We start from the raw sequence: 72,089 nt of genomic DNA, 5'->3' as shown, positions 1-72,089 counted from the left end.
GCCCAGTCATGGTTTGAGCACCAAGGATGTCCCAGAAGCATTGGACAGGGGTTTGCTGATATCCAGGCAGGCATCTACCCTCAGGGAGACCAGTCCATGTGCAGCAAACATCTGACACAGTTTAGGATCAGAGCCTTAAGCAAGGCCAAGCCTCATCCTTGGAAACACACTTCAAAGGAGGCTCAAAGCTGAGTCCATTTGTACATTGCAGTGGGGACCGGGGATGTTAACTAAAGTGAAGACCTGGAGTCTGGGTCAGCTCTGGGTCGCCGAGTCAAACTGGAAGAGTGACCTAAATGATCACTGCTCCCTCCTCCCCTGAACTGCCCCTTCCCTTCTGTGAAGAGGAACTCAGACTTCTTCAATGCTTCTTACTTTCAGCTCAGACTGGCCTGGGATGGGGGTTGCACCTTTAGGTGAGGAGATCAGCATGTTCCACTATAGGGAGGGAAAAGAGGGCAGAGGCAGAAAGGTAGAGTGGGGTTGAGGGGAAGTGACAACACCCCAAATCATTCTTTCCTGTGAGGGTCCAAGACCCACAACATTTCTTCATGGGTTTGTTGTCTCCCACACAGGTGAAAATAGAACCATTAATTTTGTGTAGCTCTTTCCTTTAGAAATGTTGTTACACACTTGGTAATATATAATATTGACTACTATTACAAATAAGAAACTTTTAAATAAATTTCTGGGTTTTTCTCTGAGCAGACCAATTTGGTTCACATGCCCATCCCTGAACAAATGGCTGTGGCCAGAAAAATGTGATAAACACATGTGGATGGGGTCTTATTATTAGTTTGAGCCAATCAGGTCCCACTCATGGAGCTGGGAGTGGGTTATATCCACCCCAAAATAGATAAATGGGAGATTATGGATCCTTCTAAGAAGGAAGAAAGAAACAGATACTAGAGAGGCAGCCATCAATGGTCACTAAAGCAACCAGATATTGAGCATCTACTATGTGTCAAGGATTGGGTGCTTTATGCAAATTCTCTCATTTAATTGTTAGCTTTTAAATGGACCTTGGAGATAATTTGGCCCAGTGATCCTAACCAAGTCAGCACATCACTTCAGGAGGACATATCAGAATCGCTGGAGGACAGCATGAGCATTCCACATTGAACAAAAAGAGGAAGTCAGTTTGTAAAGCCTGAGAAGCACTGCCCAATCACATCATAAGAAATCTTCCAAAATGTTGGCACAACAGTCTATAGTGTTAAAGGGGTTGAGCTGAAGTCAGACAGACATGGTTTGGGAATTCCACTTGTGTTACTTATCAGTTTTCTGACTGTGGGCTGTTTATCTTATCAAAGTCTCAGTTTTCTTATCTGTTAAATGGAAATAGTAGCAGAATGTCTCTTAGAGGTTGCTATGATTATTAAATGAGATAAGGTACAAAGTGTACTCGTATATGCCTTGAGCAAAGGAAATGCTCAATAATCAGGAGCACTATTACTATTATGTAAATGTTGAGAACCTGTGTCTCACAGGCCACTGGGAAGAAGGGTGGAAAACACTCAACCCAATCTCCTCGTTATAAATGAGACCCCAAGATGAATGAGTGGTTGATATGCATGTTCCAGCTCAAGATAGGCCTCCTGGTTTTTCGTCCAGATATTACACTTCCCAACAGGCTTCATCTTATACTTCTGTTATACTCCACCTGTATTCTCTCCCACACAGCACCTACCGTTATATCTGACCTCTATAATAATAGAGGTCCACTGCCCTTCTTGAGGATCTGGGGTTGGAGGCTGGGGAATGGATCTCATGATTCACAAACGACCCTTCCAGAAAATGCATTTCAAAGAATTTAGCAGTAACCTCCAGCTAACTTCTGTCCTGCTCCCAATGATCATTAATTGCTTTAGACGGGATGAAAACTGCTTAAGTATCACTCAGCTTCTTAAAACAAGTGCTGCAGTAGCAATAGGACTTTGTAGTAGCAAAGGACTGTTCCTCACTGTGCTGGTTTAATGTCTTCAATTGAGTGATCTTATTACTAGGAGATGAGTTTCCCTTAATGAACATCCCTAAGTAGGTATCTCACTGTTCGGAATTTCAGACACATGGCATGGCAAGAGTATCTTCAAAGGCCTCTGCATCTGCATTCACCTCTCCCTCATACCCCACATACATATGCAAACCCTATATATACATGTACATATGCACATAACACAACACACACACACACATCACAGCCTCCCTGCATGTTTTCTACAAAGTAATTCTCACAGTCAGGTAGAAAATCATTCCTTGACACACAACACCAATTCTAAGTGAAGCTCTTGCACCACTTTGGATACCCCTGGCCTCACCTGCCTCTTATTCCAGCCCTTGCTCCTGCAACCAGGTAGTTTCAAGCTTTGGCCAGCTTTATGCAGGCACCACTTCACAGGGCCTTGTCTCATGCCACAATGAACACCTTTCATCTGCCTCCTTGTGGCTTCTCTGTGACACTTTAGTGTGTGGGATACTGTGGAAATTTGTTCAACTTCACACACATGCACAACCTGGAAGTGCAGGGGAATTAATACCCTATGAAGCAAACCTTTGACTAATAGGTGATATAAATCAATAGCTAAATGCCCCCCTTTCTATTCCTGGGTACTCAGTATTGAAACACATCCTAGGGCTTTTCAGATGGTCTTGTGGGATTGAGCAACCAGTTGCTCATGGCTGTAGTCAGGATAATGTATCCTTATATTGGCACTTCTACCCTACCTCACTCCCTTGTCCTTTAGTTCTTGTCCCTGGGATCATATTCCCAGCAAAATACCTGTACATATTGTGTACAGACGTTTTCCTATAAGCAAAAGCTGAGGGATTTCATTACCACTAGACTTGCCTTGCAAGAAATGTTAAAGGGAGTCCTGCATGTTGAAAAGAAAGGGTACTAGACATTAACTCAAAGCTGTATGAATCAGACTTCCAGTACAGGAAGAATATGGTAAACACAAATGCCAATTTTATTGTATTTTTCATTTGTAATGCTGAATTTTACTTCTTGTATGGCTTAAAATTCAAAATGTATAAAAACAAGTGGCATAAATCCCTGTCACTGGGCACACAATGCATAAAGATGTAATTTGTGACAGAAGCAACATGAAAGGGAGGGACAAAGGAACACAGAAACAGAGTATGTGTAGGCTTTCGAAGTTATGTTGGTGTCAGCATAAACGAAACAGTAATAGATTTAAGTATTAAATGCATACATCTTCTTTTCAAGTACACACAGGTTATTATCCAGGATACACCATATGTTAGGATGCAACAGAAGTCTCAATAAATTTACAAATATTGATATCATACAAAGTAACTTCTCCAACTACAATGGAGTGAGGCTAGAAATCAATAACAGTAGGAAAACTAGAAATATTTTATATATGTGGATATTAAACAGCAACACTCTCACACAACAATGGGTTAAAGAAGTGATTACAAAGAAAATTAGAAAGTAATTATAAACACATAAAAATGAAGACACAACATGCCAAAATTTATGGGATTCAGTAGAGCCAGTGCTCAGAGGGAAATTTATAACTATGAATGCCTATTTTAAAAAAGAAGAAAGATCGTAAGTTAATAAGCTAATATCACATATTGAGGGATTAAAATGAAAAGCAAAATGTAAACCCAAAGCTAACAGGAAGGAAGAAATAATGAAAATTAGAGCAGAGATAAATGAAATAGAAAAACAATTGAGGGAATCAACAAAGCAAAACCAAAAGTTTGGTTTCTGAAAAAAATCAGTAAAATTGAAAACCTTTTAGCCATACTGACAAAGTAAAAAAGAGAAATGATGCAAATATCTGAAAGCAGACATTAAAATGGTGATATTACTACTAACCTTACAGAAATTAAAAAGATTATAAGAGAATACTTTGAATAACAGTATACCAACAACTTAGGTAATCTAAGTAAAATGGAAAATTTTCCTGAATACCCAAATTATCTAAATTGACTCAAGAAAAAAATAGTAAAATCTCAGCAAACCTATTAACAAGTACAGATATTTAATCAATAATCACAGATCTTCCACCAAATAAAAGTCCAAGACCAGATGCCTTCAGTGGTGAATTCAACCAAACATTTAAAAATAACACCAATCTCTCACCAAATTCTCCCAAAGAATTTAAGAGAAGGTAATACTTCCTAATTAGTTCTATGAGGCCAGCATTACCCTGATAATAAAGGCTAATAAAAAATCACAAGAAAAGAAAATTACTAATGTCCCTTATCAATATATACACACAAATTTTTTACAATATGCTAGCAAACCAAACTTAATGTCACCTTAAAAAGATTATTCATTGAGACCAAGTAAAATTTATCCTGAGAATACAAAGGTGGTTCAACTTATGAAAATTAATCAATGTAATATACCACAAAATATTTTGAAGAAAAAAACAATGATTATCTCAATAGACACAGAAAAAGACATTGACAAAATACAGCACGCTTTCTTGATTAAAAACTCAGAAAACTTGGAATAGAAGGGACCTTTTTCAACATAATGACCATTTTTTAAAAACCCACAGCTAACATGATACTCAATTGTGAAAGACTTAAAACATTACCCTTAAGATAAGTAACAAGATAAGGATGCCAGTGCTCAGACGGAAATTTATAACTATGAATGCCTATATTAAAAAAGAAGAAAGGTCATAAGTTAATAAACTAATATCACATATTGAGGAACTAAAATGAAAAAGCACTTTTACCACTGCTATTCAATATTGTAATAGAAGTTCTAGCAAGAGCATTTAGGTAAGTACAATAAATAAAAGACATTCAAAATGGAAAGGAGGAAGTAAAACTATTTTTATTTATGGATGACATGATCTACATAGAAAATCCAAACAAATCCACTGGAAAGCTACTAGAGTTAATAAATAATTTCAACAAGGTGATAGCATACAAAATCAAGACACAAAAATCAATTGTATTTCTATACACTGGCAATGAACAACGCAAAAGTGGAAATTTAAAAAGCAGTTCCATTTACAGTAACATCTAAAAGAATAAAATATCTAGGAGTAAATTTAACAAAGGACATAAAAGACTTGCCATGTGGTATCATTACTGAGCAGATCAAAATGTTATCTAGCATTTTTATTTGATTATTAATTTGTCAAATGAGGTATTCTAGATATTTATCAGTAAATTTGATTAAAAGCAGTTTGCCTTTACATACTAAGGACAGTAGCACACAGTCACAGGTCCCAGGACTATGTTGACTCTTCTACTCTCTCACCAAGAGTAGTACGTACATACAGTACCTGTTTATCTTGATCTCTCACAGAATTCCAGCCAGCCTTGCACAGGGCAGTTTAGGAATGACTTATCTCAGGCTCACACAGTGCACCTTTCAAACCACACCCCATGGTTCTTTATTGATTCCACAGTGGGATACTGTTGAAAATTGCTCAATATTCATGCAGAAGCAACCTAGAAGTGTGGCAATCAATGCCCTTTGGAGCCATCCTTTGGCCACTGGGTGACAAGAAGATGATGTATAAATACTTCCTTTTTCTATCCCTGGACAGATGGTCCTAAAATGTATTTCATAAAGCTTATTGATGTTCTTGGAGGCTCAACCAACTAGTTAACCATGGTGATGGACAACGTATAATTCATCTTTATAGTAACTCTCTTTCCTTCTTTGCTTTCCTCTCCTTTTTCCTCACTTTTGCTCCCTGTAATCATATTCCTCAGTAAAATACTTACATATACAAACCTTTGTCTCAAGCTCTTCTTTCTGGAAAACCCAGGCCAGGATACTGACTTTCTAGGAATAGAGAATGAGGAGACCGTATTCTGTTCCTTGACCATGGTTCTCTTATTTTAGGATGGAAGCAAGCAAATTCTGGAATTAGGAGATCTAGTGTCACTAGAGGATTCAAAGAGTGGCCAGCTTTCTCCACAGCAAGAAAGAATTTAGATAAAAATACTCTGTTTATAAGGGGGGAGACATTTTTCACTTCCTTTTTTCACTTCATTTCCCATGAAAGGCAGGGCTAGTTACAAATAAAAAGGAGTAAACATATTTGAGAGACTGCTCAACAGGGTACCCAGTCCACAAATAACATCTCTGTTGTGTAATTCTTAAGGACCAGAAGATTTCTCCTTCCATAAATTTTTTTCTCTACTGGTGTCTAGAATGCCACCTTTAGTACTAGTTTTCTTTCTTAGATTAAACATTATCAGTTTTTTAAACTGTAAAGAAGACACCACAAACTGAAATGTCTGATGGGGCCTGATGAGAGCAAGTAAATCAAGTAAATGAATAAAGTGATCTGGCTGTTGCACTAGAATGTTGTGCTGGTTTGAAAGTGTAGTGTACCCCCCAAAAGCCATGTCCTTTAATCCTGACTCAATATTGTAGGGCGGAATCTTTGACTGGATTTTTTCCATGAAGATTCATTCACTCAGTTGTGAGTGTGACCTTTTGATTAGGTCCACCCATTCAAGGGGTTCTTGATTAGTTTACTAGAGTCCTTTAAAAGAAGCAACATTTTGGAGAAAGCTCAGAGCTGACACAGACTAAGAGTTTGGAGATGCAGAAAGAAAGCACCCCTGGGGAAGTTGTTTAAGACCAGAAGCCAAAGAGCAGCAGAGTCAGCCATGTGCCTTCCCAGCTGAAAGAAGTGTTCCAGACCTATCGGCCTTTCTTGAGTTAAAATATCTTTCCATGGAAGTCTTAGTTTGGACATTTTTATGGCCTTAGAGCTGTAAACTTGTAATTTAATAAATTCCCTTTTAAAAAGCCATTCTATTTCCGGGATATTGCATTCTGGCAGCTTTAGCAAACCAATACAAGCACGCACATCCCAGCTTGCCATCTTGGGCTGAAACTGCCATACAATAATACAGATCAGTGTTTTCTTAGACTTTTCTAAGCCAGGGGTGGCTTAGAGTTATGTAGCTTAGAAAAACTTGTTAATCTACTCTTGTGGATGTGAACCCATTGTAAATGAGACCTTTTTCTGAGGTTATTTCAGTTAAGGCATAGCCCAACTGAAGCAGAATAGGTCTTAATTCTACTGCTAAAGGACTTAGAGAGAAGATCACAGAGGGAAAAGCTACTGGGAATCGCCAGAAGCTGGAAGTTAACAGAATGTGGAAGAGAAAGGAAACAATGCTGCCAAGTACATTGCCCACGACAGAAAAGTTAAGGATCTATTCTCACCTGCAGCCAGCCCCAGAATGCCACAGTCTTTGGGAAAAACATCACTTTGTTGACACCTCAATTTTGGACTTCTCCTAGACTCAAAACCACGGGCTAATAAATTCCTGAAGTTTAAACCAATCTATTGCATGGTATTTGTTTTAGCAGCTGGGATACTAACACATTTGCTTTCTGATTTTTCAAAAGAAGTTGGAAAAATATATTTTAGTATGAAATATCCAAAATTTTAAAGGTTTGCAACTACTTTACAGTTTTTTTAAAACCTCATGAAGACAAAGAAAATGTATACAGATCTGACATAACACCTCTGTTCTAAGGGATTCTATCTTAGAAATTCTGAGCCTCTCTTTACTTCCTCACAATTCGTCCTACAATATTCACTCAGAAGTATTGACAGAGTACCTATCATGGGTCAGAAATAAAAGTCAAGCACAGAGTGGACAACAGTGGCTCAGTAGCAGAGTTTTCGCCTGCCATGTCGAAGACCTGGGTTTGATTCCCGCTGCCTGCCCATGTAAAAAAAAAACAACAACAAAAGTCAAGCACAAACTCTGCCTTCTAGTAGCTATCAACAGAGGATAGAATAGCACACAGACAAGTAAACAGACAATTGAAAAACAGTGTTATAAGAGCTATACCATGACAGGTGCTATGCAGAGAGGAAAAGCCAGCCGGGGGAAATCATAGAAGGCTTCCTGGATTAGTTGAAAAAGACTGAGATTTGACAAGATAAGTAGAATGTGCTTGGCTTAGGCAGACAGAGCAGATAAGGAAGGGCCATTCTAAATCTGGTCCTTCTCAACCCTAGTTCAGATCTTCATCATCTCACACTTGAGCTATCACAACAGCTTTCTGGTCTCTTTGATTCCGATCATTCTCTACACTGTCAGACTCACCTCTCTAAAGCACAAACATGTCCATTTCACTTCTGCAGGTTAATTTCCCTTAGGATATCCCCATCACCTTTAGATGTCTCCAAATTTCACAATCAATACCCCATCAGTAAAAAATTTTCAGGAACGCAGTTTTACCATGAATATATATATGTATTTTTTATTTATGAATTACGTATTATAATGTGCTAATGCATTATGGACATTTTGCATAGTAAGTATAAGATTTTAAAGAATAATATGCAGAGTTGAAAGTTGTAAAATATATTGCATATGCAAAAAAATTGCATAAAATTAATTAAAATGAGAGCAGTGTAATTGTAAATGCATTATTACTTTTTAAAATCTTATCTTAGCACTTTTTGATATACTCACTTGAAGGTCAAGACGAAAGTAAGGTTTATTTTGTACATGGTTTTGGCGACTTGATAGACTGAGAAACAGTTACCCCAAAGACATGGAAATCAAAATAGAAGAAATGGCTGCACTTTCTAAATATCAAACTCATTTTTCAGTCCCATCTACCAATTATGCAGAGGATTTTGTCATATTTGGCTAGTAAATTTCCATATTTCACAGGTCAATCAGTTGTTTTTGCAAACAAATCAGGAGATGTGGCATTTTTATATTTTTGAACAAATGTGTTCAAAAACTTTTAGAATCCTTCATTTGGAAGATGTTTAACACTTTAGAAAATTCTTTTTCCAAGTTTTCATAGTATGCAGATATTACAGGTTTTATAAGTGGCACACTGACAATTTTTAGACAATAAAATCACATAATGGTGGAAACACTTCCAAATATTCTTTTTAAAATGCTTTCTTTAGTGTAAACTTCTTTCAAAAAAACAGTTCCTTTTTCACTCATTTTTAAAAATGTCACCTTTACCTTGAAAGGGCAGATTATAGATACTTACTTTTTTGAAAATATCCAATAGCAACAGCTACTTGTCATCACTGGAAAGGTCAGAAAAATTGGAAAACTTATCTTTCTGTAAAGAAAATTCTATCTCTCATTGTTAAGTTCAACAAGATAGCCAAACACCCCCTGTGTGGCACATGATCAGTCAGTCTCCTTCTCATTACAAAGTATTGAAAGATTCCACCATTTAAAATATCATAATCTGCCAGCCCATGTAAACTACAATATGGCTCATTGAGCTGAAAGTGAGGGAGGGAGGTTACCTTTGCAGCCTTCTGTTTGGGGAAACTCCCACTCTGACCTAGGAAGACTTCCTGCACCCTAGGATACAGGTCTACGTGATGAATGGATGAGGGAGTTACCAATGTCACTCCATTTATTAAATACCAATAACACTTAATTTTCATCATTTTTAAATGAGAACAAAAGACAAATAAATGTGCTATTATTTTCTTCTTGCACCTCCCTGAACATCTGGTGCTTTGGAGATGACTGGTCTAATAAGAATCAAGTCTAACTTGTAGCTGACCTTTCTGACTGCCCCCTTCCCTCTCTTTCACTCAGTGTTCCACTCACAGTAATGAGAACAACATTTACTAAACATTTACTATGTACCAGGCAATGATCTGTGTGCTTTACCCAAATTAGTTCATTCAATCATCACAATTCTATGGGGATAAATTATTATCCCTTTTCATAGTTGAGAAAACTGAGATGCAAAAGGATTGAGCAACTAACAACAGTCACAAAGTTAGTAAGTGACTGAGCTAAGATTCAAACCCAGGCAATTTGACTTCAAAGTCCACACTCTTAAGCACTGTGCTATGGTAGCTCCTTTTTTTTTTTTTTTTCTTGCATGGGCAGGCACCGGGTATCGAACCTGGGTCTCCGGCATGGCAGGCAAGAACTCTGCTGCTGAACCACCGTGGCCCGCCCTGGCAGCTCCTCTTGCATAGAGCTACACAAAGTTCTGCATATTTATCATGCTCTTGAATTCCTTCAGGACTTGGCACCTACTATTCCTTCTGCCTGGACCAGTCCTTCAAAATTTAATGCAAATGGCAGAACCTCCCACAGCCTTCTCTGATGCCACAAGAAGCATTAATGCTACGTTCTCTCTTCTTGTAGGTATCATTTTATGGTGGCTGCCTTGTTCACAGAAATAATCCTTTCTCTGGGAACTGCTCCAATACATAGGGTCATCTCTCTACTGCTTGCCTTGCCCCCTGGCTAAAGCTGACTGATCAAAAGAAAGATATCTGAGTCAAGATGGGCCAATCAGATTTCCTTTCTGGGATTTGGAATTTTAACTGAGAGGCACAATTTCATAGAGGGGGTGAGGATGAGGAGGTCACAGGAAGAATTAATAAACTGCTGTTCTCTCAAGAGGAAGTCTTGAACTCCTTTTGCTGAGTTCCCTAGAGCCATTTCTATAGTCCTAAAGCTTGGTAATCAAGACTTTCCTTAACTTCCAAAAATAACCCAGTGTCTTTTATGTTTTTTACTTTATTTTAAACATTTTTATTAGAGAAGTTGTAAGTTTACAGAAAAATTATCCATAAAATGTAGACTTCCCATATACCAAACAATTATTAACACCTTGCATTAATGTGGTATATTTGTTACAATTCATGCAAGAATTTTTTATAATTGTACTATTAACTACAGTCCATCATTTACAACGAGTTCACTGTGTGTTATACAGTCCTAGGCTGTTCGTTTGTTTTGTTTTAAGTTTATTCTAGTAACATATACACAACCTAAAATGTCCCTTTTTAACCACATTTAAGTTCATAATTCAGCGTCATCAATTACACTCACAATCTTGTGCTACCATCACCACCATCCATTACCAAAACTACACGGTCAACCCATATAAAAACTTGGCACAATTTAAGCATTAACTCCAAACCAGGGTCTTTTGTTGAAGCTATCGAGAACCCATTTTCATTTGCTTAAATACACTAAACAAGCCTAATCAATCTACTGAGCTCCAGCAGCACTTTTTCACCCACCTCCCTCAGTGCATTCATTACCTTGCACTGCAGTCCTTTGTTGTTTGCAGGTCTGACTCCCCAGCAAGCTGTGGGTACCTCAAGTGCACAGTCTGCTTCCGCATATGGACTTCTAAGGTCTGCGTGTGACACAGAGTAGGAGTCAGCAAATTCTTGCTGAGTGAGTACAGGGGTAAGTGTGCTTCCCCAGGACGAGGCAGGCACATTTGGGTTTTGGTTGTGAGCCATTGTTAGTATGCTCAGTACTTCCAGCCAGAGTCTTGAAAACACTATCTCTGAAAAAAAAAATCCAGGATGAAATTATTAAAGGCATTAAAAAATGACCTTTACCTGCTGAAAGTATAATCCATTAATAATGTTTCTTGTACCAGAGAGATAATGGAGCTTCCCACAGGGGGATTAAAGAATGGGAGAAACTTAGGGTTCATACACCTTCTCCAAAATTGCTTTATCCCCTGGAGGTACAAATAGCAGGGAACAGACCAGCCCTCCCCGGGATGGGAAGAGAAGCTCCAGGTGGAGGGAAGGACTTGAGTCAGGGGAGACTTCTTTATGACTGCCTTCCAGGAAGTTTCAACCTGTCTGTCCCACTTTGCTCTGACCAGGAATCAGGAATTTTCTGGTATGTGTCGCCAGTCTCCTGCAAGGTTTTTGATGAGAGCAGAGGTTGCAAATGGGAGTGAAGCCAGCTCTAGAATTTGGGTTTCACCTGCATGGGACATGAGTAATACACAAACCTCAAGCACTGCTTAAATTCTCAACTCTCTCCCAGCCATTGAAGGAGATTCATGGAGTCACTGGGTCCCCAGGTTGGAAGGAACTTAAAGGTCATCTTATGCTTGAGCACTTCCTATGGCAGGAGATTTACAACCTCCTGAAGGAGGCCACTTTATCTTAAGGGCTCTGACAGTTGTTAGAAGGCTCTTCCTGACCCTGTGGCAAATCTGAGCTTTTCTTTTCATTGGGGGCCCCATTCTCATCAGAGATATCAAGGGTGGAGTGCTGGGAGCAATGTACCCCACGTACAGGCAATAAGAGGGAGCACCGTCTATAGTGAATGTAGAAACCAACTAAAACTCCATCTGCTTTTATCATCACTATGCACTGGCAAGTCTAAACAATGTTAGTGAGAAAATACTCCTTAAATCTTATGTTGGTCAAGTTCTAAACAACTGTTAAGTTTACTCTTGAGTTTTAATAAAAATGATAAATGCTAGCTCCCATTTAGCACATTTTTATTACTTATTCTTTAATCAATACTGTGTTCTATATGGAAGTTAATTTGGAGAAGTTCCAGTTAAACAATGGCTCCCAAGACACACAGTGTCAGCTACACGTGTTCATTTCAAGAGCACTGAAAGGTTTGTAATCATTACAAATTGCTTCAAGCACAGTTCATGTCTTCAAGCCTTGTGGCACTACATATACCTGTGTACAAACGGTAAATTCAAAATAAGCTCTGTGATGGCAAAGACGAAGAAACAGAATCTCAGTTACTTCAATTCTGACATTCTATGTGACCACTTGTAGTTTTTATTTGTATTTAAAATTTAAAACAGTGAAACAGAGTGAGTACAGCAAGGTACAATATTTTTGTTCGGTAAGTGCAATATTTAGTTCATTCACACTGCATTTGAATAATATGCTTAAAATTCATCCTTTTTTCACTGCTTTTAAACTAAAGAATTAATCAGGAAAATAAAACTATTAATGTTATTATTTAGTGCTGCAAGGTATAACTGTGTTTTTTTTTTCCTTTTTCTCAAAAGCTACACTAGCATAATAAAAAATATTAATCCTTTTCCTTCATCCTTTTTTATTCTGTAATATTTGTGGTTATTTTTAGGGTAGGATTACTTCTACGAAGTTTAATAAAAGAAAATTTTCACTGTCTACATTTCTTTTGTGATCATTATTATTTATTTTATTGTATACATATTCTTGAAATGTTTTATAGAGGAGAATATTAAAAAAAAAAAGTGATCTTTTCCAGATGTCAAATACAAAAGGCATGCCACTGAGTCTAATGCTTTCTCTAAGCACGGTCTCAGTATTTGAAATCCCTGGACTTTTCCCTGTTGAACATCTCAGGCCTCCCAAACATTTCCAAAAAATGGGTTTAAGTCTTTTTTGCCATCCTCACACAGTGGTTATCAGTTATCAAACACTTACTTGGTCCAGATAATGTCCATGATATCATTTGATATTCACTACAGCCCTGTGAAGCAGATTTTGTTCTACCAATTTTATGGCTGAGGAAACTAAGGCTCAGAGGGGTGAAGTGATTTGCCCATAATCTACCACTGATATACAGAAAAACTGAGACAGGACATGACAACAATGTCCAAGTTCTTAACACTGAGCAATCCTACCCTCCACCCTCCACCCCTACGTGTGGTCCAGCTTGTCTACGCTGCTTTCTTTTGGGAGCCTCCAAAAGAAGGATGATGAGGGATACACATACCCTCAACGTGTGAAATATGAAGGTTCAGCTTGGAGAGAGAAGCCTCCTTCGTTCCAGAAGTTGCACTTCTACTAATGCAGTCTCTGAACTTCATGGTTTCAGAGGCAGCCACGGAAGACAAGAACGGGTCCTAGGAAGGTGCTGAGTTGAGTCATAGGGGTCCAACCTGTGATATCTAGGATACATCAGTTCTGAAAGTGGGGAGTGGAGGGAAGGACAAACCCTGAGATGGGAAAAGAGTTCTTCTGTGCTATACCAATAAGGGAGCAAAAATTCCCAAGCCCCATGGAGAAAGTTATGGCCAACCTGTGGACTGTGGATAAGTTCAGTGTCTAAAGAGTTCTGTAAGAAGCAAAGACTGGAAGTAAAGCAGAGGTGATCAGCAAACCAGGATCAGGGCCCCATCTCAAGATGCCTGAATCAAAGGAGGCCTGGGGAAAGGCTGGATAACGTTGGGAGAACAGCCAGACCTCTTCCACACTGGCAATGGGTGGCAGTCTCCCACCATGGAGTCAGAAAACTTGGTTATAGGATTCCAAATGCCCACACATCCCTCTACCCAGCCCCTTGAGGAGGCTCAGGGAGGTGCACCAGGATGCCGCCAATAGCCCTTCAGGTCCTATCACTTCCATAAGACTCACCCCTATATAAAAGCAGCTGAGAACATCTTCCCAAGTCCTCTTGCTAGAGGGCAGAGAATTTTGTACAACCTGCTAGGTGGACTATACTCCCATCATCCCTTGTGGGCAGTGTCTGTGGCTTTTGGATCCATTCTAAGCAGCTAGATTGACTTGTGTCTGTACCATCTTGTTCTTTCATCCTGGCCTTGGGTTGATCTCAACCCTACCTTTGTTTTTGACGCTGAGCTATCCTATCTTAATCATGATCATTTTGCCCCAGCACAGTTGTATTATTGTTGAAGCTCACAATATTTCATTCTGCCCATCAACTGATCCAGGTTGTTGAGACACTTAGGATCCCACATGAGTGATTCATTGGTCAATGGAATACTGAAAATCAATTGGATTCAAGTAATACCAAAATGTGGGCAGGTGCTGTTTCTTCAGTAGACCCTCAGTCCATGTCTAGGAGAGAAGCACTGGACCCGTGTCCCAGGAATAGACTAGCAGAACCATTTAGGAGACAGAGTCCTTGATGACAAGAATGAGAATCAGTAATGTAGGGACTCCAGCCCTTAAGGAGAGTTAGAGACCTGGACGAGTCACCACACAGAAGCCAATCTTATAATCTACTTTGGTAAGGAATGAGGGGAAATACTCATGGGCAGGCTGTAACTCAGTAATATGTGGACAACGAAGCCAGGCCCTGTATCCCCAGATCCACGGGGCTCCAGGTCTGTGATCATGAAACTAGAGAAGACTCATGCTAGTGGAGATTGGGCTTCTCATACATATGGTGCACAATCTGGGTGGGCTGAGCCTGTGGGTGAAAGCCCTGAGGATTCTGAGTGAGCAAGGAGAGGAAGGGGTTAAGAGGCATGAGAACACTCCTGAATACCACCCAGCTCAGGAAATCAGCATTCTTCTATGGAGTCTGGCATACTGGGTAAGCCAAGCTTGGATTTTTGAGGCCTGACATTACATCTTGCTGCCAATGTCCCTGCCATCTCTTTCAGATTAAATGGTGGAAATGAAAGCATGTGATAAACACTGATTAACTGCAGCCATGGCAGAAGAAAGAAGATTCTCTTTCCTATCTCACTCTTCCTTTCTCCTTTCCATTCTCTTCCCTCCTCCCTCTCTCTGAAGAAGCACTGCTCTTTGTCCCAACCTATGCAACCGGTGGGTTAATTGGCTTATAGAGCTGCTGAATATGGAACAGAGCTTAATGGAGATTTAATCAAAGGAGACAGTTGTGTCGAGTGAGGTGTAAAAGCCATTGAAGACAAATGGAAAAGGATACAATTTTCTCCCCAGAGTTATTCAGAACAATTTTAATAAAGAGCAAGTTTAACTATGGAAAGGATGTGTGGCCAAGTATCATTTTGCTGTAGGGCACAGCAAGGCAGACAAGATAAAGAAGACTTAGAAAGTCACTTAGAGAAGATAGGGCCTCTCTCTGGCTTCAGACATTGGATGTAGGGCTAAAGTTTAATACTGTCAGCCAAGTCTACCTTTTTCACAATGGCCCATCTATGTGACTCATTGCAATGATGTCTTCTGCATTTTCTGTGGCTTGTGTCCAATGAGCTCAGTACTTAGAGCAGAAGGCTTGCTAGGCTTAAGTTATGGCTATGATTGGAGGCCCGTGGACCCAACTATTTACCAGCCTCCTCCACTTGGATGTCTGTATCTTCCCCTGCCAGCTCTTATTGAACCTTTAGTTCCCAGTTGAGCTGCCACTCTGTTTGGTAAGGCTGTCCTGTTCTGTTCCCTGGACCCATTAAATTTCTCTAATGACCTATAACACTTGCCATGCGATTCCATAGTTGTCTTTTTTGTGTGTGTCTGTTATCCCCACTAGATTGTGAGCTCCTTAAAGTATTTATGTTTGTATCTGTGCATGTGTGTGTGTATGAAATCTACTTACTGGGATTATTTTAGACAAGTTATTGTGTAAAATTGCTTCTTTACTTAGCAATATGCAATATAATGTGGATATTTCTTTCTTTATCAAAGCATGTTACACTAATACAAGCTCTTTAATAGCTGTACTGTATTCCTTTGTATGAATGTAACATATAGCATTTAACAAATATCATGTATTTTTCTATCAGAAATATCATTGGAAGGAGTATTCTCTTACATATGCTTTTGAAAATTTGTTCAATTAACTCCTTGATAAATTTTTGTAAGGAAAATTGCTGAGGTCAAAATTTTAATACATATTTTCCAGTTAACTGCCAACAACAAAAAAAAGTTTTGCCAATTTACACCCCCACAAATGCTGTATGAGAGTGTCTGTTTCACTACACCCTTTGTAAGTGTTGTCAATCATATTCATTTTTGCCACTCTAATGGATAAAACTTGATATCTCATCCTTGCTAAATTTGACAATTTAATGGTCTAAGAAAGGCCCTATCTAAAGAGATGAAATGACTACATGTTTTGCAGGGTTCTGAGGAGTTCCAAAAACGTGCATAAGGGAGAAGAGATGTTGCAGAGCCTGTTCTTGGAGAAATCAGGCAGGACAAGAGAGACAACTCCCTGGTGGAGAGACTAGCAGCCCAAACCATTAAACCCAGTAGCAGTACTTGGATACAATGATTCACGTAATACCATACCCAAGGAATTTGGGTGTGACTTTCAGTGCTTTTTGACATCCAATGAACATCTGAGTCACGTGAGTGGTTGCAGAAACAAGGTATGGGACATGGAGGTGGTGTGTCTTACATACAGGATATATTAGATTGAAATATGAGGGACCTGAGTAGCTAGGCTGGCATATGGGGCTGGATAACAAGCCCCAGCAGAAAGTCAGAAACTGGGAAGCTGGGCAGAAGCCAGTTAGACTCAAAGTGCAGGCTAATCAGGCTTCAGCTGATGCTCCCCTGGGCACTGAAGGAAGCTAAATGGCCCTGGGCCCTGAACACACCAAGTGTAAGAGAAGCTGTTGATTTCAAGAACTTATTGACCAATGGGCAAGGGACTCCTGATGGTCTTCAGGCTAGTCCCTCATTGGCTCAAGAGCTGAGCAGGTAGCAGAGCAAGAACAGGTATGTACTGACATATGGCAGAGCACTCAACAACTCCAAGCAAGAAAATACCTTCACCAGAAAACAGATAGATGATTCTTTCCAACCAAATCCTGTTCAAGTTTAGGGGTGAGAGTGAGGGTGGGCACATTCAATGCTTTTTTCACAAATCAAAGATTGGGAATCCTGATGCTGAAAGGAATGAATCTTAGATAATGTTATTCCCATATTGGTTGACAGGAAGTCCAGGCCCAGTTTCCCAAGTTATCACATGACATAAGTGAACCTCAGTGATGATACCTGGCTGGGGGTGGGAAAGTATTTGACCCACAAGGAGCCAATGCCTGCCCAGAGTGGTGGTTGATGGGCTGTGGTCAATAAGACTAATCCATGGGGATTGATTCAGAAGGTAATTCCAAAACTATATCCACAAATCAAATCAAATAAGACCTAAGAAATCCATATATTTAAGGGGTAAAGGTAGGGTTAGAGAGTTGAAGCCAAAAGGCCAGGAACTGAGAATACAAAGATGCAGAAAAAGAGACAAGAAATAATTATTGGGTTGGTGCCAGTGGATTAAGAACTTTCCTGCCAACAAGACTGGGATGCCCAGGTCACCCTTTGACAGGGTGCAGGAACTTTGGAGTATGGAAATATGGGCTGGCCTAAGTTAAAGGCTGAAACTCAGGGAGATATTTACTGCCTTATTATCAGTTAATGGGTTGCAAGTTGATAATCAGCTCTTGGTACAATGGAGAAAATGGTGAGTAACTTTGTTGGCTGCAGTGTCACCTGCCTTATTTTCAGCCTCTCACCTTTGCTGCAGATGTTAAACCACTACGCATTTGCTGGCATGAGAATGCTCTCACCAGTCTTGGGAAAGGCAGTAAGGATGCTTCCCAGAGAAGTTTCCATTCTACTGCCTTAGTGTAGATGGGGAAGCCATTCTATTCCCTTAGTGGGTAGGGAAGCCATAGTATTGTCAGACACTGGAATCTCAAAGACACATTCTTGAATGTCACCTCATTTAACACCTGAAACCACTGTGTACAGTAGACAGGGTGGAATTATTTTCTTTATTGTGCTTTAAGGTTTAGCTGTAAGCACTGTGCTAAATTCTTTGTGCCCATTATCTCATCTAGCTCCAAAACAACCCTTCCACACAGGTATCATCCCCATTTTAAAGTTAAGAAAGCCAAGACACCAATTGGGAAAGGAATTTGCCTGCCAGTTGCTAGTAGATGTCAGAACTTCAACTTAAATGCAGAATGACATTTGTCCTCCAAAGGGCAATTGGTCTAGCTGGAGAGCAAACCCTGGGAATTTTGAATGGAGAAAAAGGAAAAACTCACCCTCCTCTCCAGTAAATCTACCTCACCCCCCATCTGGGATCATATTCTATGTTAACTATGTTGTTGAGGCTCCCCAAGATTCTGCATCTTGCTTTTTGTCCCCAGTAGCTTTTTTTTAAAAAACAAAATTACCCTTTACAGTGCACATCTCTCAAAAGAAGGGTTCTGTGTGTGTGGCCATCACCTCATAACCAACTGTGGGGCCCCCTGCCCTCCTGCCACAAAAAAAAAGGAAAAAAAAGAAAAAACATCAGACAGTGTAACTGCTACTATAAGCTGTGAATCATCATTTGTTGGGTCTTTCTTTGCTTCCTTTCTCTACTACTTGCTCCCAAAGCCTGGGCTTTCCCCTTGCAGGAGCTAAGGATGGGGAGGAAAGAACAAGGAGGCCCTGAATATGGTATGTTTCTTCTCCTGTGCGTCCCCTTTCTTCCTGGGCCCAGGCCTGCTTCTCCCATCACACTACCCTGTGGGGTTGTCCTCAAAGAATGCCCTGGGGTAATGAGAAGAGACTTTGCCTAGGGAGACTGCATCTGCTTCCCCTAGCCCACCCCCCAACATCACTATCTAGAGAGCCATTCCCTGCTCAGTCTGTGCAAATCATCTGCCTGCACAGGTTCGGCTCTGGGGTAAAGCCCTAAGCCTGGTCTGGGAGAGAGGTTTGCTTTCCTGCATTGAAAAGCCCTTCAATGGACAGCTTAATCTCCAGTGGAATGAATCAGGGGCAGAGCAAGGTGGCTGTGTCTCCTCCCCTTGTGTGCTGTATCTTTGGAAGCTCAAGGCTGACCAAGAGGCCTGAGCACCAGGCTCAGGCTGGGAGAGCTCTACCACACGGGAACCCTCTCCTAACAGCTGACTCTCTGGGTCTCAAGACTGTTCTCTCAGACCTTTCTTGAGAGGGACCCAGCTGGCCTAGCCGAGCACAGCTGGCCTGAGAAACTGAGTTACTGTTCAAGCTCTGTAAACTGTCAGAGATGTAGACATCTCCCACTTGTAAACAATGGAAGGGCAGAGAGAAGAGCTGTGCAGTCCACCCAGGGCTGCAAAAGGACCAACCCTGATCATATGCAAAGATAGGGTGTCGGGGGACACCTCGGTGCTCACTTTGCCCTGCTGCTCCCCAGCCATGAAATGCAGCATGACAAATCCAGGTCACTGGCTCTCTTGATTGTCCAGAACTGTGCTAGAGTCAATTTTCAGCCCACCCTCAGCCCTGCTCCCTTGGCACTGTACCCAAAATCCTAGGTCTGGAGGTCCTCCACCTGCTCCAGCTACCCCACAGCCAGCTGGATGATGGTGCCTTTCATGAAATGGGAGGGCAAGTGGAAGGAGGTTGTTCCATTTTGCTAGCTGCCGGAATGCAATATACCCAAAACAGAGTGGCTTTTAAAAGGGAGAATTCAGTAAGTTGCTAGTTTACAGTTCTAAGGCCTAGAAAAAGTCCCAATTAAAGCAAGTCTCTAAAAATGTCCAAATTAAGGCACCAACAAGAGGTCACGTTCACTCAAGAAAGACAGATGAACTTCAAGGTTTCTCCCTCAACTGGAAAGGCACATGGTGAACATGACAATGTCTGCTAGCTTTCTCTGCAGACTTCTTCTTTCATGAAGCTCCCCCCGGAGCATTTTCCTTCTTCATCTCCAAAGGTTTCTGGCTGCGTTGGCTTTGTGGTTCTCATGGCTAACTGGTCATTCTCAAGCTTTCTCCAAAATGCTTCCTCCTTTAAAGGATTCCAATAACTAATCAAGACCCACCTGGAATGCGTGGAGACACATCTCCATCTAATCAAGGTTAATACCAACAATTGGGTAGATCACAACTCCATGGAGATAATCTAATCAAAAGATCCCAATCTACATTATTGAATAACGATTAAAAAGAAATGGTTGCTCCCATACGATTGGATCAGGATTCAAACATGGCTTTTCTAGGAAACATAATCCTTTCAAATCAGCACAGAGGTAATGGGAGGTGGTGCTGGCTCTTTGTCCGGAAAGGTGGTTCTGACCTGCATGTCCAGACCATGCCACCAGGATCTTTGAGTCCATGGGCAGCAGGCCTTGGTCAGTTCCAGTAGGTACCAGGTTGCCATTGGCTACAACCACTACTTCAGGTAAAGGTCTGTGTTTCACCAGTTCCTGATGGGACTGAGGGTAGAACCCTCAGGCTTGATTCTTCTCTGCCATCTCTGCCACATTCTTGGGTGACTCTTGCCCCTCACCCTGATGGTCAAGAGAATAATGGGACAGGTCGAGAGGGCTGGATTCATCCTTTCTGAGCTGCCACCACACAATAGCCCTGAGACACTAAAGCATCAACCACTGGCTGGATCTTGAGGTTAGTATCTTGAGTCCCTCAGTGCCGACACTGCATCCTCCACTCATGGAGTCTGAGAACCTGACAACAACTATCCATCTACCACCCATTCCATCACCAGCACCAGCCCCTGACCTTCAACCCTGCTGTTGGGGGAGTTAAGGGCTTCACTTTCCCATCTTACTAAATTTTGCTCTCATTGTCTCTGTCCTTCCAGAGCAGACTGACCTTCCTGAGGGATAAAAACTGGACTGGCACCTAATGGTAGGGTTTCATGCAGAGTATACCCAGCAGGTAACCTGGACATCTGGTAATAAATGGGCATTTGGCCTGGAGCAATGTCCAGTAGCTGAGTACTTGAGTGATGTGGCAACTGCCCAGATGGGGAGGCAGCAGAGAGAGCTTTGTTGAATGAGTGGGCTGGGGATGAAGCCTGGTGGGGAGGAGTGGCTCCTTCTTCCAGGAGTGAAGCATATGGCAAAAAGTGAGGAAAGTGAGGTGGTAAGGTGGTAAGGTCAGCAGAAGGAGAAAGGAGGGGCCTCAGTAGGAAATCGGGTGATACAGCATAGGGAAGGCTATAAGGAGACCCAATAAACTGCAGAGAGGTGGATGGAAGCTGAGCATAGTGGATTGGGGGATAGTGGATGCCTGGATGTTGAATCAGTGAAGATGCTACATTAAATGTGGAGGGCAAGGGGCTCATGTTCACCATGGAAGAGAGGCCAGTTGGTGAGAAGGAAGAAGGTGACACAGCACCTTATACAGCATGCCATACTGGTCCATTGTCTGACCAATGATAGCCTCAGCTCCATCACCCACGAGGCTGACTCTGGCACCACCCTGGCTCTGCCCAGCCACCACAACCCCTGGGGACCATTCAGAGGCATCACTGGAGGGTATGTGGCTAGCTTAGCAGCTGGTAGTTCTTCCCATATCCTCACTAGTCATGGGAAGATCTCTTTTCCTTTGGTGGAAGGCATTTCTGACTCTTCTCATGAACAGGTTTCATATTGCTTTGTGCTGTTCCTGGAGCTTGGAAGCAGTTGACTTGTTCCTTGGGGCATCAGAAGTAGCTTTTCTGCATCTCTTATGCTGCTGGCTGGGGTGGCCCATCTAAACTTCCAGTGGAGCTTCTGAACAGCTATAGTAAGAAACAATCTCCTCCCAGCTGGCTTGGGAGCTGGCTCATCTCATGGGGCTCCCTGGGTTCCTCCCCCTGGTCCCAGAGCCTCAGCTACCATGACCACCCCCATTCCTGGCTCTGGAGATCCCAGTAGCTCTTATTTTGTGTCCAAATAGGTATTGAATCCAGGTCATTCCTGAAATTTTCCTTCAGCTCAACAAACTAGGCCTGTATACCAGACCCACTTCACAAGGTTTTTAACTAGCCCTGTCTAACCACTGGTTTCCAGCCAAACTGAGAGACAGCATGGTATAAAATGGTTAAGAGCATGTAATTTGAATCTGAACTGCTTAGTTCAAATCCTGTCTCTGACACTAACTAACAATGTGACCATGCATAAACCGTTTAACATTTTGTCTGTGCTTCAGTTCCACCATCTGTAATATATGTATAATAGTAGTCATATTCCATAGGCTTGTGAAAAATAAATGAGTAAGTATATATAAAGTACTTTAAATAGTGCCTCACAGGTGGTAAGGACTATGTACCAATCAGTATGAGCTATCATTATTGTTCCCTGTGTCAGCAAGCATCATGACCAGATAGGACAAGTGAAGAAAAGCAGTAGATGGCCGGCTTATAATCAGGTTATTTATTTTAACCAACGACTATTTATTCATTTCTATGTACTAATAATGATAATAGCTGTGATTCATTGAGTTTCTACTATGTTCTAAGCACTATATAAATGGTTTTTCATGTAATCCTTATAATGACCACTTGAAATCCATATTATTATTCCTACTTCACAACTTGTTCTAGTTTCCTAGCTGCTGGAATGCAATATACAAGGCATGGAGCAGCTTTTAAAAAGGGGAATTTGTTATGTTACAAATTTACAGTTCTAAGGCTGTGAAATTGTCCAAATTAAAGCAAGTCTATAGAAATGTCCAATCTAAAGAATCCGGGGAAAGATACCTTGGTTCAAGAAGGCCGATGACATTCAGGGTTTCTCTCTCAGCTGGAAGAACACATGGCAAAGCCTGCTAGCTTTCTCATCCTGCTTCTTGCTTCATGAAGCTCCTCAGGGAGAATTTTTCTTCTTCATCTCCAAAGGTCTCTGGCTGCATGGGTTCTCATGGTTCTCATGACCCTGCAGCTTTTTCCAAAATGGTTCCCTTTTAAAAGGCTCCAGTAAGCAATCCACCTTGATTGGAACCTATCTAATCAAAAGTTACCACCCACGACTGGATGGGTCACATCTCCATGGGAACAATCAAAAAACTCCCACCCAGCAATACTGAATGAGGATTAAAGGACATGGCTTTTCTGGGGTCCACAAGAGATTCAAACCAGCACACAACTTCTACATATGCAGAGGCTCAGAGAGGTTAACCAACTGGCCTGAGGTCATAGAACTAGTAAACAAAGAAACTTGAGTTTGAACTCACATCTCTCTGATTCCAAGCTCGCACACACTTTTGTTCTTTCAGATAAGAGTTCAAAAAACTGAGACATGTTCTAGGTTGTTTCCACTATGAGACTGTTTAGACATTTTAGTACCTTCTATTCTTTGCTGGTGATTGTTCTCTCCTTGCCCTTGTCATGTTTCCCTGTAGGCAGTTTGTACCCTGCCCTGTTGACTTCACTTGGGGCCATGTGACTTGTTTTGGCCAGTGATGTGTCCACAGCCATGAGTTACGCCACATCTGAGTAGGAGCTTTCAATGTGCTTGCATAGTTTTGCTCTGCCCCTTTGAGCTTGTGCCCCCTGCTATGAGAATAACATGCTACAGATGGAGTTAGTCTTTTCAGCCTAAGACCCTGGGGGGTGAGCCACACCTGGCAGGGCCCAGAAGACCCCACATAGCTATTGCTGATTAGCCACTCTCACATAAGACGAGCAGGAAATAGATGGTTGATGTAAGCCATTGAGATTCGGTAGGAGGGGGCAAGGGTTGCTGCCAAAGCAAAAGCTGACTAATACAGACGCAGTCCCAGGAGCAGGGGATAGACCAGAAAATCTCCACTCTAATAGAATGAGAAAAGAGGAGGATAATCAAATAATAATATATTTGGTTGTAAAGATGGGCCTTATGCCAACCTAATGCATTTTTGTACATATTTGGTGATCTAAATATGTTTTCTAAATTAAAATCAAAATAATGAAGCCACAAAGGGCTCAGGGACACGGAGGAAGGTGAGAAAGCAGTCAAGGTCTTTGAGTTTCCCTTCATGGTGGGAGAAGGTGGAAGGCAGCTCCAGTAAGTGCAGAGAATAAGCCCAAGTAGGAACTCTTCTTCCCTGGAGAAGAGACCATATATAGGGCTTTCCTGTAGAGAGACAAGAGGGAGAGGCCATCAGAGCTCACACAGCCCTGTGCCTTTGGCTCCCATGGTGTCCTGGAAACTTGTAGGGTAAACAGGTAAAGCTCCTGCTTAGCCAGCAAAAGTGGGGACCAGGCAAAGATCCCTGAATTCTGGCTGCAGCATCTTTCACCAAGCCATAAGGCCATCAGATAAAGCATTTGGCCACAACTTGAGTCATCAGTGGGGCTGACACAGATCAGCTTTATGGAGACCTCTGTGCACGGTGCATAGTTGGGTAATGGGGGTGATTCTTTTTACACAGATTTGTGCTCAGTAGAGTCTTTTGAGCCTGCGGGTTGATAGTGTTGGGGAAGGTGACTTCTGACCGCACCAGAACCCAAGCCTGCCCTTGAGCTCTTCACAGCTCTTTAAATTTCTGCCTTTAACCCTTCAAGAATAGATAGTGCAGGCCTTTGCAGGGCGCAGGGGGATTGTGGGGTTCCTACGAGAGACAGCAGAGGAAGGAAATGCTGGGGCCACTTCATTAGGCCCCCTTATTGGTCTTAGGCCAGCTGAAATCCAGGAAAAGGCTGGAACACTGGCTGCGGTGTTTCCATGGCAACAGCAGGCAGCAGTGCACTGGAGTTAGTGGAGGAGGAGAAGGCTGGCTGGGGGAAGCAGGCAATGAGGGAAGGGGGCAGGGGGGTTGGGAGGGGGGAAGGTAAGGGAGATTGAACAGAGAGAAAAGCAGAGGAAAGAGAGAAGCAAAGTCTGAGGTAGGAAAGGGAAGAAGGGAGGAGGGAGGTGGAGGTTAGGAAAGAAAAGGGGAGGAGGAAAAGAAACGGGGGCAGAATAAGAGGAAGTATATGGAGAGGAAGAAAAGGAAGGAGCAAGAGGAATGGAGCAGGGAATGAAAGGAGAACGAAAGAGAAGAGCTTGTATTCCCTGCTTCAAGCATAACAGATGAGGGTGCCAACTGCCCTGGCCTCAGGAACCTCCCCCACTCCATGGCACAGTATAAAATAGACAGGAAAAAAAGAGAAGACTTGGGTTTACCCTTAGGTAGCTGTAAGGTTTCAAGAACAAGCATTGGCATCTGACAGACTGTCTCTGGCACTGTGAGCATGAGCAAATCACTTAACTTCTCAAGTTTCAGTTTTCTCATCCAAAAAAAAAAAATAGAAATAATAACTGCCTCATGTGCTTATGCAAATTAAATAAGATAATGCATATAAGGTCCTGAATATGCTGTGTGGCACACAGTAAGCATTTAATAAATGACCAATTTTATTGCTTTTATGTGCGACTGGGTCATCATTTAACTTCTCTGTGACCCCATTTTCTCATCTGTAGAAGAGTGATAATCCCTATCTCAGAGGGTTTTTAAAATGTATTATTGTAAATGCTCAATAAGTCTTAGTTATTAAAATTATTTTCTTAAGAAGAAGAATAAACATATGTATAGCACCTGGTACTTTTTCAAGGCACATTCTCGATGGGCAGCTCATTTCACACCCAAAACCACTGTGTGCAGTAGACAGAGCAGTGCTGGCTTCATTGGGCTCGTGGATTAGCTGTACACACTCTGCTAACTGCCCTACATCCATGCTCCATCCAGCCCCCAGAACAACACTTCCAGGTAGGTGTTGTTTTCCTTTTACAATTGAGAAAGTCAAGGCACCAAGGTAGAAAAGAATATGCCTGCCACTTGCTAGAGGAGGTAGTAATGGACTTAAATGCAGAATGGCAGGCAGAGGTACCACAACTAATTTGAAACAACTCATTTAACTCAGTATTTTTGCCCAAACCAACCCTTGTAGCATGTGCTGCTGCCCTGCGGAACTGAGCGAGGCAAGGATTCCTAGGTCTTTGGGGAATCTCATCCACATGGGCCACCTCCAAGGACATCCCTGGTAAGCCCTGTCCACTGAGCTGGCTTCTTAGGGTTGCTGGGCTCAGGGGCTGCTGACAGCTTGGGCAGAGCCTGGGACAGAGTGGGCACTCCTGAAAATGTCATACACTGAGAAGACCAGTCAAGTCCAGGCAAGGAATAGTTCGGTACAGTACGCTTTTCCTACTAGGGTCGCTGGTCCTTAGAGGGCCCCACCCGGGGCTGCAGAAGGAGGAAGCAAGATAGTTTAGACTTTTTCTTTTTTTTTTTTTTAACAGGGAAGGTATTAAAGATATTTCATTTTCACTCCCCTTCTGATAAAGTTAAAAATATCTTTGTAGTTATTGTTTTTTAAGAAATTGTGAGCGTGTGTGAGAGAGAACAGGAGTGAGAGCATGACAGGGAGAGAATAGAAATCGGGAGGAGAGGAAAGGGGAGGACAGAAGTAGAGAGAATGGCGAACCACAGAAAGACAGATGCCAAAAGATGTGAGAGGAGAGGAAAACAGCACTAGAGGTAGAGAGAAAAAAACGGAGGCAAAAAGGGAGTGACAGGGAGATAAACACGCTGAGAGAAGGGCTTAGAAGGGAGGTGGGCAGGGAGGCAGAGAGGAACACAGAGGTATAAAAGCTGAGGAGAAGCCACTAGAGGAGAAGGGGCAAGCAAGACAGGAAACATGAAATCTTTCTTAGTCAAAGAGAAATACACATGAACTCCGGGACTGGGAACATACAGTGGTTATGAAAATATAACCTTAATGTTTGCAAAGCTAGGAGAAAGAAGTTCTTTCCCCTATCTCTCTCCTTCTCTCTCCCTCCCTTCTCTCTCTCTCCCCCCTTCCTCCCTCCCTCTCTACCCAGTCCCTCCCTCCTTCTGTCCCTCTTTCTTCTTATCTCTTTCTCTCTCCCTCTTCCTCTTCCTCTCTCTCATTTACTCATTCACTCCTTTTTCAGATGGAAGGCTGAATCAGCTCTCTACAGTCTAAAAAGGGTATGCTCAGCCAGAATTTGTGACAAAGGTGGTTTGAAATGTGGCAGCATAAATGTTCTTGAAATTCTCATCCCATTGTAAAAATAAAGAAACTTAATTTCAATATTCTGGGAATAAGAATAATCCTTTCTCACCTCTCAGAGAAGCAGTTGGCTTTGTGCCACAAATCACTCATATTGCTACGAATGTTTCTAAATATCGGTGTCTTTTTACCATGGTGATCCTGCTTCTGGTGTGGCCTCAGTTGGGACAGATTCAGTGTTTGTTCAATGGGCATTTAAGGACCCACTAGACACAGGACATGGACTTGGCGGAGTTGGACGCTGGGTGGTCATTAGCTCTGGCCTTGGCCAGTGTTATGTAAGGGTACCCCAGGTAAGGGTTGAATGCTTTTCTGCTCACCCACAGCTCTCCGGACAATTCACACCAAGATGGCCTTGGTTGTGTTTCCCAAGTGTCTCCCAGGTAAGCCTGAGAGGTGAGCTTCCCCAGGTAGAATGGGGCCTGGATCCAGGACAAGCCCATCTACCTGTCCTGATTCCTTTGGTCAATGATAAAAGTATCGGTCCAGTGAGGTTCTGGTGTAGCTCTGTATATTCTGTTGGGGTCAATGCAGCTGTGGGAAATGGGGAGCAGAGAGTCAATCTGCACAATCATGGAGCGCCTCCTCTTTAAGCAGTCGTGGAAAGTGCCCCCAACTCCCTAGAAGTCACCTGTAGACAGGTGCCCTACACATAACCTCTCCCTTCCTGTCTGTGCTCTCCTACCCCCTTCTACCTAAGTATGTTCTCTGAGGGCTGGAGTGTGAGTGCCTGACGGCAGAACTCTAGGAGTGACCCTATAACAATGAGACACGGGACTTGGTGAATAAATAACCCAGCTTCCTCACCTCTCAGTGGGAAAAATTCCAATGCTTCTCAGGGACCCTAACAAAACTGGGCTTCAGTTATCTATAGGGATAACCTGCTCATAAACTCATCCTTTCTTGATTTTTCTTCTTCCCTTATCTCATTCTGCACTCCTTCACCATGCTAAATAAGCCCAATAGTCAAACTTCTTGTGCACAAATCCTTGTTTGTGGGGGTAGGGGAACCCAAACTAAGGTATCCTTATATTAGCTCAATTAACCCCCACAACAATCCTCTAGAGGTAGGCTTCATTATTCTCAGTGTTAAAATTCATTCATTAGCATGCAAAAAAATTTCATTCATTGAATACCTACCCTGTGCCAAGGTTGCATTGGCACTGGGAACCCATACATGACCCCTGCCCTCAAAGGGCGTATATTCTAGACTGAAAGGAGACATTAAACAAATAATCACATAAATAAATATACAGTTATTGTGGCAAATGCTACCAGTGAGAGGTACCTGGGTCTTTGAGAATGTAAAATAGGTGTACTTGACCTTGTCAAGAAGATCAAGGAAGGCTTCCCTATAACAGGGACATTTCGGTTGAGGTCAGAAGGAGGAGTAGAATCTAATTTGTGAAGACATAAAAGAAAAACTATTTCAAACAATAAGAACAACTTGGAAAAAGGTGAAACTGAGGCAAACAAAGGCTAAAGTCACACACATATTAAATGGTTGGGATTCAGATTTGTCTGAATCGAATACCCAATCTCTTTACATATACTCAACAGCTGGAATGGAATTCGGTGCACAAGAGCAGGAGGGAACTCATGACTCTCATCCTCCCCAATCCTATTTCATAGCATCTGCCTCCAAGGAAGAAGCAGCCTTTGTAGGAAAACTTGGGGGGGGGGGGAACTTCCTAGGTGACTTCTAGATGGGGAGGGAGTGATCTCCAGTATCCAGAGTTATAGACTTTCCTTCTATCTCAAAGCAGAGACCCCAAAAAAGGATACTATCAAGGACAGATAAGAATCTGGAATGGCTAGGGGGTCATTTTTGTTTCTGGCTAGTATGTAAACTATGGAAAAGTCTTATATTCCCATGGTAACAACAAGGAAGAAGCCAACAAAAAATAAACTAGAGGACTAACAAAAAGTAGTGGATGCCAGAAAGCCTTGACAAATTCAATTCTAGAGAGTAATGAGCCCTTCATATGTGAGCAGCAAGGAGTGGCAGCTTCCAGACCTGGGAACAGAGACTGCTTAATGCAAATGGGTAGAGAACCAGGTCCACCACAGACAAAGGTAATGTTTTAGAGATGAGGAAACACAAGCCAACTTGCAAGTAACGATATGAGAAGGCAGGAAATATTGGACTATAGAGTAGCTCCAAACACAAAGATCAATCACTTTGCCCCCAATTTCTGCATGCTCCCTCCCCCAGAATTGTGCTGAGTCGCCAGAAGTGGAAATGCAGATGTAGAGAAGCTTGTGCACTATTGTAGAGCTTGAATTTTGATGTCAAGTCTCCTGGACTTGACTCCAAAAGTGATCCAAGGTTATTAAATTTGCAACTCAACCCCCTTCCGTCTCAAAGCTTGAAAAATTGAAGAGATCAGTGCTTAGGGAGATCAAAGGTTCAGCTGAGAGGCCAAGAGAGAGATCCTTAGTCTCATTTGAAACCAGAAAGGAATGCAATCTGATTAAAACTGTGGCACAGCCCCACCCTCAACTCAATTCCTAGTGAAATAGGAGTTGTACCTGACAGCCACTTGACAGAGGGAAAGATTTTTCTTTCTGTGAAAACTAAAAGAAAACAAACCAAAACTTATCCTTCCATTTCCACCATTTTTGCATGCAATATCTGGCACAAAATCAGAAATTACAGCGTGTGAAAAAGCAGGAAAATGTGATCTATAATCTAGAGAAAAACAATCAGTATAAGTTGACTCACAGAAGACTCAAGGGTTGGAATTAGTATTCAAGGATTTTAAAATAATTATTGTAAACATGTTAGAGGATCTGCAGAAAAAGATAAATAGAGTACGTGAAGAAAAGGAGAATATCAGAAAAGAAATGGAAACTCTAAAAAATATAAATGTGTAGAACTGAAAAATCTGTTTATGTGAAATTAAAAGTTGATGTTATAAACTTGACAGCAGCTTCGGTGTAACAGAAGGGAATAGTAAGATTGAAATCATGTCAGAAAATTCCTTAAACTGAAATCCAGAGCAAAACAAAAAACAAAACAAAAAAAAGAGAGAGAGAGAGAGAGAGAAAGGTGCAGAACAGAATATCAGTGACCTGCGAGATATTATAAAATGATCTAATAGACGTGTAACTGAAATCTCAGAAGGAGAGAAGAAAAAAAGCTAAGATAGGAAAAAATGCTTGAAGACATATGGCTAAAACTTTTTCAAATTTGATTTAAAAAAAAAATCAACCCACAGTTTCAAGAAGCTCACTAAACCCAAAACACGATGGCTATAAAGAAAATCACACAAAAGAACATCATAACGATGTGCACACAAAATGGAGAGTAAATCTTTAATACAGCCAGAGAAAAACATATACCCACAAATAAATTTTTCTGACTTTTTATCAAAAACAATAAAACCCAGAAAAGAATGGAAAAACTTCTTATTAGTATTAAGCAAAAGAAACAAAACTGCAGACTAGAATTGTATATCTAGCAATAATGTCCTTCAAAAATAAAGGTGAAATAAAGATATTTTTACTTAAATAAAAGCTGAGAATATTCAACAGCAGCAAACCTACACTACAAGAAATGTTATAGGGAATTCTTCAGAATGAAAAGAAATTAGACCAAAGTAAATTCAGAATGAAGACCTCTGGAAATGTTGAATACATGGGTAAGTATAAAAGGCTATCTTTGATTTTCTTAATTTCCTTAAACATTCCTATAGGGGCTCTCTCTCCTGCCCATCCATCATAGCTGCTAAGCTGCCTCAAGATATGACCAAGTTATTTTCCTATTTTAAACCCCTTAGTGGTTCACCATCATCTAAAATAATCAACTCTTTACTATGGATTCAAGACTCTTCGTTTTGAGATTCACCCTGTGTCTGCAGATTCATCTCTGGCCATCAGCATTCCTACATACAGCAGTTGCTAAAGAAGCCAAAAAAGAGCAGGCTTCAATAAGAAATGAGAATGAAGCTGATCTGGTCAGGACTACAGTAAATCAGAATACAGGGTAAAGGATGCTATTGTCTGTATTTAGAACTTCACCTACTGTATGAGATCAAAAGAAGAGAGGTTTATTTTGTCCAAAACCTAAATTTTCTGTAGCACATAATCTAACTTACCTGTCTGGCCAGTTCAGCTCAACAACCTAAACACATGGGACCAAGAATTGGCAATGAGGGCTTGTAATTCTGTGTAGCTTAACGTGAAGCCTGGATACATTCCAGAGTATGTGGGACAGATAATTAAATGTATTAGCAAAATCTCTTGAGGGACTAGAGGTAAAAAAAAAAAAAAAAAAAAAAAAAAAAAAGGAACTATTAAACTTTTCCGTCTGGGAAATCCCAGATGCTTTCTCAACTATTAGGGATTCCCAAGCTAATAGGACAAGCCCTTGATCTTGATCTTGATCTTGAGGGTTGCTCTTGTGAAACTTGTATCTGTAACAGAGAAGCTGAGCCTACCTATAATTATGCCTAAGAGTTACTTCCAGAGAACTTCTTTTGTTACATAGATGTGTCCCCTCTCTCTAAACCCAACTCTGCAAGTAAAATCATTGCCTCCCCCTCTACATGGGACATGATGTCCAGGGGCATAAGAGTCTTCCTGGCAACGTGGGCTCTATCTCCCAGGGATGAGCCTGGCCCTGGCACTGTGGGATTGACAATGCTTACCTGACCAAAAGGGGAAAAAGAAATAAAATAAAATAAGGTATCAGTGGCTAAAGTATTTCAAATGGAGTTGAGAAGGCTATTCTGGAGGCTACTCTTATGCAAGCTTCAGCTAGATATTGCTAATTGTCATGATTTGTCAAGCCCCAACCAACAGTATTTTTGTAAACCCGAAAGAACACCCATGGTTCTGTCTACAACTCTAGAAAATTTTCACTCACTAAGTTTATGTTTCAGAAACCTATAACCTCCATAGATTCCTAGTCTAGATATGCTCTGAAACCCAGCGTTGCCAGTCTCTCCAAGAACATCAAACGTTGCATCCCCTATCCCATAATGTCAACACTCCTTTTCAACATGAAGTTAGAATGGTCATTGCCCAAATATCCCTAAAGATTGGGAGAAGGATCAAAGGAGAAGGAGGAGTTGTAACAGAGAAGATAGGATTTAACAAATGAGTATGACTACTGAATCACTATATTGATGTTTCTTTTTTGTCTTCAGTGTCTTAGAGTAACTAAAAGGAAACGCCTGAAATGGTGGAAACTGTAACCCATACCATACTTTGAAAATTGTTCTGAAACTACTTGTTAAAATGTACTGTGAGATTTATTGCTTTTTTGTACATATGTTATATTTCATAGTAAAAGAAGTTAAAAAAAATTAGTATCTTGTTACTTCCACAATGCTTAAATTTACTCTGTGCATGTTGGATCATTCCATGTCTTTTGCCAAAGTCCCATGATGACGAGGGCTTTTTTATCTTTCCAGTGGAGGAGATATTTGACCCAAGCCATCATAGCCCCTTAGTGACCAGTGAGCCCTGCTTTCAGAGGAATGATAACTGGGATCCAAAAGGAAATTCCGAGTCATAAAATAATCTCTTGCCTCATGGGACTAGACTCACTCTAATACGTGGTACTTATTCATTAACTTCACTCCTTAATTCACATATTCATTCGTCAAACACTTACAAAGAACCCATTGTGTGGCAGGTACTGTGTGAAGTTTAATCCATCAGGCAGTATCAGAACAGTTCTCACAACCCACAAGCTTTTCATGGGTTTATGAAAATATTTTGGACCTGAAAATCATTAATATCATCTCCAAAATACAAAGACTGCAAAATTAAATCAACAAACATCTACTTGTATGTATACAAAGAATAATCTTATGTCAACCTGTCAACTGCCTTTCAACACAACTCATATTGTTTTATATAAATTATATATGAACTATATTTAATGTGACAGTGGCATTTTAATAGGCTTGATTTTAAATAAGACAGGCCTCTAAATTTAAGGCCTACGAAAGTCATAAAACAACCTAAACATGCTAGAGAAACAAAGATGCCTAAGACCTAATTCCTGGCTTCAAGGGAGCCTAATCTTGGGTTTTGTTTGTTCACTGTTTTTTGTTTTTTTTTTATCTTCTAACCACGAGCTTCCAGAAGACAAGGATTTTGTCCTGTGTTTTCTTGTTAAACATCACATTCCCTGCACTTAAAGCAAGACTGTGTCCAGAATAGTGTCTAAAATGTTGGCCAGACAAACACGATCAGATAAGCACAATGATCTATAGTCTAAATTTTGAGCAATCAACGAAGACGCAAAGTCATTTTTATTGTATCCTCTTGCACACACATACACTTGCTGTACACACTCGCACAACTCCCTTCCCCACTCACTAAACTCCACAATGGATGGAAGGAGAAGAGGAAATTGACATTAGTGAATAACAACAAAGCACCAAGTATGGCAGTGGTACATAAAATATGCAGCATATAACCATTCCCCATGCTTGCTACCAAGTATTAATTGTCTTTCTTTCTCGAATTGTCTATATGCTTCTCCCAGCTTCCATTTGAAAACCCTCTTACATATCCTCTTGTATGCCAAGTGCAAGGCACACAATCATAAAGGGGAATGGCAATTTCAGTCAAATTATAAAACAAACAGGAAGTAGTTACCAGAAGAGGAGCTAAATTTCTTGAAATCCATCCTGCTGCTCACTTAAATGAAATGTTTATCTCTTCTGCACTTATCACCAATTCATTCCAATTCCTGAACGAATCTTGTCATGTCAGGCAGCTTTAATGACTTTCATTTATGCAAGCTCAATGCTGCCTCTCCTGAACTGGTCATCCACCATCAGGCACCCTGAGCCTTCTTCATCCTCATGGAGCCGAAACATTTCTACGATCCAGAGAAATTGCACTTTGGGGAGCTGCATTACTCTTGTGTCAGCATTCCATGACCTAAAAGTGATTATTTCAGAGTGATGTGCTTAAAGCTGCTCAAAGCCCAGGAAAGGATAGAAGAGGAGTGCGAAGGTCTCAGGGACATAGGAAAATGATCTAAGGCCTAGAGTCCATTTGTCCCATTCTGGATTTGACCAACACAGCATTACAGGATTAGTTTGAATAATGTGGTTTTAAAAATATTTGCTCAGCATTATATAAATATGAATTTAGGTATACTATTGAGGGTTTTTCTTCCTTGACTTGAAGGTTAATTTTTTAAATTTAGCATTCATTGGGCACTAATTATGTGGCCAGTCACTGTGCTAAGAGATTTCTGTTTGTTATCTTGACAACACGCAAACCTATGAAGGAAGCGACTTGCTCAAGTTTGCACATCTTGTAAGAATCTTAAGCTGGATGAAAACCCAGATTGTCTAAATCCAGAGACTTAACAAATATTTACAGGGTCCTTTCTTGGGCCAGAGGGAAAGATGGACATGCAAATTGATAAATTTCATATAGTGTGCTAAACTGCTATGAAAGAGATATGAGTGGAGTTCTGTGGGAGAACAGGGACAGGAGGGCGTGGAAGTTGGCAGCAGCAAATTCCTACCAGGGAGAGGAAAGTGGGTTCCACACAGAGGAGGTGACAGTAGAGGTGGGTTTTAATACCAGAGTTTGAATTTCCTAGGTGAATAAAGAAAGGATTGGCAATTGAGACAGAAGGAAGATCTTATACAGTATAGCTGAGTGTGGGAAAAGGCCCTGGGATATTAAAAATGAATGAGAGAGGGCATTCCAAATGGCTGGAATATAGGGTGAGTGGGAGGCTCTCATGAGACAGGAAACTGGAGAAGTAAACCAGAGCTGGGGTTTGGAGTTTTCACAGGCAATTAGCAAAAGCAGTCATAGTGGGAAGGAGTCCATGCACAACAGAGAAGAGACTAAAGAGTGTAGACCGGTGAGAGGCAGCTGAAACAGCCCAGGTGAGGACTAGTGAATCCTGAACTAAGGCAGGTACTGTGGAGATGGAAAAAACGGAATAGCTTTGAGAAGCGGTTCTTAAATGCCAGTGTACAGTAAAAAAAAAATTTTTTTGAATCACCTGGGAAATGATAAAAAAAATTGCATATTCTGAGACCTATCTCAAGATACTGGAATTCACTACATCTGAAGGACTCTAAAACTGCATTTTAACAAGCACCACATGATTCTGATGCAAGTGGTTCTCAGACAATTCCTTATGAGATATTTCCAGGATAGACAGGTTTGGTGATGGATTGGGTATGAGAATGAGGGAGAGAAAGAGAATTGAGTTTATAGACCCTACCCTGGCAACATTTCCTCTCTCTTCTAACTGCCCCATTTTCATCTGGGGTGTGCCTTTTCCCCAGTTTTAGTCCATGTGGTTTGAGTGACTAAGCTTAAACTAATCAGTTTCTCACTTCTAATCTATTCAGGGATGGGCAGATGATTCAATCAGAGCCAACTTCTGAGACTAGAGGCAAGAGAAGCAAGTAATCTTCCTTGTTGGCCTTGAACCCAGCAGGATAATATGCTGCAGCTGTTTCACCCAGGAAGAGCCTGAGAATAGAGCCACGGAAAAGCAGATCTGAGAGTTAGAGGAAAAAATATCCTATTGTCTTGGGTCCTGAATCCAGCCATGTCTAATGCCAATGTTTCCCTAAACTTTTCATTACATGAGTGTATATTTGTTTTTTTTTTTACATACTGCATTCTGCTTTGGGTTTTTCATCTCTGACAAAAGACTCTGCTAATCACTTTAAGAAAGCCCGATACATAAAATCTTACTTTACAAATCAGATAAATGAAGAGCTGATTACTTCTATTAAAAAAAGGATTCACTCACAGCTTCCTTTGAAGAGAGAGCCTCCCCACGGTAAGAAGTATTGAATTTGATTTATTAAATTTGATTTACACATGACCTTTTCAGAGGTACAATCTTAAATGCAAAGTAAGAGCTGCTCTACCAGGATAATTGCTCTCCAGTTTGACTTTTAGGGGGCCAGCCAGCATGGCCTCCCCCCAAACACCAGCTGCCATGCCCTTTTAGGGTCTAGATTTGATTTCACAGCCCCTTGGCTCCCAAAACTATAAGATCCAACCTACCTGCAGCAGGGCCTGCAGCTGATGTACAAGTTGTCCCCACCTATAAGTCAGTGGTATTTGTATTATTCTTTTTAGACCTCTAATAGAAAACAAGCTCAAAATATGATTCCTTAGTATGTAGCTATATGTAGTCATTATTTTTATCAGTAGTCCAGAAGGAAAACCCCCCTATAAAGGTGTGTGTTTTTCTGGGCATCACTGGGGTTTCCATTCTATAGGAAGATGCTTTTCTACAAAAGCAACTTGGTGAGAAGAAATTTTGCACAGCCTCAGCTCAGTGTTAAGGACAAAGCACAGGGTGCTCTTCAGGTGTCCACATCTGTCCTGCCTAAAACCAGAAACAGGTCTCATTCTTCTCTGCACTACCACTGTCCAGCACATGGTGGAGGCTCACTGCATGGATATTAGTTGGATGGTTTAGTGATTAGGTCAGTATCTGGAGAAATCTGAAAAGGTTACCTTAGCCATGAGGTCAGTCTATCATGAGGGGACATCTTACCTTTCTAGAAATGACGTATTCCAAAACTCAGGTGTGCCCAGTGTGTTGGGAGTAATATAGTCCATCCCCACCTGGAGAAGCAGCAGCATCCCTGATTCTCCAACAGAAAACTACTTTTCAGGTCTGGAAATGTGATTTCTCAGTTTCAGCCTTTAAGTTGCTCCCCCTCTATCTCGGGGCTTTTGTAATGCCTTTACTTCTAACCTGGAAAGATCCTCTCGTTTCCTCCCCCAATCCATTATAAAGAGCAATGAAGCCAGATTTTTCTTTCAGCCTAGTACAGGGTTCCTAGTTCTCTTTCCTGATGCCTGGGATCTCATTTTTCTCCCTAGAGCCTCCTGCTCCTACCTGCAAGCCAGCCAGGGCTTACTCCCTTTCCCTCTCTCTTCCTCCTTTGTTCCCTCTTTGGAAGGAACAGAGAGCTGAGCTAAGCATACCCTTTAGTTCACAGCATCCACCTGCTTAAGGTTCTGCTATACATTTTGTTTTGTGATTTTTCCCTTCATCCCCATTCCACCGTCCCATTTCCCACAAGTACTTTCTATAGTGTGCTTTGGTAAATGCTCTTGGATATGACTATATCCATGAAAATTCTCTAACACTGCTTTGTGAATGAATTTGTTTAAATATACATAAGTGGCAGTGTGCTACAGATATCATGCTGTTTCATTATTTTCATTACTACCTTTAGTATTTTTAATATTCCTAGTCATGTTCTATGTATAAACCCATTTTGTTAGTCTAACTTCTGCATTGTATTCCATAATAGCATCCTCTATATTTTGCTTAAATACTTTTTAGTGATAAATATTTTGATTGCCTAAAACTACCTGCCATTGCCAGTGATGCTGCTAGCAACATCTCTGTGCATGTCCCAAGATGAACCTGTGCCTGAAGTCGTCGGGGGGTATTTACACAGGAGTAAGATTGCCAGGTCACAGGGCATGTGCACATTATTTAATCACACTAAATGTGCTCTAGAATGTCTATACTAGAATCAAAACCCTTTCTTTGCTTTCTCTAGTTTCTCCCTGCCATATAATAATGCTAAGTATTTTCATTTGTGTGATTCTTTTCAATTGTCACATTATTTTATTTATGGCTTGTGCTAAACATTTAGAAATACACAGGACAGCTGTATCTCCAAACTGCATTTGCAGAAAATGAGGTTGTAATACTGGGGTTTGGAAATCAATAAGCTAGAAACTTGATTTAGTCTATGTCCCAAAAGAATCATGGGTAAGATTTTGAGATCAACTCCAAGAGAACATTAGCAGCTAAAAAGGCATGTCTCTGGACTAGTGGTTCTCAACCTTCGCTGTACGTTACAATTACATGGGAAGTTTTAAGAAATACTGATGTTCAACCCTCACCCAAAACCAATTAAATCATATTCCCTTGGGGTGGAGCCTTGCATAGATATTTTAAGAGCTCCTGGGGTCATTTTTTTTTACAGATGATACTTGTTTTTTTCCTAAATGTAATTTTATTGAGATATATTCACACACCATACAGTCCATCCAAAGTATACAATCAATGGTTCACAGATCATCATATGGTTGTGCATTCATCACCATGATCATTTTTAGAACACTTGTCTTACTCCGGAAAAAGAAATAAGGAGAAAAAAGAAAACCCCAAAACACCCCATACCTCTTTCACCACCCTCTTATTAACCACTAGCATTGGAGTCTACCCAATTTTAAGACTTACAATAGAGGTAAGTTAACAAGACAGTGCAGTATCGTCAGTATATATATATATCAGTGGAACAGAACAAAACATCCAGAAATAGATCCACACAAACAAAGGCAACTGACTGTTTTTTTTTCACTGTATAGTCTTACAATCATTATAAAAAGCCAGTGCTACTGGATTATAGTCCGACAACTTCAGCTATTTCCTTCTGGCTGTTCTAAAACATCAGACACTAAAAAGAAATACCTATATAATGAGTCAGTAGTCACAGTCATTTGTTATATCCTAATTTCTCAGTTATACCTCCTCCCTCTCATTTGATCTTCCTTTCAATCTTCAGGGGAAAATAAACTTACTAAAAAAACTTTTATAAAGACTTAGGTAGAGCCTAGAGCACTCCCTAGGATTTTCAAGAATAGTGTTGGTTGGGGCTTGGCATAGGAGTTTCATATATCCAGCTGAAGCTTGCATAAGAGGAAACTCCAGAATGACCTCTCAATGGTATTTGAAATCTCTAAGTCCCTGCAACTTTTCTTTGGTCCATTTCTTTTCCCTCTTTTGGTCAAGAAGGCTTTCTCAATCCCACGATGCCAGAGACAGGCTCATCCCTGGGAGTTATATCCCATGTTGTCAGGGAGGTTTGTGCCCCTGGGAGTCATGTCCCAGTAATCAGTGAGCAATGAGTTTATCTGAAGAGTAGGCTTAAAGGAAGAGGCCACATCTGAGCAACAAAAGAGGTTCTCTGGGGGTGACTCTTAGGCATAATTATAATCAGGCTAGCTTTGCCATTACAGGAATAAGCTTCATAAGGGCAAGCCTCAAGGTCAAGGGCCTGGCTTATTAAATTGGAAGTCCATAATGCTTGAGAGAGTATCAGAAATTTCCTAGGTGGGCAAGTTTAATAATTCCTCATTTTTCCCCAATCCCTCAAGGGGTCTTCACAAGTACTTTTTTATTTTCTGCCCTACTCTAACACTACTCTGGAATACATCTGGGTATTATGTTAACCTGTACAGAATAAGAAGATCTCATTCCCTATTCTTGGTTCCATGTAATTAGGTTGTTTAAATAAATTGATCAGAAAAGTTAAATTAGACAGTGTGCTACAGAAAATTTAAATTTTGGACCAAATAAATATCTCTTCCTTTGGCCTCTCACAGAAGTTGAAGTTTTAAAATACAGTCAATACCTTCCTTTACCCTGCATTCTGATTCACCCTAGTCCTAACCAGGTCCATTTCATTCTCATCTCTAATTGGAGTTCGGTCTCTCCTTAGATCTCTTCAGCAGTTGCTGTGTGGAACAGTGCTGACGTTCAGAGCTGCAGAACTCCAACTCTGAGTCTCAGGTGTCACACAGATACCCAATGTTCCAGGGAACCACCAGGTCACATACCAAGAACTCATACCAAGAATACATTTCGAAATTTAGAAATAACCGTTAAATCAGGAATAGATGTGACTGCTGCAAAAGCCCACAATCTGGGAACACTTCCAACGAGCCCAACTTGAACATTCTGTGCTCTTTAATCCTTGACCATCCAATCTCTACCCACTTTCTATCACCTGACAACCCATGCACTTGAATTCAATTCTTTAGAGTTTTCGCATTATAATTCATTCACACCAGTGAAACCATTCATTAATTATCCTTTTGTTTCTGGCCTATTTCACTCAACATAATGTCCCCAAGGTTCATTCACCTAGTTGCATGCCACATGATTTCATTCCTTTCGCATGCCACATGATTTCATTCGTTTCTGCAACCGCTCAATATTCCACCGTATGTATATTACCATAGTTTGCCCTTCCAATCACTGGTAGAAGTAACAGGCCACCTCCATCTATTGCAAGTCTTGAATAAACCATAAACATCAGTATACAATGCCTATTCATATCCCTGCTTTCAGTTCTTCCAAGTCTTTGTTTAATAACAGGGTTGCAGGACCATATGACAACCCTATATCTAGCTCCTGTGGAATGATCATTTTGCTCTCTGAAGGGGCTGCACCCTTTTACTTCCCTACCAACAGTGAATAGGTGTATACCATCCCATTTCTTAACACTTTGCAATGGTAACATTCAATTGTTCTCCCTCAAGTAAAAACTTTCTTATATTTGTACACTTAATCACCATTATTGTCCACTCTAGATTTCACTATGTTGTACAGTCCATTTTTTATCCTCTACCTTTCCTGCTGTTGTTATACATGCCCCTAGCCCTCCTCTTTCAACCATACTCACATTCAGCTTTGTTCGTTATGCTTACAATGTTGTGCAACCACCACACAGTATTGTAGCATCCATTTCTGGATCTTTACAATCAATTTTGTTGAATGTTCTGAACTCCTTCTTAAATTCATTTTAATATGTGGCCAGGGCTGGAAATCTTACCCTGGACTAAAGGGATTGGGCTCAGAGGGAAGAGGATCTGTCATTCATCACTGGGCACCTTGATGTGATGATTTAGACATCTCATGGCCAGAAGGAAACCCGGGAGGTAAGACATACAGATAAATGATGGGAAAAGTGCCTGCAACCGCTAGCATCCACCATTGAGCAGAAAGATAACCCGATAAGAACATATCACCTCTAGTTCAAGGTCTGGAGGGAACCGAATTACAGAGGACATTTTAATTTGTGCATAATAATTAGAAACTCAAAACTTCCAAATGACTGAATAATTACAGAAGTATGCGAAACCTTAAGGCCATTAACAAGACTGCCACGGATCATTACCCAGGCCTGGTGAGTGCCCATCTGATATGTGTGCCCCGGTGCCCTGTCCAAGGTGCTGAAGTCTTCCACGCTTACCGCTGGCTCGCCGCTCAGCGGGAGGCAGATCCCTAAAGCCATCCAGCACTGAGTGCGCTGGCTCCCTGCAGAGTCCATTTCTCTCTGCAGTCAGATGTTCTCATCACCATGCGGATGCTCTCAAACCAGGGAGAAAGTTTAATCTCCAAACTGTCAGCAATGGTGCTGACTCTGAAAATGTCTCTCCCCTTCCTAGCCTGATTCTTTTTTTTCTCCTCCTTGATATATTTCAAAATAATTATAATGTCCAATGGTAAAAATGACCTGTAATATGGAGAAAAGAAGATACTAGAAAGGGTATTAATAACGTTAGTTGAACATCTACTATGAAATAGGAAAGTGCTATGCATTTTGCGCTCTTTATCTTGCTTAAACCAAATCCCTGATAATCCCTACTTTATGTATATAGTAGCAGAAGCCCAGAGAGGCTAAATGACTTATCCAAGGAAAACTGAAAAAGAAGCAGTAAAATTATTCAAACCATGGTCTCTCTGATTCCAAAATGAACTTTATCTACATTAAGGAAAATCTAACCTGTTTCCAATTATTACCCTAACAAAAGGAGAAATACTTCTCTCATGTCCCCTGCTTGTATCTTGCAGCTTTAACCACTAGTAATTCTACCTGGTACATAATCTAAATATTTTCCAAGCTGATTTCAACATCCTAGGAAGATGAAGTTGATTTTCATTACATCTTTGAACTAGCCCATTTAATTAGAAGGGAAATTTCAATCTATTGTAGATTATTATAACCTCATATACCCCCTGGTTTAACTGTGAAAATCCATCCTGTAGAGGCAGGACTTCCAGGGGAAAATGCCTGGGAAACATTCAAAGTGAAGCTCTGGGTCCCACTACAGGCAGAGAAGATAGGTCCATTCCCAGTGGCCCCTCATGGCCCCATGCTGCTGCTTGCATCTCATTCATGAAGCAAGTCCAGGGAAACGCAATGTCTAAGGAAGCAGTTCTTCAAGTCCCTAACCAGCAGCATCAGCATCACCTGGGAATTTGTAGGCTATGCAAATTCCCAGGCCCTACCTTAGAACACCCTGAGCCAGAAATCCTGGGGGTTGGTCCCTTTAGTCTGTGTTTTAACAGATTTCTCTCTCTCTCATACACACATACACACAAACACATGAGGGTTTGAGGGGAAAGCTGCCTTTAAAGCTTCTGTTCATCAGTAAAGAAATAGCAAAGTGCCAAAGTACATCTGCTTTGCCTGTGGGAATCCAGAAAACAATCCCCTGGTCTGACCAGGGCCAACTAAAGATAGAAAACATGCAACCATTGCATCATTTCTCTGATTACAAACTGGAAGTGGTTACCTGTGGCCCACTGCATTTAGCCTGTATGTCTTAGCATGCTTTTCCAGGCTATTTCTGCCTGACTGCATACTGTCCATCCAGCTTTAACCCCTTCTCTTTACCTGTTCAAGCACCAGGTGCTCTAGATTGAGATGTAGAGATTTGGATGGGGAGGGGTGTGACAGAGAGAAATGAAATGAAAATATTATTTTCCCAAAGATTTGTTGTTTGCCAGGAAATAATACATCCCCCCCCCAATTTTTGCTTTCTTACAGGCTGTTACATCCCTAAATATACAAAACACGATCATTTTCTGAGCAAACAAAGTCATACATAATGCATTTTTATTGGTACCTTGAATAAAGATGTGGCAGACATGAATATCAAATGTGCAGATGAAAAAGCTGAGAGGAAAACTCACAATTGGTGAACAGGGAGCACAAGAGCACCTGGCTGCTCTTGCAAAGCCAAAAAGATTCTGATGAAAGAATTGAACCCCATAGTCTGGGGAAGACTTGCAGATGCAGCCACTAAACTGCTGTTAGTTTTCTATGAGATATCAGGGAGAATGGCTGAGGTGCTAACAGCTGCAGTTGGAAAAAGGAAAATTAAAAGGTGGATTTTTCAAACTATTTACTAGTGAGAAGCTTTGTGAATACTTTGGAGATATGAGGAATCTGGGAATCAGTGTGGATTTACCAAGCAGAGCTTTGTTTAAAGAACAAGGGATGTTTGGCTTGAAAAGGGGAGCTTCATATATACAAAGGTCTTTATAAACCTGTAGATCTGTTCAATGGAGACAACTGTTATGCTCTGTAGATATTCAGGGAAGAAAATGTTGAAGATACAATGACTTAGGAGATCATCAAGTATATACAGAGGTCTTTATAAACCTGTAGATCTGTTAAATGGAGACAACTGTTATGCTGTGCAGACATTCAGGGAAGAAAATGTTGAAGATACAATGACTTAGGAGATCATCAAGTCTTTTCCTTTACTCCTGGATGGGCAACAAAGCTAAGAGAAGCAGTGTAGACTTCAAAGCTCAGAACTCTAGATTCCCAGTCCTTTATCATCACACTGAGAAGCTCATAAAGAAGAGGTGATAAAAGATGAAACTCATTTCCTATTTTTCCAGAATTCCTAAACTGGTAGAAAGCTTTACAACCTACAAAGTTTGATGTACATGTAGTTGTTATTATCATTATTCAGAATATTAGGTTCAGTTCTTGATCTCTTACCACTCAATATTTTATGAAATGTTTGAAGAAGGGCATTGATTTTTTAATAATAATAAGTTGCAAGCAGACACTGAGCATATTTGGATGCCTTGAAAAATGAGGTAAATCTAGCCTGATGAAATCTAATGAGACCAATGTTAAATCAGATGTTTAGCACAAAAAACCAATAGACTAGTAGCTGAACCTATTGAAGAGTAGGATAAGTTCTCTTGGAGGTTAATCTTGGTCAATAATCTCCAAAACAGTTGTCTTTAGTTGCGTGATTATGAAAACTGGATCTATAGAACAAGACATAGATCTGCTGCTCTGGCCAGCACCCCTTACATTCCATTGTGATATTACCTTCTATTCTAGTCATTACCTTTTAAGAAAGGCATTCATTTAATGGGCATTTCTTTTTACTGATTTATTTGTTTATTTTTTAGAGAAGTTGTAGGTTTACAGAAAAATCATGCAGAAAATACAGAGTTCCCATACACACACACACACCACATGCACAGTTTCCCTATTAACATTTTGCATTAGTATGATATCTTTATTACAATGGATGAAAACAATATTATAATTATACTATTAAATATAGTCCATGGTTTACTTAAGGGCTCACAGTTTGTGTTGTATAGTCCTTTGTTTTTAGGTTTTGTTGTAGTAATATAAATACAACTTGAAATTTCCCCCTATTAATCACATTCAAATGTATAATTCAGTTGTGTTTAATTACATTCACAATGTTGTGCTACCATCACTACCATCCAGTGCCAAACTTTTCCATCACCTCATACAGAAACTGTACCAAGTAAACATTGACCCCATTTCTTATCCCTATTGTGGCTCTGGTAACTGGTATTCTAGTTTCTGAGTCTATGAATTTGCTTATTCTAATTATTTCATATTGTAAGATCATAAAATATGTGTCTTTTTGTATTTGGCTTAATTCACTCAACATAATGTCTTTAAAAATGTTGTCAAATGTATCAGAACTATATTCCTTTTTATGGTTGAATAATATTCCATTGTACGTATGTACTACATTTTTTTAGCCATTCATTTGTTGATAGACATTTGGTTTGCTTCCATCTTTTGGCAGTTATAAATAATGCCACCATAAGTATCAGTGTGAAAATATGTGATTGACTCCCTGCTTTTAATTATTTAGTGTATACACCTAGCGTATAGAGGTGGAATTAGCAGGTCATATGATAATTCAATAGTTACTGTTCTAGGAAACCACCAAACTGTTTTTCACAGCAACTGCACCATTTTACCTCCCCACCAAAGAACAAATGTTCCTAATTCTTCACAACATCTCCGTCATTTGTTACTTTCCATTTTTTTAATTGTTACCGTTATAGTCAGTGTGAAATGGTATCTCATTATGATTTTGATTTGAATTTCCCTAATGACTAAAGATTTTTGAAAATTTTTTAGGTGCTTTTATGGCTATTTTATATCTTCTTTGGAAAAAATCACTATTCCTGATTTTTGCCCATTTTTTATTTGGATTATTCATTTATCTGTGGTTGTGTTATAGGATTTAATTATATATTCTGGATATTAAACCCCTATTAGAAATGTGGCCTTCAAATATTTTATCTCATACTTTAGGTTGTCTTTTTTATTTTATGATGAAGTCCTATTTAAATGAACAAGTTTTTAATTTTGATGAAATCCCATTTATTTGTTTTTCCTTTTGTTGTTTGTGCTTTAGATGTAAAGTCTAAGAAACCATTGCCTAACACAGGGTCCTGAAGACGTTTCCTTATGTTTTCTTCTGGGGTTTTCATATTTTTTTGAGTTAAATTTTGTATATGATGCGAGCTAGCTATCCTCTTTCATTCCTTTTCATATTGACATCCATTTTTCTCAGTACTGTTTGTTGAAAAAACTGTTCTTTCTGCACTGAATGGACATGGCACCCTTGTCAAAATCAATTGGCTTGACCCTAAAAGTTAGCATAGCTCTATACAATAGCAGTTAAAAAAAAAAAAAAGAGAGAGAGATTGGGTCTGAATTAGAGATAAAAACTAAGCCAGTCTGGCTGGGACTAAGGTAAATCTCCCTTACCAAAGCCTCTTACCAAAGGCAGAGAGCTTTATCAAGTCTAGAACCTAAATTTTCTATAGCACACAATCTAAATCAACCTCTCTGGATAGCTCATTTAAACAACTCAAACTCTTGTCATCCAGAATGGGAATGCAGCCTTATAATTCTGCATAGTTTACTGTAATACCTAGGTGCATCTCAGACTATGGTGGGCTGATAATTTAAAAGTATTGGTCGACTTCCTTGAGAGGGGACTCTCCGCCTGGGAAACTATGTGTGCCCTCTCAACCATTGGGGCCTGCAAGAAAATAGGCCAAGGACCTTAATTTTGAGGCTTGCCTTCATGAAACTCATTTCTGTAGTGGAGAAGATAAGACTACCCATAACTAGGTCTAAGAGATGCTTCCAGGAAACCTCTATTGTTGCTCCTATGTGGGCTCTCTCTCTTGCTCTCTCTCTAAGCCCAACTCTGCAAGGAAAATCATACCCTCCCCAATGTATGGTACACAATATTCAGGGATAAAAATCTCCCTGACAATGTGGGACATGACTCAGAGGGATGAGTCTGGCCCTGGCACCTTGGGATCAACAGCATCTTCCTGACAAAAAGGAGGAAAGGAAGTATGGTAACATAAGGCATCAGTGGCTAAGAGAGATCAAATAGAGTCAAGAGTCTATTCTGGAAGCTACTCTCATGCAAGTTTCAATTAGATAATACTAATTGCCATGGTTTGCTAAACCCCAACCAACATCACTCTTGTTAACTCTTAAGAACACCTAGGGCTCAAACTGAGACTCTACAAAAGTTTCATGCACCTAGTTTGCTTTCCAGGAACCTATAATTTCCAGAAGGTTCCTAGGCCAGATAAATTCTGAAACCAAGAGGACCAGACTCTCCAAGATTATCAACTAATTACATCCCCCTATCCTTTAGTGTCAACACCCTTTCTCAACATGAAAAAGTCAGAACGGGCATTGCCTAAAGATTCCTATAGATTGGGAGAAGGATCAAAAGAAAAACAGGAGTTATAACAGAGAAAATAGAGTTTAACAAATGAGTGTGACTGCTGAATCACTATAATGATACTTTTTTAACCTCCTGAGTTTTGGAGCAGCTAGAAGGAAAAATCTGAAATACTGTGTTCTAGTTTGCTAGCTGCCAGAATGCAACACACCAGAGACGGATTGGCTTTTAATAAAAGGGGATTTATTTTGTTGGTTCTTCAGAGGAAAGGCAGCTAACTTTCCACTGAGGTTCTTTCTTACGTGGAAGGCACAGGATGGTCTCTGCTGGTCTTCTCTCCAGGCCCCTGGTTTCCAACAACTTTCCCCGGGGTGACTTCTTTCTGCATCTCCAAAGGCCTGGGCTGAGCTGTGAGTGCTGAGATGAGGAATGCCAAGCTGCTTTAGGCTGTGCTACATTGTGCTCTCTCATTTAAGCACCAGCCAATTAAGTCAAAGGTCACTCATTGCAGCAGACACGCCTCCTAGCTGACTGCAGATGTAATTGGCAACAGATGAGGTTCACGTACCATTGGCTTGTGCCCGCAGCAACAGAACTAGGAATGCTCACCTGGCCAAGTTGACAACTGAATCTAACTAACACATGTCCACCCCTTGTCAACTTGGCAACTTCAAGCATCACCTTAAACAGGTGCAAAAACTTCTCTTCTTGCTGTGGGCCTGTGAATCTCAAAACAAGTTATCTGATACCAATATGCAAAGGAGGATAAACACCGGATCCATAGGGAGGAACTGGAAGGAAAACCTGCAGGCAAACACCATTGGATTTCAAAGTCTGAAAGTCATTTATCCTTCGGCTGTAGAAAGTGGCAATCCCACCCTTTCCGAGGGCCTATGCAGTGGCCCACCTCTTTCCAAATCAACCTCGGGGAACATCGAGGAGACCACCTCTGGGCTCCACTCTCTCCAGGCATCAGGGCCACCCCTGGGCTCTATGCCATTTCTAGGGCACACGCTCAACCCCTCCACATGGTGGCAGCCAGGCTCTCCCAGTCCCCCAAGGAGCGTGCTATGCCTTTTCCAAGGCCTGAGGCTATACAACTCTTCCACCGCAGTGAGAGGGGAGACTCATCCTCGCCCTTCAGGGTAAACTCACCCTCTCCATGCATACAGGTGGGTCCACTCTCCTGGCCGAGGTTTCTTGGCTTCAGACCCAAACTTCCATGGTTCTCACTCTGCAAACTCCAATCTCTCCCTTTTGTGTCCTCCTTTGTCAAGATTGGTAGTAGTTCCATTTACACCAACAGTCTCTTCAAACCCTCCAGGACTTCTCCATCATTCTCTTCACGGTTCCTCCAAAATCTTCCCTTTAGCCATCCAAAAACTGTTCCAACATATCTGATATTTGCAAACTGCAGCAGCACCCCACTCTCTGGTACCAAAATCTGTTCTAGTTTGCTAGCTGCCAGAATGCAACACACCAGAGACGGATTGGCTTTTAATAAAAGGGGATTTATTTTGTTGGTTCTTCAGAGGAAAGGCAGCTAACTTTCCACTGAGGTTCTTTCTTACGTGGAAGGCACAGGATGGTCTCTGCTGGTCTTCTCTCCAGGCCCCTGGGTTCCAACAACTTTCCCTGGGGTGACTTCTTTCTGCATCTCCAAAGGCCTGGGCTGAGCTGCGAGTGCTGAGATGAGGAATGCCGAGCTGCTAGGCTGTGCTATATTGCGCTTTCTCATTTAAGCACCAGCCAAAACATCACTCATTGCAGCAGACATGCCTCCTAGCCGACTGCAGATGTAATTAGCAACAGATGAGGTTCACTTATCATTGGCTTATGTCCGCAGCAACGAGACTAGGTATGCTCACCTGGCCAAGTTGACGACTGAATCTAACTAACACATAGTGCAATGGTAACCCATAATAAGCTCTGAAATCTTTTCTGTAACTACATGTTGAAGCGTACTTTGAACATTCTTATTTTTTCTTTCTTGTCTTTGTATGTATGTTATATTTCACAAAAAAAAATCTAAAAAATCAATTGGCATGGGATATGAGGGTTTATTTCTGAACTTTTAATTAAATCCCATTGGTCTATGTTTTTCCTTGTACCAGGATAATGTTGTATTGAATACTGTAGTTTTGTAATAAGTTTTAAGATTGGGAAGTGTGACTCCTTCAACTTCATTCTTCTTTTTAAATATGGTTTTAGCTATCTAGGACCCCTTACCCTCTTATATTAATTTAATGATTGGCTTTTCCAATTCTGCAAAGAAGGCTGTTGGAATTTTTATAAGGGATTCTATTGAACCTGTAAAACACTCTGGGAAGAAAAAGTATCTTCTTTAAGATATATGATTCACTTTGAGCAGTATTATGCACAAATTAATATAGGCCTCTTTTGCAAACCGATTGGGAAAAGAGAATAGTATCCAGGGTTCTTTCTAACAAAAATCACAGTAGTATCCAAATATTCTAGCTTATAACTTCTTAAACGACTGGTATCGATTGTAGCTTTTGACCTTACAGATGGATTCAAAGGCAGCAATATGGTATATCTAGTGTATATTATTTGCTATAAAACTGCTTAAAGCAGATCTTTGGTGAGAAAAAAACACTTTTTGCCAATATTGGGAAAGTTTGTATTCCCATCAGTAAGCCATCAGTAAGGCTTGCTGTCTTCCTGTTTGACTTCTTTTCCCAAGTGAACCACCAAGCAATTTCCTACAGTCAGCAATGACATTCCCTCTGTGGCTTATTCACCATCATACCAATGCCTGCAAGTAATGCCAAACCAGCATGAGCTTTGGAGATGGCCTCTTGTTCTCCTCCTGGCTCCACCTCTTAGGGTGTATGTCCTGGAGAAAATCATATAACCTGTCTGAGCCTCATTTTCTAATCTGTAAAATGGGACTAATAATACCTAACTTCTAGGGTTATAGAAAGAGTTAAATGTCATTTGGAAAGAACTTAGAGTTTTCAGCTGGTGACAATTAAAGCATGAAACCTGTATCTTGCTCATCTCTATTCTCAGTGCCTAGCACCTGATAAACATTCAGTTATTAACTGTTTTTTTGGATTGATGAGAAGAGATACAATTGATAGCTTAATAATATTTAGTCTTCCAATCTATGAATGGGAATGTCTTCCCATTTATTTAGGTCTTTTATGAGTATTTATGATTTCTTTTATGAGTATTTCATAGTTTCCCATGTATGAGTCCTTTTTCAAACTTGGTTAGATATATTACTAGATATTTTGTTCTTTTATTTGCTATTGTAAATGGAATTTTTTCCATGATTTATTCTCCACATTGCTCCTTGTTAGTGTGTAGAAACACTGCTATTTTTGCATGTTGATTTTGTACACTGCCGCTTTTCTGAGTTCATTTAGTAACTCTAGGAGTTTTGTTCTGGATTTTTCAGGGTTTTCTCTGTATAGGAACATGTCATCTGAAAGCAGGGAAAGTTTTACTTCTTCTTGTCCAATACGGATGCATTTATTTCTTCTTCTTACCTAATTTCTCTGCTTCGAATGTTCAGCACAACTTTTGTTGTGTAACTAATGACAGTTAACATCCTTTTCTTGTTCCTGAGCTTATGGGGAAAGCTTCTTTCATCACTGAGTATGATGTTAGCTCTAGTCAACCCCCACCATATTCAATTGTGCTATTTTGTTCTAGTCTAGTCATTATCCTTTAAGAATAATCTTCATCTAATGGGCATTTCTGCTCTAATAAGGAACAACCGAAGAAACAGGAGCCATTCCACTTGAAGAAGAGAAGTGTACAAAGAACTTTCACAGTTGCCTGAGGTGGACAGAGAGTATTAAGTAGGAGAAAGTTTTAGGCTCAATCTGGGATGCTCCACGGAGCAAAACAAGAACCATTAAATGGCCAATTCAGAGAAATTTGTGCTCAACCTAAGGAAGATTTTTCTAATAATTCATCTTCTAAAATTTAAATGGATTACCTTGTGTGAGAGTGAGTTTTCCATCATTTAGTATTCCAGAAGACAAGTGTTTTCCCTTCGGTGCTGTGGTGGAGAACATTCTTACCTAGGGTAAGGTTGATGAAATAGGTTCCTTGGCTCCTCTAGTTCTATCAAATTATCTAATGCCTAAAGTAATAAAGTTGTTTTATATTGATAAAAAGTATTCAAAGAAATAAGTATTGCAGATGGCTTGAGAATAACCTACATTTCCAAAACTCATACCCAAAACTTTTAAAATTTTATTCTTTTCCTTGAAAACACAGAAATGCTCTACTTCTTCCCATTACCAAAACTTTGTCAGCACTCTTTCTTGTATCCATTTATCTTAATCCAAACATGACCCAGCTACTGTCCTTGAAAACTGCAAAGTAGACTAATATTTCCTTCCTCTGTTCACCTACTGCACTTCCAACACTATTAGTGAAGTCAATCCTAACAAAGGTGAGTGCCATCATAGAAGTAGTCATGATGGCAAGGAACCAGTATCTCCAACCCTTGCTGACTCTGTCAGATATTAATTGAAATGGGATTCTATATTTGTTCTGAGCCCCAGATTTTCCACCAGACACTTTGGGCTGCCATAAGTTGGTGAGGGAGTCAAATGAAGTTCAGAGGTCATAAAGACTATTGTCCTTATTAGCAACTTAAACCTCATTGTGATCTGATGAGTTCAGTGGACCATGTGCTGCTCTGAGAAGTTCTTTTAAATGAGTGGTATGATATCATTAACATACTCAACAAGTACTTAAGCATCTACTGTGTGCCACAAGTGATTCTAAGTACCGAAATTAGTAGTGAACAGGATAATGCCCCTGCTTTCAAACTTATAATCTAGTAAGGAAGGAAGTATGCCAGTTTGAAGGGATTTATGTACCCTAGAAAAGCCATGTTTTAATCTTAATTGATCTTGTTGAAGCAACAGTTTCTTCTAATCCCTACTCAGTACTATAGGTTGGAAACTTGATTAAGTTATCTCCACGGAGATGTGACTTGATCAATTATGGGTATTAAACTTGATTAGATGGAGATGTGTCTCCACCCATTCTTCTTAGTTTACTGGAATCCTATAAAGAGGAGACAGTTTGGAGGGTCCCTTTTTGAGAATGAGGAGAGAGCTACAGAACCGTGACAGAAGTGTGAGAGAACCACAGAATCCACCAGTCAGAGACCTTCGGAGATGAAGAAGAAAAACGCCTCCCAAGGAGTTTCATGAAAGAAGAAGCCTGAAAAGAAAGCTAGAAAATGCCGCCATGGATGCCATGTGCCCTTCCAGATGGGAGACAAATGCTGTATGTCATCAGCCTTCTTGAACCAAGGTATCTTTCCCTGGGTGCCTTAGATTGGACATTTCTATAGACTTGTAATTTGGACAGTTTCACAACCTTAGAACTGTAAGCTATCAACTTATTAAATTTCCCCTTTTAAAAGCTGTTCTGTCTCTGGTATATTGCATTCCAGCAACTAGCAACCTAGAACAGGAAAGGAGGGAGGCAAAAAAGAAAAAAGAAAGCTAAAACAATGATCAGATAGGAAAAAAATGCTATGCAGAGAGGTAAAATAGGGTGATGTGATAGAAGCTAAATTAGATTGGTGGATCTCTGTAAATTGGTAATGTTTAAGTTAAAATAAGAAAGGAAGATGGAGCCTGCCATGAAAAGATCTGCAAGAAGTCATTCCAGGCAGAGGAAACAGATAGCACATTTTTTTCAAATGCCCCAAAGTGGAGAACCAACTTGAAAAGTTTGAAGAATAGAAACCAAATCAGTATAACTAGAACACAGTGGAAAAGGAGAGTGATATGAGATGTGTTAAAAAAAAAAAAAAAGTAATAGAATTCAAATTACATGAAATTCTTTTTTTATTTTTAAATACTTTTATTGAGAAATCTTCACACACATACATTCCATTTTGGTGTACAATCAATGGCTCACAATACAATCACATAGTTGTGTATTCATCACCATGATCATTTTTTAAGAACATTTGCATCACTCCAGAAATTTATTTTTTATCTATATATTTTTTTACTCATCTGTCCATCCCTGGATAAAAGGAGCATCAGACACAAGATTTTCACAATCACACAGTCACATTGTGAATGTTATATCTTTATACAATCGTCTTCAAGAATCAAGGCTACTGGAACACAGCTCAACAGTTTCAGGTACTTCCCTCCACCCACTCCAATGCATCATAAACTAAAAAAAAGATATCTATATAATGCATAAGAATAACCTCCAGGATAACCTCTCCACTGTTTGAAAACTCTCAGCCACTGAAACTTTATTTTGTCTCATTTCTCTCCTTCTCCTGTTGATCAAGAAGTTTTTCTCAATCCCTTGATGCCAGGTCCGAGTTCATCCTGGGATTTCTATCCATGTTGCCAGGGAGTTTACACCCCTGGGAGTCAGAAATCACATGAAATTCTGAAAACCAAGATAAAATGTTGGAGAAGAGTTTTTAAAAGAAGAACAGACATAATCAAATTTATACCTTAAAATATAATTCAGAGGGGGTGCAAGGATAGTTCAGAGGTAGAATTCTCGCCTGCCATGGGGAGATCAGGGTTTTATTCCCTGCCCATGCACTTCCTCCACCCCAAGCAAAAAAAAGCAATCACCAAATGGTGCTGCAATCATGGGATACTTACATGGAAAAAGAATGAAATGCGACCCCCCCATACAGCATAAAATATATAAATATATACACATAAATAATTCTGCCTACTGTAAAGTCCAGTTATGAGACTGCTGTGGTAGTAGTCCAGGCAAGAGAGGAAAGAGACTTGTACTAAGGAGAGTTACTAGAGAATCAAAACATAGATGAAATGTAGAGTTTGCAAAACTTGCTTGTTTGTTGGACTTGTGAAGTAAAAGAGAAAAGTCATGGATAAAGCCTAGATTTGGGACATGAACAACTGGGGGGTGTGCTGCCATTTGCTGAAATAAGGGAAGAAGAGGGCAGGTTTAGGGAACAAACCACTTTTAGTTTGAAGTGACTTCATTAGACATCCATGTAGATATGTAGGCAGTTGGAGGAATCTGGAATTTCAGGGAATGGAAGGAGCTACAACTAAAGGCTTACAAGTAATCAGCATATTTTACATTTTAAATCTGTGGAAATGGATGAAGTCACCTCAGGGGTGTATAAATAGGTGAATGAAAAGACATATTCCTGGGTGTCCCAACATTTAAAGGCAAGATAGAGAATGAAGAACCAATCAAGGAAACTAAGATGGAGCAGCTATTGAAGTAGGAGGAAAATCAGAATGTGGTATTCTGGAAAACAGGAAAAGAATGCAATTAAATGTTAAATGTTGCTTAGAAGACAAGCCATAGAAAAAAAGTGATCATTGTATTTTATTGATGACCTTGACAGAAGCCATTGCAGTTGAGTAGTGGGGAAAGAGTGCTGGTGGAAGTAGGTTCAAAGGAAAAGAAAATGAGAATGTGGACACAGTGACAAGAATCAACTTCTTCAAGAAGTTTGCTGTAGAAAGAAGTAGAAAAATAGAGCAGTATGTGCCCAAACCTACTACCCCAGTAAATGTCTGTACCTTCTATTTTTGCCTTTCTTTCAGGAAAGTACCGGGACTATAGAGGAGACTGAGTTCCCCATAGAGGTCAGACAATAATCTATCATATAATATCGTTCCCATCCATCCATTCAACAAATGGTCCTTGGGAGCTTAATCAATAGTCACTGTGCAATGGGTTGGGGGAAACTGCTGGGAACAAGAGAAATAGCAACTCTCTGAACATCCCATGAATCTTATACACTACTGCGGAATAAAAACTGCAGAAAATAACTATGCATATGAATATTTATTCCAATTTTAAAAACTATAGGAACAAATTCCAGGTATTTCAAGAGTAAAAGGTGAAAAACTAAACTTTGGCGTAAGGAAAATAATGATAAATATATAATTTATGGTTATATATTATTATACAGCTTACAAAAGTTTTTCTTATTCATGAAATCATTAAACATAAGAAAAAAGTATGATGTAGATGAGTGGTAAAATAAAGACATGCATGGAAAAAAGCTAATAATAATAGTAATATTTTTATTATTATATATGGAGGAAAATACCCTTATGTAAAATATGGACAATAGTTACAGTATTATGTTAACATTTCATCAATTGTAACAAATGTAACTAATGTTTAGAAATAGTAGAATTTTTTTAAGAAGTATTAGCATCAATTCTAACAAATTTTCTGTACCCATGAAAGTCTTGGTGGTGGGGTGGTTTATGGGAATCCCGTATTTTATTCATGATTTTTCTGTAAACCCACAACTTCTCTAATAAAAAGTGTCTTAATTTAAAAAAAAGAACATATCTGAAAGATGAATACTATCGTATCCCAATTTTACAAGTAAGAAAACTAAATTTCAAAGAGACTAAGTAAATGTTCAATGTTTCCTTGTCTTTGTACATATTTCCCTCTACCTATTAACTATCTATCAGCCAGGACTCTAAACCATAAGGGAGAGAAATCCCAACCCAAACTGACGTTTATAACTGAAAACTTGAAACAACCAGTGGTGGCAACAGCGTTCATTTTTCCCTTCCATCATGGTAATGCCATTTTAGTTGGGCATGTGGCCACCAATCTACACTTCATGACTCAGCCTTCCTTACACCTAGGTTTGCTTTTGGAATATTGTTAGAAATGAGATATGTGACTTCAGAGGCTTGGACAACAAGACAGCACAGTGCTGTAATCCCTGAGAGAAGGGAAGTAAGCAAGGTCAGAACTAGGAGTCCCTTGCTTACTGTCTGGAAGCAATTTCCAGGATGTAGTGCAGGGAGGAGCAACTAAACAGAACCACCAGTCTTGCTGAGTTGAGGAGACACAAGAGATTGGAGAAGTTGAGGCAGCTGGGATTTGTGGTGCAGAGAACCAGAAAGTATCAGTTGATTTCAGAGAGCGCTTCAGAGATCAGAAAAAGGGTCTTTAAATTCTTGATTGAGCATTAATCTGTGAATGCAAGGCTGAAAGTCCTTGAGGCTAGAGAAAGAACCGTAAGTAATTAGTAGGCCAAACAATGCTCAGGTCTCACACAAGGCTGAGAATAGTTCACATTCCCAAAAGCCAAAGCAGAGAGATTATTTAATACTTGGAGGATTGGGTAGTGTCATCAGAAGATTCAGGCTTTAGTTGTGAGGTTAAATTAGTCCTAGAGTAAAGGCTTCTCTGGACTTAATAGGTGTCTCAGAAATATCAAACTGATCCTCAATAATGTACATTTATATCACAATAACTCTAACGCTCTTTTAAAGAAAATAACAAAGCCCAATACTTAAGAGTATAATATATACAACCTTCAGAATCCAGTCAAAAATTATCAACAGGTTTAAAAAAAATGGGTAAATATGACTCATCACTAAGGAAAAATTCAATCCAATCAACAGGAATAAACCCAGAATGATGAGATATTATGGAATTCACAGAAGAAGGACCTTAAAATAGCTGTAATAATTCTTATAAACATAATCACAGATACAAAGGAAAGACATACACTTGAAAAGAAAGAAATAGAAGATTTAAAAGGACTCACATAGAACTTCTATAGAAGAAAAGTACAGTATCTGAAGTAAAAATGAACTGGAGAGGATCAATAGCAAATTAGATGCTACAGAAGAAAAAAAATCAGTAAACCTGAAGACATTCTGTTAGATTACCAGGCTGCTATCACAAATATCATATATGGGTTGGCTTAAACAATAGGAATTTATTAGATCACAGTTTTGAGGCTAGAATAAATCCAAAAATCAAGAAATCAGCAAGGTTTAGAATCTGTAGCATTCTGGTGCTAGTTGCTGACAATCCTTGGGGTTCCTTGGTTTTACTCTCACATGATAATGTCCTCTCCTTTCTTGCTTCAGTGTTTTCGGTACTCATTATAAACCCTCATTTAGTTGGGCCACACCTTATCTAAAAATAACATCTTTAAATGGTACTATTTACAATGGGTTTATATCCACAAGAGTATGGATTAAGATTGAGAACATGTCTAAATTGGGGTACATAACTCATTCTACCACAGTCCAGCCTCTAGATCTCCTAAAGACATATTCTTCCCACATGCAAAATATATTCATCCTATCCCAACATCCCAATATCCCACAAAACTTAAGTCATTTCAGTAATAATTCTAAGTCCAAACACATTCATCACAATCAGTTATTCAGCATGGTCCCTCCTGGGGCAAAATTTGTCTCAGGTCTGGAGAAACTAGAAAACCAAGTATCCGATTCCAAAATACAAAAGCATGACTGGCACTTGATAGTCATTTCCATTCCAGAAGGGAGAAATAGAAGGGAAAATGGTCACAATTTCCAAGCAAGTTTGAAATCCAACAGGGCAAACTCCATCAGCTATCAAGGCCTGAAAGTTATCTATGGATTGATGCTTTGTCTTCTAGGCCTGATGGAGCAGTAACCGAACTGAAGTGGTGGGTCAGCAGCCATACTCTCTCCAAATGCCAGGGTATGAGCCTCACTCTATTCAAGCACACAGGTGGAAGGTCCACCCCCTGCAAAGGCTGGGACAGAAGCCTCAACTTATCCAAACGCCAGAACAGAAGCCTTTCCCTGTTGGCCCAAGGAAACATCTTCTACCCAGGCCTCTGCTTCCATGGTCTGCCCTTGAAGTCATTTTTTATTCACTTCCTTCTGTCTCTTTACCTCTCAGTCCAAGCTGGCAGTATGTCCACTCACACAAAATTCACAAAAAACTCAATAGTCTTCTGTGCAATTCAAGGGGATCAAACTATCAGACAAAACAATCTCCCACAGATCCTCCCTGAGTTACTGCATTTCCAATCCTGACTTCCTCTAAGATGGTTGATTGGATCTATGAGTCATGTACATAGTCTCCTTAGCAAACAGCTATTCAGCCAAAACCTCACATGGGGCCCCATTTAATGGGGGTTCACCTTCCAGGTGCTGAGGGAGAGCTTTTAGAGAGCTGCTCGTGACTGTTGTGTCAGAGCATAGTATCTGGATAGGCTGAGAATTTTACCAATCAGCTATGCTGGTTCCTTTGTGCTTAACAATTCAGCTCTCGATTTATCTCTTTCTTCTCTCATTTCACCATAAGCAGCAAGGAGAAACCAAGCTGTGCCTACCTCTTTTGCTTGGACCTCTCCTTAGCTAAATATCCAAATTCATCACTTACAGATTCTGCCTTCCATCCAATATCAGAACACAATTTTGCCAAGTTCTCTGCCACTTTATAACAAGGATAACCTTTCCTCCAGTTTCAAAGAACACTTTCATTATTTCCTTCTAATGCCTCACCAGAAGCACCTTTAATGTTCATATTTCTACCAACATTCTGTTCATGACGATATATGTATTCTCTAAGGTGACAGAAGCTTTCTCTACAGCTCTCTTCTCTTTTTTTCCTGAGCTATAACCAGAAAATCCTTTAATATCCATGTTTCTATCAACAGTAACTTCAAAACAATCCAAGCTTTTTCCATTAAGTGCCTCTAGATTCTTAAGCCTCTACCCATTACTCAATTCCAAGCCTGTGTACACATGTTTAGGTATTGTTAATAGCAGCACCCTACTTTTCAGTACCAATAACTATCTCATTTGGCCAGGCTACCATCACAAATATCACATAATAGCTTGGCTTAAAAAAATAGAAATTTATTAGCTCACAGCTTTGAGGCTAAAATAAATCCAAAATCAAGATATCAACAAAGCTTGCTTTCTCCCTGACATTTGTAGCATTCTGGGGCTTGCTGCAAGCATTCCTTGGGGTTCCTTGGCTTTCCCCTTACACGGCAATGTCCTCTTCTTTCTCACTTTTCTGATTTCTGGTTACTCTTTATAAGGTCTCCTGTACTATGGATTAAGACCTATCCTCATTCAGTTGGGCCATTAACTAAAAATAACATCTTCAAGAAGCCCTATTTATAATGGGTTCACACCAACAAGAATGTGTATTAAGATAAGAATAGGGACTTCCGGAGAAGATGGCGGCTTAGTAAGACGCGCGGATCTTAGTTTCTTCTCCAGGACAGCTACTAGGGGAGTAGAAACAATACAGAACAGCGCCCAAAGCCACAACAGAGATAAAAAAGACAGCGTACCCCATCCTGGAACAGCTGGCTGGCTGAGAGAAGCCGCTTGGGTGAGATCGCCGAGGCGCGCGGGTGGCGCTCCCTTCCCCCTTCCCAGGCCGGAGTAACTCCCTTCCCCCTTCCCGGGCCGGCTGGGAGAATTGGAGAGGTGGTCCCCTGAAACCGTGGCAGCTGGCGCCCACACCACGCGCGGCCCCCCGGACCAACTGAGAGAATTGGATCGGAAATCCCCAGGCCGGGGAGAACGGTGACGGGCCGGGGAGGCCCCTTCCAAACCCGTGACTCCCCGGGAACGTGCACTCTCCAGGGCGGGCCGCTGCCGCTGGTGCCCTCCCGCCACGCTTGTCGCCCGGGCCGATTAGGAAATTCGGACGGGTGCTTTCCCGGGCTGCGGCGGCCAGCAACCCTCCCTGCGTTCGGTCCCCGGGCCGGCTAGAACTCTTCCAAGCCACTTCGGCTAGCGAACCTCCCGGACAGCGAGAGTTTTCCAAAGTTAAAGGTCCCACAGCACCTTTTACTGGTGGGACCCGCAGACAAACGTGTGCCACGAGCGCCACCTACTGGGCAGGATAAGAAAAACAGAACCCAGAGATTTCACAGAAAAATCTTCCTAACTTTTGGATCCAATACCCAGGGAAATCTGTCTAAATGCGCAGACGCCAACAGAAGATAATGGATCACGCTCAAATAATTGAAAATATGGCCCAGTCAAAGGAGCAAACCAATAGTTCAAATGAGATACAGGAGCTGAGACAACTAATGCTGAATATACGAACAGAAATGGAATACCTCTTCAAAAATGAAATCGATAAATTGAGGGAGGACATGAAGAAGACATGGGCTGAACATAAAGAAGAAATAGAAAAACTAAAAAAACAAATCACAGAACTTATGGAAGTGAAGGACAAAGTAGAAAAGATAGAAAAAACAATGGATACCTACAATGATAGATTCAAAGAGACAGAAGATAGAATTAGTGATTTGGAGGATGGAACATCTGAATTCCAAAAACAAACAGAAACTATCGGGAAAAGAATGGAAAAATTTGAACAGGGTATCAGGGATCTCAAGGACAATATGAACCGCACAAATATACGTGTTGTGGGTGTCCCAGAAGGAGAAGAGAAGGGAAAAGGAGGAGAAAAACTAATGGAAGAAATTTTCACTGAAAATTTCCCAACTCTTATGAAAGACCTAAAATTACAGATCCAAGAAGTGCAGCGCACCCCAAAGAGATTAGACCCAAATAGGCGTTCTCCAAGACACTTACTAGTTAGAATGTCAGAGGTCAAAGAGAAAGAGAGGATCTTGAAAGCAGCAAGAGAAAAACAATCCATCACATACAAGGGAAACCCAATAAGACTATGTGTAGATTTCTCAGCAGAAACCATGGAGGCAAGAAGACAGTGGGATGATATATTTAAATTACTAAAAGAGAAAAACTGCCAACCAAGACTCCTATATCCAGCAAAATTGTCCTTCAAAAATGAGGGAGAAATTAAAACATTCTCAGACAAAAAGTCACTGAGAGAATTTGTGACCAAGAGACCAGCTCTGCAAGAAATACTAAAGGGAGCACTAGAGTCAGATATGAAAAGACAGAAGAGAGCGGTATGGAGAAGAGTGTAGAAAGAAGGAAAGTCAGATATGATATATATAATACAAAAGGCAAAATGGTAGAGGAAAATATTATCCAAACAATAATAACACTAAATGTTAATGGACTGAATTCCCCAATCAAAACACATAGAATGGCAGAATGGATTAAAAAACAGGATCCTTCTATATGCTGTCTACAGGAAACACATCTTAGACCCAAAGATAAACATAGGTTGAAAGTGAAAAGTTGGGAAAAGATATTTCATGCAAATAACAACCAGAAAATAGCAGGAGTGGCTATACTAATATCCAACAAGTTAGACTTCAAATGTAAAACAGTTAAAAGAGACAAAGAAGGACACTATATACTAATAAAAGGAACAATTAAACAAGAAGACATAACAATCATAAATATTTACGCACCGATCCAGAATGCCCCAAAATACGTGAGGAATACACTGCAAACACTGAAAAAGGAAATAGACACAAATACCATAATAGTTGGAGACTTCAATTCCCCACTCTCATCAATGGACAGAACATCTAGACAGAGGATCAATAAAGAAATAGAGAATCTGAATATTACTATAAAGGAGCTAGACTTAACAGACATTTATAGGACATTAAATCCCACAACAGCAGGATACACCTTTTTCTCAAGTGCTCATGGATCATTCTCAAAGATAGACCATATGCTGGGTCACAAAGCAAGTCTTAACAAATTTAAAAAGATTGAAATCACACACAACACTTTCTCGGATCATAAAGGAATGAAGTTGGAAATCAATAATAGGCGGAATGCCAGAAAATTCACAAATATGTGGAGGCTCAACAACACACTCTTAAACAACCAGTGGGTCAAAGAAGAAATTGCAAGAGAAATTAGTAAATACCTCGAGGCAAATGAAAATGAAAACACAACATATCAAAACTTATGGGATGCAGCAAAGGCAGTGCTAAGAGGGAAATTTATTGCCCTAAATGCCTATATCAGAAAAGAAGAAAAGGCAAAAATGCAGGAATTAACTGTTCACTTGGAAGAACTGGAGAAAGAACAGCAAACTAATCCCAAAGCAAGCAAAAGGAAAGAAATAACAAAGATCAGAGCAGAAATAAATGAAATTGAAAACATGAAAACAATAGAGAAAATCAATAAGACCAGAAGTTGGTTCTATGAGAAAATCAATAAGATTGATGGGCCCTTAGCAAGATTGAAAAAAAGAAGAAGAGAGAGGATGCAAATAAATAAGATCAGAAATGGAAGAGGAGACATAACTACTGACCTCACAGGAATAAAGGAGGTAATAACAGGATACTATGAACAACTTTACGCTAATAAATACAACAATTTAGATGAAATGGACGGGTTCCTGGAAAGACATGAACAACCAACTTTGACTCAAGAAGACATAGATGACCTCAACAAACCAATCACAAGTAAAGAAATTGAATCAGTCATTCAAAAGCTTCCTAAAAAGAAAAGTCCAGGACCAGATGGCTTCACATGTGAATTCTACCAAACGTTCCAGAAAGAATTAGTACCAATTCTCTTCAAACTCTTCAAAAAAATCGAAGCGGAGGGAAAACTACCTAATTCATTCTATGAAGCCAACATCACCCTCATACCAAAACCAGGCAAAGATATTACAAAAAAAGAAAACTACAGACCAATCTCTCTAATGAATATAGATGCAAAAATCCTCAATAAAATTCTAGCAAATCGTATCCAACAACACATTAAAAGAATTATACATCATGACCAAGTAAGATTCATCCCAGGTATGCAAGGATGGTTCAACATAAGAAAATCAATTAATGTAATACACCATATCAACAAATCAAAGCAGAAAAATCACATGATCATCTCAATTGATGCAGAGAAGGCATTTGACAAGATTCAACATCCTTTCCTGTTGAAAACACTTCAAAAGATAGGAATACAAGGGAACTTCCTTAAAATGATAGAGGGAATATATGAAAAACCCACAGCTAATATCATCCTCAATGGGGAAAAATTGAAAACTTTCCCCCTAAGATCAGGAACAAGACAAGGATGTCCACTATCACCACTATTATTCAACATTGTGTTGGAGGTTCTAGCCAGAGCAATTAGACAAGAAAAAGAAATACAAGGCATCAAAATTGGAAAGGAAGAAGTAAAACTATCACTGTTTGCAGACGATATGATACATACATCGAAAACCCGGAAAAATCCACAATGAAACTACTAGAGCTAATAAAGGAGTACAGCAAAGTAGCAGGTTACAAGATCAACATTCAAAAATCTGTAGCATTTCTATACACTAGTAATGAACAAGCTGAGGGGGAAATCAAGAAACGAATCCCATTTACAATTGCAACTAAAAGAATAAAATACCTAGGAATAAATTTAACTAAAGAGACAAAAAACCTATATAAAGAAAACTACAAAAAACTGTTAAAAGAAATCACAGAAGACCTAAATAGATGGAAGGGCATACCGTGTTCATGGATTGGAAGACTAAATATAGTTAAGATGTCAATCCTACCTAAACTGATTTACAGATTCAATGCAATACCAATCAAAATCCCAACAACTTATTTTTCAGAAATAGAAAAACCAATAAGCAAATTTATCTGGAAGGGCCGGGTGCCCTGAATTGCTAAAAACATCTTGAGGAAAAAACACGAAGCTGGAGGTCTAGCGATGCCGGACTTTAAGGCATATTATGAAGCCACAGTGGTCAAAACAGCATGGTATTGGCATAAAGATAGATATATCGACCAATGGAATCGAATAGAGTGCTCAGATATAGACCCTCTCATCTATGGACATTTGATCTTTGATAAGGCAGTCAAGCCAACTCACCTGGGACAGAACAGTCTCTTCAATAAATGGTGCCTAGAGAACTGGATATCCATATGTAAAAGAATGAAAGAAGACCCATCTCTCACACCCTATACAAAAGTTAACTCAAAATGGATCAAAGATCTAAACATTAGGTCTAAGACCATAAAACAGTTAGAGGAAAATGTTGGGAGATATCTTATGGATCTTACAACTGGAGGCGGTTTTATGGACCTTAAACCTAAAGCAAGAACACTGAAGAAGGAAATAAATAAATGGGAGCTCCTCAAAATTAAACACTTTTGTGCATCAAAGAACTTCATCAAGAAAGTAGAAAGACAGCCTACACAATGGGAAACAATATTTGGAAATGATATATCAGATAAAGGTCTAGTATCCAGAATTTATAAAGAGATTGTTCATCTCAACAACAAAAAGACAGCCAACCCAATTACAAAATGGGAAAAAGACTTGAACAGACACCTATCAGAAGAGGAAATACAAATGGCCAAAAGACACATGAAGAGATGCTCAATGTCCCTGGCCATTAGAGAAATGCAAATCAAAACCACAATGAGATATCATCTCACACCCACCAGAATGGCCATTATCAACAAAACAGAAAATGACAAGTGCTGGAGAGGATGCGGAGAAAGAGGCACACTTATTCACTGTTGGTGGGAATGTCAAAAGGTGCAACCACTGTGGAAGGCAGTTTGGCGGTTCCTCAAAAAGCTGAATATAGAATTGCCATACGACCCAGCAATACCATTGCTGGGAATCTACTCAAAGGACTTAAGGGCACAGACACAAACGGACATTTGCACACCAATGTTTATAGCAGCGTTATTTACAATTGCAAAGAGATGAAAACAGCCGAAATCTCCATCAACAGAAGAGTGGCTAAACAAACTGTGGTATATACATACGATGGAATACTATGCAGCTTTAAGACAGAATAAACTTATGAAGCATGTAATAACATGGATGGACCTAGAGAACATTATGCTGAGTGAGTCTAGCCAAAAACTAAAGGACAAATACTGTATGGTCCCACTGATGTGAACAGACATTCGAGAATAAATGTGGAATATGTCATTGGTAACAGAGTCCAGCAGGAGGTAGAAACAGGGTAAGATAATGGGCAATTGGAGTTGAAGGGATACAGACTGTGCAACAGGACTAGATACAAAAACTCAAAAATGGACAGCACAATAATACCTAATTGTAAAGTAATCTTGTTAAAACACTGAATGAAGCTGCATCTGAGCTATTGGTTTTTGTTTTGTTTTGTTTTGTTTTGTTTTGACTTTACTATTATTACTTTTATTTTTGTCGCTATATTAACATTCTATATCTTTTTCGGTTATGTTGCTAGTTCTTCTAAACCGATGCAAATGTACTAAGAATTGATGATCATGCATCTATGTGATGATGTTAAGAATTACTGATTGCATATGTAGAATGGTATGATTTCTAAATGTTGGGTTAATTTCTTTTTTTCCGTTAATTAAAAAAAAAAAGAGAGAGAGAGAAGGGGTAATTGGAGCTGAAGGGATACAGACTGTACAACGGGACTGGATATAAAAACTCAGAAATGGACAGCACAAGACTACCCAATTGTAATGCAATTATGTTAAAACACTGAATGAAGCTGCATTTGAGGTATAGAGTTTTTTTTTTTCTTTCTATTAATGTTTTAATTCTTATTCTGTTGTCTTTTTATTTCTTTTTCTAAATTGATGCAAATGTACTAAGAAATGATGAATATGCAACTATGTGATGTTATTAAGAATTACTGATTGTACATGTAGAATGGAATGATTTCTAATTGTTTTGTTAATTCTTTTTTTAATTAATAAAAAAACTATAAAAAAAAAGATAAGAATAGGCCTAAAATTGGGGCACAAAATTCAATCTATCACATATCCAATAAAAGCAGTCAAAAAAGAAGGGTAGGGAGAAAAAAGTGAAAAAATAACAGCTTACTAAGCTGTTAGACAATAGCAATGAGTCCAACATTCTGGAGCCTCATAAAAGAGGAGGGAAGAAAATATATATTTGAAGAAATACTAAGCAAATTCCCTCCAAATCAATGAAAAATATAAATCACAGATCCAAAAAGTTCAGTGAACACCAACAAATATGAAGAAAACTATAATAGAGTACATAATAATCATATTGCTTCAATCTAGTGAGAAAGAGATAAAGCAGCCAGAGAATAGGGGTAAGGGATTCACTTGAAAGGATAGAAGTGTTCTATATCTAGATCATGGTGGTTACATGAGAGGATACATTTGTTAAAAATCATAGGACTGTATGCTTAAAATGGGTAATTTTCTTGGATGTATATTATACCTCAATAAAACTGAGTTTTTTTTTAAGTGTCTTTCAACTGTTCTCTTTCTCCTTCCCATCAGAGAAAAGGAAAAGCAGCTGCCTTGGACCTAGATACAAAAGCCACGAATTGAGGATGGCAGTCTTAGTTTTCTGGGACTACTCTAACAGAATTCACACAATGGGTTGACTTAAAGAACTGGAAGTTATTGTCTCCCAGTTTTGGAGGCTGGAAGTTCAAAATTAAGGTCTCAACAGGTCACGCTTTCTGCCTGAGTCTGTAGCATTCCAGCAATCCTCTGTCATATGACAATCTCTCTCCACTCATTTCTACTCCTCTAATTTCCACCAATTTCTGGCCCCTACAGGATGACTGAATCAGAATTTCCTGTTTTATAAGACTCTAGTCACATGGATTAAGGCCCACCCTCATTCCATTTGACCTCATCTAAATAGCATCTCCAAAGATCCTACTCACAAATTAGTCCACATGTTAACTAATACTCACACCTTCATAGATCCTGTCTCCACATGGGTTCACAGTCATAGGAAGTGGATTAAGACTTAAATGTGTCTTCTCTGAGGTATAGGATTCAATCCCCAACAATGGCAGAGCTATCCTATCATCCTGGACGCTTTTCTCACCTCTAGGCTGTCACACAGAAGGGAAAGACATTGTGCTTTGTTTAAGCCATTCCATATCTCAGTCTGTGTGTTGATAACAGCTTAGTCCACACACTGGCTAATATGGCAGCTTCATGCATAAATGGTTTCAGAGGTTCAAACAATGTCACCAGAACTGAGCTTTGACTCCAGCCTGACTCTGCCTCTACCCACACATGGTCACCATTCTCAGGCTCCATCTGTGGCGAACTTCTTATGGAGCCCTGACTTCCTATTCTCTCAAAGTTCATGTTCAAACAGAAAGAGTACAGTTCCTGCGAGCCTCGTTACCTCTCATTGGTTCTGTTGGGGTCATATCCCATCCTTGAGCCACGCTGAGATCAGATGAACAATTCGTTCTAATTACCGTGGCTGAGTCCGAGACTCTATTCCAAGTGTCAGGGGATGAAGCACCACAGAGAGTACTGTGTGATAAGGGAGGAGTGAGTGCCCCAAGGAAATCGGTTACAGTACCCAGAGGCAGGGAGGATGGATCCCTGAAAGCCAGAGTCATAGACATCCATGTCAGCCAGTGAGCACATTAGCAAATGACTTACCCACTGTCACCCAGCAAGAGAGCGACAAGCTTTTGAGGCTTGCCTCCCAAAACAGAACATGAGAAGAGGCCATAATTTACTTCCTCTTCTATCACTCTCATTATATCTGGCACAGAGCAGGCCCACAGCCACTATTCCATCATTAGCTCCTGCCTTTTTGTCTTGGTTTGTTTGGCCTGAATTGGAGTCAGATGTGTCATGGCTGAGAAGAGAGAGATCTCCAATGTAAACATAAGACAGAAAGAAAAGACCAGGACTTGAGTGTTTATGTGCCTGAGGTGGGAGAACACGGCTAAATAACAAGTCACCCATGACTTTTTGCAAGCTACCCAGGGCTGGGCACTTCACTCAGACATAACATGTTTAATATTCCCCCAGCTTCTTATTCCTCCAGATGGTGATCCAGCTCCACATTTTACAGCTGTGACTTGGACAAGCTACTTAACCTCTCTGAGTCTCAGGCTTGAAAAATAGTCCTTCCCAAGATTTTTATGAGAACAAAATTTGATGATGTGTGTGAGAGCACTTTATAAACTACATCCATGGTTTTAGGAACAATCACCACCGAGCTGCTTCCATGGGCATGTAGCACATTTCCCGTTCCATCATTTCCCTCTACTCCACTCTCCCTGCCTGGCACCTCTCAAACTGACCTTCAGCTTCAGTTTCCAACCTCCCCATATGTTCTGTGAAATGGAGAAAATCACCCTATTTGGAAAATATGTGACCTGTGGTTCAGGGAGATTTAGTATGCTGCAAAAAGTTGCAGAGCAGGACTGCAAATGGAGGGACTAGACCCCAAGCTCAGCCTCTGATAAATCTAGAGGTAATGTATACTGACCTTGTTCCCTTGTTGACTGGGAGACACCCACCGGGATGAAGCCTTCATGGATCTGGTGAGCATAATGATTTCCAAGACCACAACCCCTGGTGGAGTGTTGCTGAGAGCCCCACAGTCAAGCAAAGGGTCTAAATTCAGCAACACCACCATGGTGCTGGGATGTAAAGAACTTGTGGCCCATCTGTCAGAATCTTTTGCTTAATGGCCTGGTTGTTTGGGCATCATCTAAACCGTGCCTGGGAGGCTTAGTCATAAAACACCGTGCTCTGAAAAGAGGAGCTGCAGCAGCAACCTTGGGTCTGTTTAGCAAGGAGCATTCACTGAGATGCAGAAACATGAGTACACCTACATGCTCATCCACACCATTTGCACACACATGTAATCCCACACTCAGGCATACACGGTCACATAAACCTATCACAGTTCCCGCAAATGCACATATCTTTACTCCACCTCTTTACTCACCTTCATTCACAAAAACTTTATCATGTACTCATACATACACTCAGGCACACCCACGCATGCACTCACACTCAGAAACCATTCATCCAATCACAAGTCCCCACCCACAAGTAGTCAGATGGATGTGACCACACACTCAAACTTCTACATACACTGTCCAGCATACATTGCCTACTTACATGCACGCACACAGAAAGTTCTACATTTAAAGGGTAAGGACTCTTCTGTGCATATCCCAGCCTTCATTTCTCTTCTGACTTATGTTTTCACTAGAAATCTTGGTTGAAAATGGGCCCCTACGGAGCAGGTTATGTGAGGGTTCCCAGCCATATGCTTGCTACAAAAATTCTGCCTAGGTTTCAGATTCTGGCATGAATGAAATGCAGCCCACACATATGTATACATTGCAACAAGAGCCAGAATGTAGTTCTCGCTGCAGGTTGGATGGGAACTTCAGAGAGAGACCTGGCTCCTTGCCAGGAAGGGCATTCTGGTTGGGCACAGTTTCCAGATGGTTCTCCCAAGGCCCCTGGGCACCACCCCAACTTCCAAGCCCAGGGTCATAGCAGAGCTGGGGTTCCTTTTATTGTCTGCAAAAAGGAATGGCTAAGATCTATGGAATTCAAGACCAGCCTTTGAAAAAAGCTTAACCCAAGTTAAGATTCCTCCAGGCTGGAGGGGAGAACAAAGATTAGAAAGGAGTACAGAGCCACTCAGAGGAGTCCAAGTCTTTGGCTTGGACAAGTTTACCCCAGCATTAGGCAGGGCTTTGCTGCTGGCACAGAACAGCCACAAGGAAGCATTGAAGCTCTGCTTAGACTGGAGAAGGGGTAGGCTCATGAAAAGTGCAGAGGGAGTCCTGGAAGGAAAAAGAATAAGTCAAACCATGTGAGAAAAACCTGGAGCCAGACATCAAATCCAGACTCTGGCAAATATAGACCTTGGGCAAGTGATGTACCCTTTCTGTGCCTCAGTTTCTTCATCTGTGAAAAGTGCCTAACAACAATAGAATTCACATGATAGGGTTGTCATGAAGTTGAAATGAGTTAATAATAATAATAATAGATAATTTACCTCATTTTATCCTTTCTGTAGATAAAGAACCTGGCACATGGTAAGTGTTTGTATTAGTTTCCAGTTGCTGCTATAAAAAAATTACCACAAGCTTAGTGGCTCAAGACAACACAAATTTATTCTCTTTCAGTACTGGAGGCAAAAAGTGAAAATGAGTCTTACAAGACTTAAATCAAGGTAACAGCCTTTTGTAGACTCCAGGGGAGAATCCGTTCCTTGTTTCATTCTGTTTCTAGATGCTACCCAAATTCATTGGCTCATGGCTGCATCATTCTCATCTCTGCTTCAGTCCTTACTTAGCCTTCTCTTTGATCCTTCTGCCTCCCTCTTACAATGACCCTTGCAATTAAATTAACCTAGATAAGCTCCCCATCTCAGGATCCTTAACTTTATCACATCTACACTGTCCCTCTGGCCATAGAAGGTAACATGCTCACAGGTTCCAGGGATTAAAATGTGGATACATTTGGAGGTCCTTATTCAGCCCATCACAGTGCTTGTTAAACAGGCATTGATGTCATTATAAAGTCCTCACAGCCCGAAGTACAATAAATGGTAGTAGTGGGGTTGTGAGCTCAGAGCTCCCTGAATAAGCCATTTTATTTTCCATTAAATCAGTGGGTCTCACCCTTGAGTGGTATCAGAGTCATCCAGAGGGTTGTTAAAACACAAGTTGCTGGGTCTCACCTCCAGAGTTCCTGATTCTGCTTCGGAATAGTCTCTACAAATTTGCATTTCTATCAAGTTTCCAAATGATGCCAAATGCTGCTGTTCCAGAGACACACTTTGCAAACTGCTGCTTGACATTACACTACCTACCAGGAGCAGTGAGTTCCCCAACATTGCAAGTGTTCAAGCAGAGACTGAATGACCACTGGTGACAGAGGTGCTAGGAGGATGGATTCAACCAAGTGCTTTTTACAGTGCCTTTCCTCCAAAAGGCTTTCGGGGTCTAGGCACTGGGGGGGAAGTCCAGGATCCTTTTGGAACAGATGGGCTCAGTCCAACTGTATGCCCACTGGGGTCCAAGCCTCTTACCTCCTTTGGAGGCAACCTGGTGCCATGGAAAAAGCATAGGCTCTGGGTTCTGATCAACCTGAACTCCAGACCCCCCTCACTCACTCACAGCATGCCCTTGGGCAAATCACTCAACCACTTAGAACCTAAGTTTTCTCCTCTGTAAAATGAGGTATACAGTCCCATTTCCTACAGTTGTTTTATAAATTAGAACAAAATAAAAACAAAACGTGACTTACACAGTATCTAGCACATGGTAAAAGCCCTCAAAATCTTAATGCCTCCTCCCCTTGAAAGAAAGTAATGATGCTTCCAGTCATCTTGGTAAATCTCACATCATAGTGGCACACGGTAAGACAAGGTATATAGGTCACAGGTAGGAAAAGGACAGAAAGTAGCAAGGATGACAGACAGGCTGTTGCAGACAGAAAAAGCCCAAGAACCAGGAAGCAGAGAGAACCAGGTTGGGGGAGAGGGGTGGCAGGTAGATTAGAAGTAGAGGAGAAGGGATTTGGATGGACAGGATCCCATTACCTCTGGTGGCACCTTCAAAACCTCTTTCAGTGGGCATGTTAAGGGGCCAGCTCAAACCTTAATGCCTCCTCTTTGGGCTTCTCATCTTTCTTCTCTTGAAAAAGACATCAATGGTTCCATCTGCCCCTTGGAATGGAAGATAGATGTGATTCTTAATCAAGGGTGTACTATGTGCCAGGCCCTGTGCTAAGCACTTTAGATCTGTTATCTCATTTAAACTGCCCAACAACCTGTGAGGCAGAAATGCTTATCTGTTATATACATGAGAGAACTGAGGCTGAAAAAGCCTATCTTCCTTCCCTCCCTGTTCCAGGTGTCATGTCACCAGTTCAATCCAGTGGCTGCTTTAGCCTTTCAGGTACAGGACCCCTGGGAGAAGACACATCAGCTTCTTGCTTTGTACCAATGTCTCCCTGTGCTGCATTTTTTTGTTGGGACTTGTGCTGGGCTGCAGGGAAAAGCTGGAAGTGTGTTTGGCAGTGAGGGGAGATGGGAGAGTCTATGGAGTCTATAGTCATTCATCAACAAACTTCAAAGAGCTCATCTCCCCTTTCACTGCTTATTATTATTATTTTCTAGGCTGCATTTCCCACAATGGTTATTGCCTTCAACTCCAGAGGGTCATATCAGCTGCCACTGACTTTTATTCCTGCAAATAAAAATGTAAGCTTCACAATGAGGATTCCGCCGACTAAAGATACAAAGCCCATAAACTTGAATTTTAAATGCAGAAAGACCATTCCAGTTATTCTCCGGGCACTAACTCCCCAACCCCTCTGCCCCCATCCAGTTTTGCACGATTCTCCTCCAGAATAGTTCTTCAGAGCTCAGAAGGTCTCTGAGCAGGTGAGTAGGAAAGGATGACAAATTAGGAAGAATTAAGATAAAGCTTGCATGGTTAATACCCCCGATCAACACACACAGACTTAGGGAAGCTCCTTCTGGTACCAAAAATAAATTAATTAATTAAATGAAGTCATATAAAACCCATCATGGTCTCTGGATATTATGTATTTGAGTGTTTTCTATGTGTAGAGACATTCTCAAATAATTTCCTATCTATGGACCTCAGTGGGAGTCTAGTCCTTTGTTAAAGCTGGCTGAGCTCCTCAGGCAGCTGGAAGCAGGAGAAGCAGCTGTCAGGCTAGGAGTGTGAACTGAAGAGGAGCCAGCCACCGGGCAGAAGGCACAGTTCAGAAACCATGAACTGGTCCTTTCTTCATAGCCAAAGAAAGGAATTTCTTTCTTGTACTACAGGGCAAAGGGCAGAGGGGAGTGTGCAACCCATGCCAGGCCA

General features: G+C 40.4%; 1 long non-coding RNA gene and 1 pseudogene across 1 annotated transcript; one reads left to right on the top strand and one right to left on the bottom strand.

The window, feature by feature from the left end:
* Positions 1–19,130: 19,130 nt before the first annotated feature.
* LOC143658337 (ataxin-1-like) lies at positions 19,131–21,818 on the bottom strand (annotated as a pseudogene).
* A 3,137-nt stretch (positions 21,819–24,955) lies between these two features.
* On the top strand, positions 24,956–35,773 carry LOC143663882 (uncharacterized). Its single transcript, XR_013166218.1, has 5 exons — positions 24,956–25,016; positions 25,725–25,879; positions 26,061–26,153; positions 27,530–27,586; positions 35,555–35,773. It is a non-coding gene; the product is annotated as an uncharacterized LOC143663882 (long non-coding RNA).
* The last annotated feature ends 36,316 nt before the right edge of the window (positions 35,774–72,089 follow it).

This window comes from Tamandua tetradactyla, chromosome 2, assembly GCF_023851605.1.
Source record: "Tamandua tetradactyla isolate mTamTet1 chromosome 2, mTamTet1.pri, whole genome shotgun sequence".
NCBI lineage: Eukaryota > Metazoa > Chordata > Mammalia > Pilosa > Myrmecophagidae > Tamandua > Tamandua tetradactyla.
This window is presented reverse-complemented; position numbering and strand designations above follow the sequence as displayed.